At 45.4% G+C, this 72,089-nt stretch overlaps 1 protein-coding gene, 2 long non-coding RNA genes and 2 other non-coding genes across 6 annotated transcripts; 1 reads left to right on the top strand and 4 right to left on the bottom strand.

The window, feature by feature from the left end:
* Nucleotides 1–2,484: 2,484 nt before the first annotated feature.
* On the top strand, nucleotides 2,485–9,605 carry LOC116970111. Of its 2 annotated transcripts, XR_004411014.1 has the most exons (4): nucleotides 2,485–2,574; nucleotides 8,556–8,578; nucleotides 8,679–8,797; nucleotides 9,567–9,605. It is a non-coding gene; the product is annotated as an uncharacterized LOC116970111 (long non-coding RNA). The 2 variants fall into 2 exon arrangements; XR_004411013.1 differs by lacking the exon at nucleotides 9,567–9,605 and having other exon boundaries at nucleotides 8,679–8,905.
* A 6,935-nt stretch (nucleotides 9,606–16,540) lies between these two features.
* LOC116970113 lies at nucleotides 16,541–16,704 on the bottom strand. Its single transcript, XR_004411015.1, has one exon. It is a non-coding gene; the product is annotated as a U1 spliceosomal RNA (small nuclear RNA).
* Nucleotides 16,705–32,199: 15,495 nt separating this feature from the next.
* Nucleotides 32,200–33,753, bottom strand: LOC116970112 (zinc finger protein RFP-like). Its single transcript, XM_033016839.1, has 3 exons — nucleotides 33,316–33,753; nucleotides 33,126–33,221; nucleotides 32,200–32,208 (listed from the first exon to the last, which is right to left on the bottom strand). The coding sequence occupies exons 1-3, from the start codon at nucleotides 33,724–33,726 to the stop codon at nucleotides 32,200–32,202; spliced, it is 516 nt and encodes a 171-aa protein (XP_032872730.1). The 5' UTR covers nucleotides 33,727–33,753.
* A 374-nt stretch (nucleotides 33,754–34,127) lies between these two features.
* On the bottom strand, nucleotides 34,128–34,291 carry LOC116970114. The gene has a single exon (XR_004411016.1). It is a non-coding gene; the product is annotated as a U1 spliceosomal RNA (small nuclear RNA).
* Nucleotides 34,292–41,722: 7,431 nt separating this feature from the next.
* Nucleotides 41,723–45,035, bottom strand: LOC116970110. Its single transcript, XR_004411012.1, has 2 exons — nucleotides 44,464–45,035; nucleotides 41,723–44,339 (listed from the first exon to the last, which is right to left on the bottom strand). It is a non-coding gene; the product is annotated as an uncharacterized LOC116970110 (long non-coding RNA).
* Between the last annotated feature and the right edge of the window lie 27,054 nt (nucleotides 45,036–72,089).

Raw genomic sequence — 72,089 nt, 5'->3', positions numbered from 1 at the left:
GGCAGCAATTATACAGCTGGTCTTTATAAAACCTGCAACTACCACCATTTATTAATTATTAATTAAGACATTTCCATGATAGAAATGATTTAATTTCAATCATTCATTTAAGGTGCAATGGAGACACTTGAATTTGCGTCTCTGGATGTGCCTCTGGATTCCTCGTTCAGTAACATCATCTCTGCCTCGCCACCGCACATGTTGTTGCTACAGATAGGCCCCTTGACCCGCTACGTTCGTCCAGCAGTTTGCATCTGCAGTCCCGTGTGTCTCAACTCGCAGCCGTCTCTCATTGAATACCAATTCTGCCCACCGCCGCCCTAATTCCCCTGTTCCTTATCCTCTCACTCTTACCCTGCACCTACTCCCACATCACCCATTCCCCCCTCACCCCTCATCACCCGCACCTATATCGGAGCACCCGGAATGTCGATGGTGATAGAGTCACTGGATGTGAAAGTGGATATGAAGTACTAGGCAACGATGCAGAGGAGGTTTACCAGAATTAGGATTTCATTACGAGAATGGAGAGGTCAGACCGACTATGGAAAGTTTTCTCCGGACCGCCGGAGGTTGAGGGGAGACTTGATGGAAGTCTATCGAATTATGAGAGGGGTGGGCAGGTTACACAATCAGAACCTTTTACTGAGAGGGGAATATTTAATAGTAGAGAGCATAGCGATAGGGTGAGAGGGGCAAAGTTTAAAGGGGATGTGTGAGGCAGGTTTTCTACCCCAATGATGGTGAGTTTCTGGAACGCGCTGCCAGGGATGGTGGTGGAGGCTGATACGAGACAGGCGGTGAAGAGATGTTTGGATAGGCACGTGAGTATGCAGGTAATTGAAGGATATAGATTATGTTCAAGCAGGTAAGAGTTGGTCTTGGCATCATATTCAGCACAGACACTGTGGGCCGAAGGGCTGCTCCTATGCGTACTGTTCTTTGTTCCATACGGATTGTGTCTTCGCATTGTGGATATTCCGGGATATAACCTGATACTTGAAGAAACCTCCACATCAGCGCTGTAGAATGTATCCTGACTGTTCGCATCATGGCCTGGTGCGGCATTTCCAACGCACACGAGTTGCACTACCGCCTGCACTGGCCATGGATGTGTTTATATTAAATTGTGTTTTGTATTAATGCCTTGTCTTTGGAGCAGTTTTTAATTTTGTTTTACTAACTTGCAGGATTTATGTGTAATGTGGTTGTAATTTGCGTTTAATTAATATTGTGTGAAGCACTGAGTATGTGTGCGTGTGATGCTGCTGAAACGGCGATGTGATTTTCATCGCAGTTGTTCATCGCAGTACTTGTACAGATGACAATAAATCCGACTTGACTTCACTCTAAGTTTATATTTAACCATCGTTTTACACCCCAGTTAGTTTCTTTTTTGGCCGTGTCATTGTCTTTCCTGATCTAAACTGTTCCATAACATTCCCTGCGTTATATTTATATACCGGTCAGTTTAACATCTCACTAAACCCTCCATGGGTATTTGAGGCCAGGACACGTTCACCCTGAAAACCTGCAGCAAACCTGGAGACGGCAGCGTGCGCGGCAACGTGCGCGGTACAGAGGGATCACAAGGGATCATCAGCTTCCAATCAGTGAAAGCAGTTTCAAACCAGGAAGTGGCAGGAGTTAAAATGGCTTCTAAAGAGCACGTCGAGAAATTAACAGAGGAGACAGTTTGTCCCATATGCCTGGATTTCTTCACCGATCCGGTGTCCCTGCAGTGCGGCACAACTTCTGCCGCTCCTGTATCACACAGTGCTGGGAAAAAGACGGGAGAAACTCCTGCCCGGAATGTAGAGCGGAATTTGCAGACGGCACCCTCATTGTGAATTGGGCCTTGTCAAGTCTGGCTGAGAAAACTCAAACATTGAACCTGAATCAGAAAGTGAAGGAAAGTAAACTTCACTGCGAGAAACATCAGGAAGAACTGAAGCTGTTTTGTGAAACTGACAAGAAACTGATCTGTGTGATCTGTCGAGACGCGCGGGAACACAGAGATCACCGCTTCATACCGATAGAAGAAGCCGTTGAAAACTACAAGGTAAAAACAAACATATTTTGATCACATGAATTCTACAGCGTTTTTTTCTCATGTACAACACTTTCATTTCACTTTTGTTTTTACAAACCCATTTTCAGGCTCAGATGAAATCTTCCATAGAATCTCTCGCGAAAAAAAATTCAGAGATACAGGAAATGGAACAATTGCAGAAAACAAAGATTTCTGGAGTTAGGGTAAGGTCTCGTCCTTCGCTGTATGATCCCGTGTAGATTTAATCCCCTTGTGGCAACATAACAATATCCACATTTCTCTTCACAGAACAGTCCCACAGTCTGCAGTCCCACATCACATCTCACTTCAATAAAAAGCGACAGATTCTCGCTGAGGAAGAGCAGCGTTTACTCAAAGATCTCGGGGAAGCAGAGGCGAAGAGTCTAGATATAATGGAGACACATCTTCAAGCAATTCAAGAGAAATTAAATTCCATTCAGGAGAAACTCACAAAGCTACAGGAACAGATGGATCAAAAAGACAGTGTGATATTTCTAATGGTGAGAATTTATTTTCATTTTTGGCCAAACCAAGTGCCCACAGAAAATGCACAACTTCTCTGGAATAAGTGGAGACCTTGACACTAAATGTTTGATTGTTTCTCTGTTTCCCAAGTTAAATATTGCCTTTAACTGACACTAAAATCCAGGTGCACTTGCATGCTGTGAGTGTGTCTGGTGCAGCGGTTGTGAGGCAGTGCATGAATTAATGGGAACTGACATTCAGTTACAGAACTTGACATTTATGCCAGATATATATAATCTAAATCCTGTTTGTATAATCAGTGTTTCATAACTTTGGGGTGTTTTGCTTGACCCATCGTATGAAATCCTTTGATAATGTAAAAACCATTATCAATACATTCCTTTTAGAGTTGCAAGTAAATATGTCCCGTGTGGTATAGAAACATAGAAAATAGGTGCAGGAGTAGGCCATTCGGCCCTTCGAGCCTGCACCGCCATTCAATATGATCATGGCTGATCATCCAACTCAGTATCCTGTACCTGCCTTCTCTCCATACCCCCTGATCCCTTTAGCCACAAGGGCCACATCCAACTCCCTCTTAAATATAGCCAATGAACTGGCCTCAACTACCTTCTGTGGCAGGAATTCCACAGATACACCACTCTCTGTGTGAAAAATGTTTTTCTCATCTCGGTCCTATCCTTATCCTTAAACTGTGACCCCTAGTTCTGGACTTCCCCAACATCGGGAATAATTTTCCTGCATCTGGCCTGTCCAACCACTTAAGAATTTTGTAAGTTTCTATAAGATCCCCCCTCAATCTTCTAAATTCTAGCGAGTACAAGCCGAGTCTATCCAGTCTTTCTTCATATGAAAGTCCTGACATCCCAGGAATCAGTCTGGTGAACCTTCTCTGTACTCCCTCTGTGGCAAGAACGTCTTTTCTCAGATTAGGAGACCAAAACTGTACACAATACTCCAGGTGTGGTCTCACCAAGACCCTGTACAACTGCAGTAGAACCTCACTGCTCCTATACTCAAATCCTTTGCTATGAATGCTGACATACCATTCGCTTTCTTCACTGCCGGCTGCACCTGCATGCTTACTTTCAATGACTGGTGTACCATGACACCCAGGTCTCGTTGCATCTCCCCTTTTCCTAATCGGCCACCATTCAGATAATACCTTTCCTGTCCATTTAATTCATATATTTTCTTCCTCTTTGTTTTTTATAATCAGGTCAAAAAAGATAGGAGTAGAATTAGACCATTCGACCCATCACGTCAATGTGGCCATTCCATCATTCAGGAGGGATAGAGAGAAAGGAAAAGGAGGTGGGGTAGCGTTGCTGATTAGAGAGGAGATTAACGCAATGGAAAGGAAGGACATTAGTTTGGAGGATGTGGAATCAGTATGGGTAGAGCTGCGAAACACTAAGGGGCAGAAAACGCTGGTGGGTGTTGTGTACAGGCCACCTAACAGTAGTAGTGAAGTTGGAGATGGTATCAAACAGGAAATTAGAAATGCGTGCGACAAAGGCAAAACCGTTATAAGGGTGACTTCAATCTATATATAGATTGGGTGAATCAAATTGGCAGGGGTGCTGAGGAAGAGGATTTCTTGGAATGTATGCGGGATAGTTATCTAAATCAACATGTAGAGGAACCAACGAGAGAGCAGGCTATTTTAGACTGGGTATTGAGTAATAAGGAAGGGTTAGTTAGCAGTCTTGTTGTACGTGCCCCCTTGGGCAAGAGTGACCATAATATGGTTGAGTTCTTCATTAGGATGGAGAGTGACATTGTTAATTCAGAAACAATGGTTCTGAACTTAAAGAAAGGTAACTTTGAGGGTTTGAGACGTGAATTGGCCAAGATTGACTGGCAATTAATTCTAAAAGGGTTGACGGTGGATATGCAATGGAAGACATTTAAAGACTGCATGGATGAACTACAAAAATTGTTCATCCCAGTTTGGCAAAAGAATAAATCAGGGAAGGTAGTGCATCCGTGGATAACAAGGGAAATCAGGGATAGTATCAAAGCGAAGGATGATGCGTACAAATTAGCCAGAAAAAGCAGCATACCGGAGGACTGGGAGAAATTCAGAGACCAGCAGAGGAGGACAAAGGGCTTAATTAGGAAAGGAAAAATAGATTATGAAAGAAAACTGGCAGGGAACATAAAAACTGACTGCAAATGTTGTTATAGATATGTGAAAGAAAGAGATTAGTTAAAACAAATGTAGGTCCCTTGCAGTCAGAAACAGGTGAGTTGATCATGGGGAACAAGGATATGGCGGACCAATTGAATAACTACTTTGGTTCCGTCTTCACTAAGGAAGACATAAATAATCTGCCGGAAATAGCAGGGGACCGCGGGTCAAAGGAGTTGGAGGAATTGAGTGAAATCCAGGTTAGCCGGGAAGTGGTGTTGGGTAAATTGAATGGATTAAAGGCCGATAAATCCCCAGGGCCAGATAGGCTGTATCCCAGAGTACTTAAGGAAGTAGCTCCAGAAATAATGGATGCATTAGTAATAATCTTTCAAAACTCTTTAGATTCTGGAGTAGTTCCTGAGGATTGGCGGGTAGCAAACGTAACCCCACTTTTTAAGAAGGGAGGGAGAGAGAAAACGGGGAATTACAGACCAGTTAGTCTAACATCGGTAATGGGGAAACTGCTAGAGTCAGTTATTAAAGATGGGATAGCAGCACATTTGGAAAGTGGTGAAATCATTGGACAAAGTCAGCATGGATTTACAAAAGGTAAATCATGTCTGACGAATCTTATAGAATTATTCGAGGATGTAACTAGTAGCGTGGATAGGGGATAACCAGGGGATGTGGTGTATCTGGACTTCCAGAAGGCTTTCGACAAGGTCCCACATAAGAGATTAGTATATGGCGCATGGCATTGGGGGTTCAGTATTGATGTGGATAGAGAACTGACTGGCAAACAGGAAGCAAAGAGTAGGAGTAAACGGGTCCTTTTCACAATGGCAGGCAGTGACTAGTGGGGTACCGCAAGGCTCAGTGCTGGGACCCCAGCTATTTACAATATATATTAATGATCTGGATGAGGGAATTGAAGGCAATATCTCCAAGATGTGGATGACACTAAGCTGGGGGGCAGTGTTAGCTGTGAGGAGGATGCTAGGAGACTGCAAGGTGACTTGGATAGGCTGGGTGAGTGGGTAAATGTTTGGCAGATGCAGTATAATGTGGAAAAATGTGAGGTTATCCATTTTGGTGGCAAAAACAGGAAAGCAGACTATTATCTAAATGGTGGCCGACTAGGAAAAGGCGAGATGCAGCGAGACCTGGGTGTCATGGTACACCAGTCATTGAAAGTGGCATGCAGGTGCAGCAGGCAGTGAAGAAAGCGAATGGTATGTTAGCTTTCATAGCAAAAGGATTTGAGTATAGGAGCAGGGAGGTTCTACTGCAGTTGTACAGGGTCTTGGTGAGACCACACCTGGAGTATTGCGTACAGTTTTGGTCTCCAAATCTGAGGAAGGACATTATTGCCATAGAGGGAGTGCAGAGAAGGTTCACCAGACTGATTCCTGGGATGTCAGGACTGTCTTATGAAGAAAGACTGGATAGACTTGGTTTATACTCTCTAGAATTTAGGAGATTGAGAGGGGATCTTATAGAAACTTACAAAATTCTTAAGGGGTTGACAGGCTAGATGCAGGAAGATTGCTCGCGATGTTGGGGAAGTCCAGGACAAGGGGTCACAGCTTAAGGATAAGGGGGAAATCCTTTAAAACCAAGATGAGAAGAACTTTTTTCATACAGAGAGTGGTGAATCTCTGGAACTCTCTGCCGCAGAGGGTAGTCGAGGCCAGTTCATTGGCTATATTTAAGAGGGAGTTAGATGTGGCCCTTGTGGCTAAGGGGATCAGAGGGTATGGAGAGAAGGCAGGTACAGGATACTGAGTTGGATGATCAGCCATGATCATATTGAATGGCGGTGCAGGCTCGAAGGGCCGAATGGCCTACTCCTGCACCTAATTTCTATGTTTCTATGTTTCTATCATGGATGATGTATCTCTCCCACCTAATACCATTCTCCTGCCTTCTCCCCATAACCCCTGATAGCCGTACTAATCAAGAATCTATCTATCTTTGCCTTAAAAATATCCACGGACAGGCTTCCTAAAAGAAAGTCCTTTAATTCTGAGGCTATGACTTCTAGTCCTAGACACTCCCACTAGTGGAAACATCCTCTCTATATCCACTCTATCCAGGCTTTTCACTGTTTTGTATGTTTCAATGAGGTCCCCCTTCATTCTTCTAAACTACAGCGAGTATAGTCCCAGTGCCGACAATCACTCAATATACGTTCACCTACTCTTTCCTGGAACGTTTTGTATACATCCTCTGAACCCACTCCAGACCCAGCACATCCTTCCTCAGATATGGTGTCCAGATGTGATTCCTTATCATTTCTGTGACATTCTCGTGCTATACGTGTGTCAGAAGCCGTGTTAGTGAAGAATTTCCAGCAATTTGCAACATTTAGTAGAAAATACTGTTGTTCCGTTGCATAAATATATTATTATTATTATTATTATTATTATTATTATTATTATTATTATTATTATTATTATTATTATTATTATTATTATTATTTTTTTTTTTTTATTATTATTATTATTATTATTATTATTATTATGGTCATAGAGTGTGTAGCTCAGAGAGTGGTAGCGGTGTGGAATGAGCTTCCAGTGGAAGTGGTGGCGGCAGGTTCGTTGTTATCATTTAAAAATAAATTGGATAGGCATATGGATGAGAAGGGAATGGAGGGTTATGGTATGAGTGCAGGCAGATGGGACTAAGGGAAAAAAGTTGTTCGGCACGGACTTGTAGGGCCGAGATGGCCTGTTCCGTGCTGTAATTGTTATATGGTAATATGGTTATATTAGGTATGTTGCAAAGCCTACCTGAAGCGTCGTTGAAGATCTGCTGCTGAGGGTGTGCGCGATTTTGGCGCCGTTTAGAGGGGGCGGGTTTAAAACGCGATTTTCTCTAAGCTGTTCCAATCGAAAATGTTCAGCCTAGTTAATTATTAACGAAAAATCGCTGGAAGACCCCGTCGCAAAAGCTATTATTAGGTTTAAAGGCCTTGAATAATAGTTATAGTAGTTTAAAAATCAATCTCTAAACCCGCGACCGCCAGCAACCGCAGGGTCTCATAAAGCAAATAGCAGAAGTTAGGTTGTATATTTTTACATTAAAAAGGGCTTCTAAAGATCCCTTTATACAAAGTTTAATATTGCGAGTAGCTCAATTTGGGCCCATTATATCGCGCAGTATTTTTCTCGGCATTTGGGGCACAAATCTACCGCAATGTGAACGTTCTAAACCAGCGCGTTCCACAGGGACCCACTGGAAAGCTGATTTAAATGGGCATTTATTTACAGCAATTAAACACTAAATTCCTTCCATTTGGCCTATAAATTAATGTAAATGAGATTTAAAAATCATGTTTTATTGTGAATTATTTGTGAATATTATTTGGACATTTAGGCTATTTAAAAATGTTAATCATTTATTAAGAAATGGATAGATGTTTAGATCTAGTAATTGAAGTCTGAAATTAGCTACAATTAGGTAACTAACTAATTATATGCTTTAATTTCAGGTCATCCAAGTAAGATTATTTTATATTTGTTTCAGAATGCTTCAATCTATGATAACTGAAAATTTCATTCAGTTCTCTTAATTTTTAAGAAAGTTATGGGCTTTTGACTGTTCACGATCACAGCTTTTTTGTTATGTCCATAGAAAATCAATAGGGAACAAGATGCTCATTTCCCAGTATGAAAATGGCCATAACTTTTTAAATACTTGAGATATGAAAGTGAATTAGGTGTCAAATTAAACTTATTTTTATGCTTTATCTGATGGGATAAATTACAGACTTGATTTTTAAAATCTCAAAATTTTGTAACATTGCTAGTTATATGGTCAGTGTATCAATAAAAAGTTGTGTTTGTTTGATTTCAGGAGGAAATTAGTCGGAAGAGGAGGTAGGAAATTGTTCTTAACAGAAACCATGCATAATTTTATATTTTAAAACTCAGAAGATCGCTGTAGTTCATTTTGTAACCCAGCTGCCTATACTTACAGGATTAGTGATGAGGAACACACGTTGTCAGTAGCAGGTGGGGCACCGGAAGTTGCAAAATTCGATCACCCCTTTTTATTGAACAGAGTGTTCAGCAAAATGTCGTGTGGTATTCCGCAAGGTAATGTTGATATCATTTATTTGTTCTGATACATTAGAGATTGTTAGGTGTTAGTTGGATACAAAGAGTGATATGAATAATGGACACTTTAATTAAAACATGCATGCCTCCTCCGAACTAAACTAAAAAGCTAACAGCTTGTGCTCAAAAATCCCAGCAGCAAACACGCGTCATTTTTCACACAGAGAGAGTGGTGAATCTGTGGAATTCTCTGCCACAGAAGGTAGTTGAGGCCACACAGTTCATTGGCTATATTTAAGAGGGAGTTAGATGTGGCCCTTGTGGCTAAAGGGATCAGGGGGTATGGAGAGAAGGCAGGTACAGGATACTGAGTTGGATGATCAGCCATGATCATATTGAATGGCGAATGGTGCAGGCTCGAAGGGGCCGAATGGCCTACTCCTGCACCTATTGTCTATGTTTCTATGTTTCAATGTGCTACTTGAAAATCTGATTCCTCTCCACCACCTAACGGCGAGATCTCACAAAACCCTGCCCAACCGCTCCAAATGCCCACCGCAATCTCTCAATCGTCCCCTCCCCCCTCTCTCTCTGTTTAAACACACAATCCCAACTCCGCCGCCCGACCCGCTCGAACAATCCACGAGCCTCCCCCCCTTTCCTCTGAGTAAAACCCAAAGAAAGGTTTGTGTTGTCCATCTCACGTAATTGGGTGAAACCCCGAACAAGGTTCCAGTTGTCCGCCCGCCTGTGCCCGAGTCTCCCCCCGACCCCCGGGGACTCTCTGATTCTCTGCTTCTCCCCCCAGTCTCCGTCACCCTGGATGTGGAAACAGCGCATGCGCAGCTCGAGGTGTCTGAGGATCGGAAGAGGGTGAGATGTACCGGGACCGAGAGGAGTCTCCCTGACACCGGGAAGAGGTTTACAGGCTTGTGGTGTGTGCTGGGATCGGAGGGATTCACATCGGGGAGACATTACTGGGAGGTGGAGGTGGCGGGAAGTCGGCACTGGAGTCTGGGGGTCGCCGCAGAGTCTGTGGAGTGGAAGAGTCGGGTCTCAATGACCCCGGAGACTGGAGTCTGGAGCATCAGGCGGGGGGCTGACAGGTTTGTTGCATTCACCTCCCCTCCATCCCCTCTCCCCGCCCGTCCCATCCCCGGGAAGGTGGGAGTTTATCTCAGTTACGAGTCCGGGACAGTTTCATTTTACGACGCGGACACCGAGTCCCATCTCCACACCTTCACTGGGAATAAATTCACGGAGAAACTTTATCCTTTCTTCGGGCCTTGGGATGAAAACCAGTGGCTGAGAATCTGCTCCGGTTCCGCTCCGGGTGTGTAAAAGGGTCGGGTCCCGGGACCGGCGTCAGGAGCGGGGCTCAGGGGCTGTGGGGCAGAAACCCGGTGGACAACAGGTCGGCGCTGAACGAACGGCTCCCATTTAATCCCCAAATTCCGCGTCGTGATACAAACCCCAGTGAGCGCGGAAATAAAACCAGGGGGAATGTAAATGTGGGAAGAGTGAAATAAACAGCAACTGAAATCAGAGCTGTCTGTCTGTCGATCCGTTCATTTTAACGCGTTAAACCCCTGTCACACTGTGCGAGCTGGTATTCACGTGCAATTAACGTAGCGGGAACGTCGGAACTCGTGGACGCAACTTAGCGACTCGTGGAGCTACCCGTGAAACTTGGTAACTCTTGAAAAAATTCAAACATGTTTAAATTTTTTCACGAGTAAAATGTTCTCTTGAAGTTATAAATCGAACCAAGTTGTAAGAACGTAGTTGCCCGTGCGTTTACCTTAGTGACTCGTGAGTCCACAACTATCGTGATTTTATTTGGATTCTTCTCTGCCTTCAGGATTATTCCAAACATTTCTCACTCTTTGGGTAAAGCAATTATTTTTCTGGGTTTATGTTCTAAATATACTTTCCATTTGTTTCCACTTACAGCCCCCAGGTTAATAAATTATCTGACAATATTGAAGATTGTTTAAGTAATCTGCCTATTGTAACTAAACACTGCAATGGTAATGTGTGGCATGGTGTGAATTTCCTCAAAGAATAAGTCAATGCTAGGATGGAATACACAAGTGCCTGGAAAAGGAGATGGGGTAGCGTTGCTGATTAGAGAGGAGATTAACGCAATGGAAAGGAAGGACATTAGTTTGGAGGATGTGGAATCGGTATGGGTAGAGCTGCGAAACACTAAGGGGCAGAAAACGCTGGTGGGTGTTGTGTACAGGCCACCTAACAGTAGTAGTGAAGTTGGAGATGGTATCAAACAGGAAATTAGAAATGCGTGCGACAAAGGCAAAACCGTTATAATGGGTGACTTCAATCTACATATAGATTGGGTGAATCAAATTGGCAGGGGTGCTGAGGAAGAGGATTTTTTGGAATGTATGCGGGATAGTTATCTAAATCAACATGTAGAGGAACCAACGAGAGAGCAGGCTATTTTAGACTGGGTATTGAGTAATGAGGAAGGGTTAGTTAGCAGTCTTGTTGTACGTGCCCCCTTGGGCAAGAGTGACCATAATATGGTTGAGTTCTTCATTAGGATGGAGAGTGACATTGTTAATTCAGAAACAATGGTTCTGAACTTAAAGAAAGGTAACTTTGAGGGTATGAGACGTGAATTGGCCAAGATTGACTGGCAATTAATTCTAAAAGGGTTGACGGTGGATATGCAATGGAAGACATTTAAAGACTGCATGGATGAACTACAAAAATTGTTCATCCCAGTTTGGCAAAAGAATAAATCAGGGAAGGTAGTGCATCCGTGGATAACAAGGGAAATCAGGGATAGTATCAAAGCGAAGGATGATGCGTACAAATTAGCCAGAAAAAGCAGCATACCGGAGGACTGGGAGAAATTCAGAGACCAGCAGAGGAGGACAAAGGGCTTAATTAGGAAAGGAAAAAATAGATTATGAAAGAAAACTGGCAGGGAACATAAAAACTGATTGCAAAAGTTTTTATAGATATGTGAAAAGAAAGAGATTAGTTAAAACAAATGTAGGTCCCTTGCAGTCAGAAACAGGTGAGTTGATCATGGGGAACAAGGATATGGCGGACCAATTGAATAACTACTTTGGTTCCGTCTTCACTAAGGAAGACATAAATAATCTGCCGGAAATAGCAGGGGACCGCGGGTCAAAGGAGTTGGAGGAATTGAGTGAAATCCAGGTTAGCCGGGAAGTGGTGTTGGGTAAATTAAATGGATTAAAGGCCGATAAATCCCCAGGGCCAGATAGGCTGCATCCCAGAGTACTTAAGGAAGTAGCTCCAGAAATAGTGGATGCATTAGTAATAATCTTTCAAAACTCTTTAGATTCTGGAGTAGTTCCTGAGGATTGGCGGGTAGCAAACGTAACCCCACTTTTTAAGAAGGGAGGGAGAGAGAAAACGGGGAATTACAGACTAGTTAGTCTAACGTCGGTAGTGGGGAAACTGCTAGAGTCAGTTATTAAAGATGGGATAGCAGCACATTTGGAAAGTGGTGAAATCATTGGACAAAGTCAGCATGGATTTACAAAAGGTAAATCATGTCTGACGAATCTTATAGAATTTTTCGAGGATGTAACCACACCTGGAGTATTGCGTACAGTTTTGGTCTCCAAATCTGAGGAAGGACATTATTGCCATAGAGGGAGTGCAGAGAAGGTTCACCAGACTGATTCCTGGGATGTCAGGACTGTCTTATGAAGAAAGACTGGATAGACTTGGTTTATACTCTCTAGAATTTAGGAGATTGAGAGGGGATCTTATAGAAACTTACAAAATTCTTAAGGGGTTGGACAGGCTAGATGCAGGAAGATTGCTCCCGATGCTGGGGAAGTCCAGGACAAGGGGTCACAGCTTAAGGATAAGGGGGAAATCCTTTAAAACCGAGATGAGAAGAACTTTTTTCACACAGAGAGTGGTGAATCTCTGGAACTCCCTGCCACAGAGGGTAGTCGAGGCCAGTTCATTGGCTATATTTAAGAGGGAGTTAGATGTGGCCCTTGTGGCTAAGGGGATCAGAGGGTATGGAGAGAAGGCAGGTACGGGATACTGAGTTGGATGATCAGCCATGATCATATTGAATGGCGGTGCAGGCTCGAAGGGCCGAATGGCCTACTCCTGCACCTAATTTCTATGTTTCTATGTTTCTATCTCTACTTTAAAGCGAAAATAATGAATTACCAGAGGGGGGTGGTTTGTACGGTACTCGAAAGGGGGTGGACAAATATAATCGCTGCCTTCAATTTCTTGCGAGTGGTGGCCCTGAATGTGGACCTGGGGGTGACATGACGTCTACTTACATGGAGACAGACAGTCTGAATGCGGACCAGGGGGGAAATGCAGCTCTGCTTACAGCCCCGGCTCCAACGCCCCCTCCCTCCCACTACACACTTGCCAGATACAAAACCACAACCAAAGATCATTGACCATAACATCTCCCTTGTCCGTCTCTCTGCGAGACCAAGTCAACAGAGTGGCTGAAGAAGGGTTTCGGCCGTAACGTTGCCTATTTCCTTCGCTCCATAAATAATGTGGAGAGCCGAGGAACTGTTAAAATTACAAGGAGGGGGGGAGGGAGAGGGGGAAGTGTAAGGAGAAATTATTTAACGTTAGAGAATTCAATGTTTCAAACGACATTTCGTTTGGACCTCAAGGGGTCCACATGACAAATAAATTGAATTGTAATTGTAATTGTTTGTAATTGTTTAAAAAAAAAAAAATTTAAACTTTATTCAAGGAAAAAAATATGTACAATACCGAAATCGTGCAAGAAATTCGTCCGACATTCTCGGTGGCTATACGTACATTCAATACTGTTTACACAAATTTCACTCCCTCCTCCTTCTTTCTCGTGTAACCAGTTTCACCTGACCCTATTTCCTTCGCTCCATAGATGCTGCTGCACCCGCTGAGTTCCTCCAGCAATTTTGTGTACCTTCACAGTTCTCCACATTGTTTGTCTCTTGAGATCACACCTTCCCACATTCAACAATGGGACCTGCCAGGCAGCTCATTTAATTGATCCTGGTCTTCTGGTCTTTTCTCACTGCCAGCTCTTCACCCTCCCCCCTCTCCCACAACCACCACCCCACCCAAAGAAGACATTGCTGGATTGAAAGGAATTGACAAACAAAAAACGACGAATGCCAGAAAGGGCTTTTGATTTCCTTTCACACAGCGATTGTTTTTGCTTTGGAGAAACAAAAATGCCGGTGCACGCAGAGGTCACAATCAAAGATCTTATAGCGGAGCAAGATAGGCTACTCCTGCTAAATGCAATGGGCTGACGTGTAGTAGCTACGGAGGGGATCCTGGGCATTTCCCCCCGCCCATTTTAGTAACCGGAGCCTGCCTGACCCGACCCGACTCGCAGTGTAATCAACGAACAGTTTGTGTGTGTGATATAGGGTTAGATTCATAAATCTGTCAGTTCATACTTCTTGTCAAGAATAAAATTTGACTCTGGTAATTGTCTTTTTAAATATATTTTAAGTCATTTCTTTTTAAATGGCTCACAAGCAGTGTTTGAGTTGATTTTGTAGTAACCGGAACCGACCCGACCCGACTCGCATGGTAATTGACATTGCGGGGGAAGTGTTTGTGCGTGATATAGGGTTAGATTCATAATTCTGTTAGTTCATAATTCTGTTAATTCTTGTTAAAGAATAAAATGTTTATAAACACACATACATGAATGTGATATAAATGTATAGAATCATATAACACACACAATTATATTTCTTCTGATCCAATGATGAACTTTATTTCAGACTAGACAAGGGACATTAAATAAGAAACATTGTAAACCTCCCCGCAACTTCACACACACTAGGCCTTATCCCCGGGCCGCGCACCCCCTCTCCCGCTGCCCCGGGCCCCACACTCCCTCTCCCCGGGCCGCGCACTCCCTCTCCCCGGGCCCCACACTCCCTCTCCCCGGTCCCCACACTCCCTCTCCCCGGGCCCCACATTCCCTCTCCCCGGGCCCCACACTCCCTCTCCCTGGGCCCCACACCCCCTCTCCCGGGCCCCACACTCCTTCTCCCCGGGCCCCACCACTCCCTCTCCCTGGCCCCACACTCCCTCTCTCCCCGCCCCCACATTCCTCTCCCCGGGCCCCACACTCTCCCTCTCCACGGCCCCACACTCCCTCTCCCCGGGCCCCACACTCCTCTCTCCCCGGGCCCACACTCCTCTCTCCCCGGGCCCCACTCCCTCTCCCCGGCCCCACACTCCCTCTCCCCCGGCCCCACACTCCCTCTCCCCGGGCCTCACACTCCCTCTCCCGGCCCCACACCTCCCTCTCCCGGGCCCCACACTCCCTCTCCCCGGGCCCCACACTCCCTCCCCGCCCGGCCCCACACTCCCTTCCCCGTGCCCCACCCTCCCTCCCCCGGGCCCCACACTCCCTCTCCCCGTCCCCACACTCCCTCTCCCCGGGCCCCACACCCCCTCTCCCCGGGCCGCACACTCCCTCTCCCCGGGCCCCACACTCCCTCTCCCCGGGCCCCACACTCCCTCTCCCCGGGCCCCACACTCCCTCTCCCCGGGCCCCACACCCCCTCTCCCGCATTTGCGTGAGAGTAACCCATCTTGCTCCGCTATAAGATCTTTGGTCACAATGTCGTTCAGAAGTCAACGGGATCTCTACTTTAAAGCGAAAATAATGAATTTCCAGAGGGGGGGGGGGGGGTGGTTTGTACAATACTCGAAAGAGGGTGGACAAATATAGTCGCTGCCTTCAATTCCTTGCGAGTGGTGGCCCTGAATGCGGACCTGGGGGTGACATGACCTCCACTTACATGGAGACAGACAGTCTGAATGCGGAGCTGGGGGAAAATGCAGCACTTGATTACAGCCCCCCCCCCCCCCCGCAACCCACCTGCCAGATACACAACCAGAACCTCTCCCTATCCCTCTCTCTGCAAGACCAAGTAAATAGAGTCGCTTCTTCGTATCAGCGATTATGTCACTGTCAAAATGTAGAAGTCGTGTCTCGACCCGAAACATGATCTGTGCATATTCTCCAGAAATGCTGCCTGACCCGCTGAGTAACTCCAGCACTTAGTGTCTATATCTTGTATAAACCAGCATCTGCCCTTCTCTCTTACCTCAACCTGTTGCATGGCCCGCTGTCTTACTCCCATCACTTTGTGTTTTGATTTATAAATCTTAGGTCATTTTATAATCAGATAGGGAGTTCAAAACAGTGAATAGACAATAGACAATAGGTGCAGGAGGAGGCCATTTAGCCCTTCGAGCCAGCACCGCCATTCAATGTGATCATGGCTGATCATCCCCAATCTGTACCCCTTTCCTGCCTTCTCCCCATATCCCCCGACTCCGCTATTTTTAAGAGCGTCAGGAACATGTTTTCTAGAGTCGACTAGTTGCTATCAGCAGTTTTTCACTTTCAAAATGTGGATATAAACATTAAGAATTTCACATGCAGGAGCAACTCCGCAAATGTTTCAACTTCTGAAATATATTTTCAATAGATTTTTATAATATTCTCCAATTTCAGGTAGTCCCTGCTTTCTCCCTCATTCCCCTCCCCTTCCCAACCCTCCCACAGCCCACTATCTCCGCCTCTTCCTTTCTTCTTCCCGCCCCCACCTCCAACCCATCCAAAGATCATAGAGCGGAGCTATTTCCCAGACGTCAGTCTGAAGAAGGGTCTCGACCAAAGATCTTTGGTTCGAAGGGCCGAATGGCCTACTCCTGCACCTATTGTCTATGTCTCTTTATTAATTCTGTTTTTAATTTGTAAATCAGGGGAGAGCGCGAACGCAGTCCCCCACTACCACAAATTTTGCAGTCGAGTATCCCGCATTTGGGGACATCGCAGGCGTCAGCACACCCGAAGTGCAATGGGATAGCCTCGTCCTGGGAAAACCACCTTGGTGATCATGGTGTCTCCCCTGGTACACAAAATTGCTGGAGGAACTCAGCGGGTGCAGCAGCATCTATGGAGCGAAGGAAATAGGCGACGTTTCGGACCGAAACCCTTCTTCAGACTGATAGGGGGTGGGGAAAGAAAGAAGGAAAAAGGGAGGAGGAGGAGGAGGAGCCCGAAGGTGGGCGGATGGGAGGAGACAGCTAGAGGGTTAAGCAAGGGGGGAGACAGCACGGGCTAGCCAAATTGGGAGAATTCCTTCGCTCTCTCCCAGCCAACCTCTACCAGTACTCTGCAAAGTCAGTACGAGCCAAAATTGCAACATCTTATACTGCATTTTTTTGCCGAGAACAGCAAAACCGACATATTGTCGCCTTTCATTTCTCGTTTCACACCTGATCTTTATCAGATTTGACCGCTTTTCCTCGCTGCTGGCTTCATTTGCATTTCTTCCTTAAAAGGAAGCAGCCACTTTGCCGAATTGCTGCCGACTTGCAGTTACTGAGCATCGCCTCTGTGTGGCGCTGCTCCACCGCCGACGTTTCATTCACCGAAGTTGGATACAAAATGCTGGAGTAACTCAGCTGGTTAACTCAGGCAACATCTCTGGAGAGAAGGAATACCTGTACTGAGAGTCAGTGGAACGGGAAACGAGAGATATCCTCGTCGTGGCTATCCCTCGAGGTCGAGGATGATGGTTCTGTTGTTTTTATGGAGATATAGGCGGTACATAAAGCAAATGAATGAAAGATTCGCAAAAGCGGGAGGAATCACAGAGGGGGCGCAGCGAGATAGGGTGTTGCAAAACTCTCATTGGAGAGAGGAGGATGTCGCGGGGAAACCAATCCATCGCTCCTGCCCGCTCCGTGCCTCCGCACCCCAACAGGACCCACAGAACCAAGGACCTTAACGCCACCAGTAACGCGAGGTCACACACTGTGCAACAGGTCTCATCCTGTTAAAACAAGGAACTTGGTTCTTGGTTCTTGGTCCTCCAAAATATTCCAAATGGAAGTTAAACTGGAGGTGGCGGAAGGTGGACTTCACGGCGACTACGGGCGTCAGTCGTTGACGTTCGCAGTCGCCGAAATAAATCGCAAAGTGGGACAGGCCCTTTAAGCAAATAAAGATTCTTGGAAAAGAAGAGCTACCTTAAATTTTGTTGAGTCAGGTTAGGTAACTAGGGTGTTGGGGGGGGGGGGGGGGGGGGGAGAATGAATTGCTGTACACATCTGTATTAGTAGCTGGTATCTCAAATTGGATCGAATGCCCTCGTCTGCTCCTAATAGGGCTGGTGTAGGTTTGGTATATCGAGCTGACCATTTAACATTTTGTAAAAACGGGTCAAACGGTGAGCTTTACTTTTGTCTTCGAGAGGGTTCCACCCCGACCAGTGAATTCATAAGTTTGGTAACACTCGCTTCTCTCTCATAGGTATTTGCAACAAATCGAACTGCCTGTGCATATTATTAGTAGAAACTAAGAACTGCAAATAAAATGTGTAAGAAGGAACTGCAGATGTTGGTTTACACCGAAGATAGACACAAAATGCTGGAGTAACTCAGCGGTTCAGGCAGCGTCTCTGGTGAAATGGAATAGGTGACATTTCAGGTCGAGACACTTCATCCGGCTGAGAGTCGGGGAAGGGGAAACTAGAGGTATGGGAAGGTGCAGAACAAGCAGAGCCTGCGTCGATGATTCAGGATAGGTAGAGCCCATAGTGGACTGGGGACGCGGTGATATCCAAGAAATACAAATGGTGGAATTAGCAAGAGGGTTAGGGTGGAGACGGGGAGAGAGGGGATGCTCTATCATCTTAAGTTTGTACGGTACTCGAAAGGGGGTGGACAAATATAATCGCTGCCTTCAATTCCTTGCGAGTGGTGGCACTGAATGCGGACCTGGGGGTGACATGACCTCCACTTGCATGGAGACAGACAGTCTGAAGGCGGATCTGGGTGGGAAATGCAGCTCTTGCTTACTGCCCCCCACAACCCACTTGCCAGATACAAAACTCGAGGGTTTAGAGGAGGTCACTCGAAAGTCAAGTCAAGTCAAGTCACATTGATTTATATAGCACATTTAAAAAACAACTCTCGTTGGCCAAAGTGCTTTACGCTCGTTATAAGAATAGTATAAACAAACAAACTACATAAATACATACATGTAGTCCTCGCTCAGAGGACGTCACGAAAGGCTCGGGAGTACAGATAAGTTTTTAGTCTGGACTTAAAGGAGTCGATGGAAGGGGCAGTTCTGATGGGAAGAGGGATGCTGTTCCACAGTCTAGGAGCTGCAACCGCAAAGGCGCGGTCGCCCCTGAGCTTATGCCTGGACCGCGGGATGTTCAGTAACCTCAAGTCGGCCGATCTGAGGGACCTGGAGGTGGTGTGGTCGGTGAGCAGACGTTTAATGTAGGTGGGGGCAAGCCGATTGAAGGTTTTGTAGACATAGAGGAGAAGGGAGAAAGGGAAGAAGTTGCAGACGTGAAGAGTCACCGTCTATCTGGAACGCGGGGGACGCAAGGAGAATCGCTGCTTTCATTTCTTTAGGATTGGTGGCAACAATGGGACCTGCCAGACAGGTCATTTAATTGATGATGGTCTCCTGGTCTTTTCTCACTCCCAGATATTCATCCTCCCCCCACCCAAAGAAGGCATTGCTGGAATTAAAGTAATTAACAAACAAAAAACGACGAATGCCAGAAAGGGCTTTTGTTTTCCATTTACACAGCGATTGTTTTTGCTTTGGAGAAGAAGAAAATGCCGGTGCACGCAGAGGTCACAATGTCATTCAAAAGTCAACGGGATCTCTACTTTAAAGCGAGAATAATGAATTTCTAGAGGGAGATGGTTTGTACAATACTCGAAAGGGGGTGGACAAATATAATCGCTGCCTTCAATTCCTTGCGAGTGGTGGCCCTGAATGCGGACCTGGGGGTGACATGACCTCCACTTACATGGCGACAGACAGTCTGAATGCGGACCTGGGGGAAATGCAGCTCTTGCTTCCATCGCTACCCCCCCCCCCCCCCCGCAATCCACTTGCCAGATACACAACCAGAACATCTCCCTTATACCTCTCTCTGCAAGACCAAGTAAATAGAGTCGCTTTTATTATCAGCAATTATGTCACTGTTAAAATGTAGAAGTCGTGCCTCGACCCGAAACATGATCTGTGCATATTCTCCAGAAATGCTGCCTGACCCGCTGAGTAACTCCAGCACTTAGTGTCTATCTTTTGTGTAAACCAGCATCTGCCATTCCTTCTTATCTCAACCTGTTGCCTGGCCCGCTGTCTTACTCCATCACTTCGTGTTTTGATTTATACATCTTAGGACATTTTATAATCAAATAGGGAGTTCAAAACAGTGAAGGGATAGCCTACATATCTGTGGTTGTTAAATATTTAAAATAGGTATGTGCTGTACTCGAAAGAGAAGAAGTTGCAGACGTGTAGAGTCACCGTATATCTGGAGTGGTGGGGGGGGGGGGGGGGGTTATTGAGACCAGCAGAACGGAGGAGCAAACCTCCAAAGACGTACATGTTTGTGTCTTCATTGACGTGTAAATTGCCACTAGTGTGTGGGATGCGAAAGTGGGATAAACGAGAAACTGGGTACGGGTGAATGATGGTTGGCGTGGACTCGGTGGGCCAAAGGTCCTGTTCCCATGCTGTAAATTCTAAAACAATTACATAATGTGGGAGCAAATCCCTGCGGTAGAGAGCGATCAAGTGGAGTGTTTCAGTTAAAGGGAGGCCTCGCAAATAGAGGAAGGATGTAGGGGGGGGAAATACTCTGAGAGACGAGGGGGTGGCCGATGTCCCTGTGAATCCGAGACATCGCCAACTTAGTGTCCTGCCTGTAGTCCAGTGATTCTCCGTGCTTGTCAAGAATGGCACCCGCTCGGAGAGATTTACATGGTTTGGTTATGGGGGGTCATAGAGTGTTACAGCACGGAAAAAGCCCCCTCGGCCCAACTTATTCATGCCAAGCTAGGTCCTTACTGGAGGACTTGGGTTGCAAGAAGAAGGTGGATAGGTTTGAGGTTTTTTTCTTTGCAGTGCAGGAGGCCGAGGGATGACCTCGTCTCACATTTGGCCTCTATAGCTCTAAACCTCTCATACCCACCCGGTTTCTGCAGAGTCTACAGTACAGCAAGGCTCGTTTTCCATTCACGGGAACATGAAGATAGAAACTCCTGATTTAAGAGGGAGTTAGATGTGGCCCTTGTGGCTAAAGGGATCAGGGGGTATGGAGAGAAGGCAGGGATAATAATAATAATAATACATTTTATTTGTGGGCGCCTTTCAAGAGTCTCAAGGACACCTTACAAAAATTTAGCAGGTAGAGGAAAAACATGTAAGGAGAATGAAATAAATAGAGACATGACTAGTACACAAAGTAAAGACAGAATTCAATTCAAAACACAATATGAGGCAAATTAATGCACAGATGAAAAGGGAGGGGGACGTGGGGCTAAGGATAGGCAGAGGCAAGGCAAGGCAAGGCAAGGCAACTTTATTTATATAACACATTTCATACACGAGGCAGACTCAAAGTGCTTTACATAAAAATATGTCATACAATAAATGAAATAATAAAATGAAATAAAATAGAAGAACTAAAAGAAAAGAAAAACAAAATTAAAAATGCATTATAAAAAGTGCAAAAGTTAAAAGTGCAATGTAGTTAAGATTTAGCTGAAAGCTAAAGTAAACATAAAAGTTTTCAGTCTTGTTTTAAAAGTGGTCAAAGTTGAGGCAAGTCTTAAATCTTCAGGAAGTTTATTCCAGCTATTTGTTGCATAGTAACTAAATCCTGCTTTCCCATGTTTTGTATTTACTCTGGGAATCACTAGCAGATTGGTTTCAGAATATCTTAGCGGTCTAGAAGGCTTATATAGTGGAAGCATGTCAGTAATATACTTTGGCCCTAAACCATGTAGTGATTTATAGGTGAGTAGCAGGATTTTAAAATCAATTCTCTGACATACAGGGAGCCAATGTAAGGATTTAAGAATTGGTGTAATATGCTCAAATTTTTTGGTCTTTGTTAGAACTCTAGCAACAGCGTTCTGAACAAGCTGTAGCTGCCTGACAGTTTTTTTTGGAAGACCTGCAAGGAGACCGTTGCAATAATCTAGCCTACTATTAATAAAGGCATGTACAAGTTTTTCTAAATCTTGAGCTGACATGAGTCCTCTTAATCTTGCTATGTTTTTGAGGTGATAGTAGGCCGATTTTGTTACTGATTTGATGTGACTGTCGAAATTTAAATCTGAATCCATAATGACCCCAAGATTTCTGGCTTTGTTTGAAGTTTTCAGGGACAGAGAGTGAAGGTGTTGGGTTACTTTAAGCCTTTCTTTTTTAGCACCAAAAACAATTATCTCCGTTTTGTCCTTATTTAGTTGGAGAAAATGTTGGCACATCCAGTCTTTGACTTGCTCAATGCACTGGCACAACAGATCTATGGGGCGATAATCATTTGGTGATAGCGCTACATAGATTTGAGTGTCATCGGCATAGCAGTGGTGGTCAATATTATTATATTGCATGATTTGCCCTAGTGGGAGCATGTAGATGTTGAATAAAGAGGGCCCTAAGATCGAACCTTGCGGTACTCCACACGTCACGTTGGTTGGTTCTGATACAAAGTCTCCAATGGAAACAAAATAGTTCCTATCTTGTAAATATGACCTGAACCAACTTAAGACTGTGCCTGAGAGCCCCACCCATTTTTCCAACCTGTCCAAAAGTATTGAGTGATCAACAGTGTCGAATGCAGCACTGAGATCTAATAGCATTAATATTGAAACTTTGCCAGAGTCTGTGTTAAGACGGATGTCGTTTACAACTTTAATAAGAGCGGTCTCGGTGCTATGAAGAGGTCGAAATCCTGACTGGAAGTTGTCGTAGCAGCCAGTTGAAGCCAGGAATTGATTAAGTTGCTGGAGGACAACTTTCTCAATGATTTTGCTTATGAAAGATAGGTTTGAAATTGGTCTATAGTTGTTAATAATAGAGGCATCTAGGCTCCGCTTTTTTAAAAGAGGTTTAATAACTGCAGTTTTCAAGGCTTTTGGGAAATTGCCTGATTGAAGAGAGCTGTTAACTATTTGCAGTATGTCTATTGCTAGGCAGTCAAAAACATTCTTAAAGAAGTTGGTAGGTAAAGCATCAAGGCAGCAGGTGGATGGCCTTAGTTGTGTCACCGTTTCCACAAGAGTTTTAGAGTCTATGACATTAAAGCATGTCATCATTGCCACGTTACCTTTGCCTAAACAGGGTGGTGATCCAACATTTTTGTTTGAAGCGGTGATATTGATGGCACGTCTGATGCCTTCAATTTTATCTGTATAGAATAATGCAAACTCATTGCATTTCTGCGTGGAATGGAGTTCAGGTGGTAATTGTGTTGGGGGGTTGGTCAGTCTGTCAACAGTTGCAAATAGGGTTTTTGCCTTATTAGTGTTGTTGTTAATGATATTGGAGAAAAATGTTTCTCTAGCACTTTTTAAGTCTAAATTGTAGGCACGGAGGCTCTCTTTATAGATGTCATGGTGAATATGAAGTTTTGTTTTCCGCCAGATGCGCTCAGCTTTCCGGCATTCTCTTTTCTGGGCTGTTACAAAAGCAGCTTTTCTCCCGGGTGCCTTTTGCTTACCAGAAATCGTTTTAACCGTAACAGGTGCAATGACATCTATAACTTTCACAATTTTGGAGTTAAAGTTATCTACAAGATCATCAGCAGAACATGGGTTTAGAGGTGGTAAGAGGGAGATGGCATTTTTAAAGAGTACATTAGAATGTTCATTTATATACCGTTTTTTGACAGTATTTGATTTTGTCTGTATGTCGGAAATAAAAGATATATTAAAGAAAACACAGAAGTGGTCAGACAATGAAGGATCAGTCACGAAAATATCAGAAACAATGAGACCCTTTGTGATAATCAAGTCAAGGGTGTGCCCATTACAATGAGTAGCCTCTTTCACATGTTGAGACAGGTCAAATGTGTCTAAAATAGTTTAAAATTCTTTTGCACCCTTGTCATTCAAATCATCAGTATGAAAATTAAAATCACCAGTTATAACTAGACAGTCAAAGTCAGTGGAGATGCTAGACAATAATTCTGTAAAGTCATCGAAAAAATTAGCATAATATTTAGGAGGCCTGTAAATAATTAATAGGAGAACTCTGGGGGAACATTTCAATACAACACAAAGGTATTCGAATGATGGAAAATCACCAAGTGACATCTGTTTCCCCTGAAATACATTTTTAAATATAGCAGCAACCCCTCCACCTCTTTTTCCAGATCTACATACATCAAAAAAGTTATAGTTTGGAGGAGCTGTCTCGATCAGAATGGTTGCACTGTTATTTTGTTCTAGCCATGTTTCAGTTAAAAACATAAAATCCAGTTTAGAGGTGGTAATAAAATCGTTGACTAAAAATGATTTGTTATTAAGAGACCTAACATTAAGCAGACCCATCCTGATGGTATTATTGATAGGCTTTATGGTTGGTTTAGGTTTGGAGGTAATAGGTATTAGGTTTGTTAGGTTAGCAGTATGTCTAAGTTTCCCTTTGTTTACTCTCTGAGTAGTCACAACAGGAATGCAGAAGGTGCCATAGTTTGACGTAGGCGACCTTGGGTTCAGCTGATTATGCGGAACTTCCTTCGTAATGTGTCTACGGCTGAACCCTTTCTTGCATCAGTAATATTCAGGACTGCTATCAATACAGGAGGGGGGCTGTGGCGCCCTCCGCTTGGTTGTTATCTCCCTGCGGCCGTGACGTGGCAATGGTACTGATATGGGGCGTGGGCTGAGCATCATAGACAGAGATGCAAGTTTAATGCCACCTTTTTCCTGTTTCTTCAGAGGTGAAGAGATGGGTCTTGAGGCGGGACTGGAAGATGGTGAGGGACACGGGATTGCGGATCAGTTGGGGGAGGGAGTTCCAGAGCCTGGGAGCTGCCCTGGAGAAGGCTCTGTCCCCAAAACTGCGGAAGTTGGACTTGTGGATGGAGAGAAGACCTGCTGATGTCGATCTGAGGGACCGTGGGCGTTGGTAGGGGGAGAGGAGGTCAGTGAGATATGGGGGGGACCAGATGGTGGAGGGCTTTTTAGGTGAGGATCAGGATTTTGTAGGTGATCCGGTGGGAGATGGGAAGCCAGTGAAGGGGAAACTAGAGGTATGGGAAGATGCAGAACAAGCAGAGCATGCGTCGATGATTCAGGATAGGTGGAGCCCATAGTGGACTGGGGACGCGGTGATATCCAAGGAATACAAATGGTGAAATTAGCAAGAGGGTTAGGGTGGAGACGGGGAGAGAGGGGATGCTCTATCATCTTTGGTTTGTACGGTACTCGAAAGGGGGTGGACAAATATAATCGCTGCCTTCAATTCCTTGCGAGTGGTGGCAATGAATGAGGACCTGGGGGTGACATGACCTCCACTTGCATGGAGACAGACAGTCTGAAGGCGGATCTGGGTGGAAAATGCAGCTCTTGCTTACTGCCCCCCACAACCCACTTGCCAGATACAAAACTCGAGGGTTTAGAGGAGGCCACTCGAAAGTCAAGTCAAGTTAGGTCACATTTATTTATATAGCACATTTAAAAAACAACTCTCGTTGGCCAAAGTGCTTTACATTCGTTATAAGAATAGTATAAACAAACAAACTACATAAATACATACATGTAGTCCTTGCTCAGAGGACGTCACGAAAGGCTCGGGAGTACAGATAAGTTTTTAGTCTGGACTTAAAGGAGACGATGGAAGGGGCAGTTCTGATGGGAAGAGGGATGCTGTTCCACAGTCTAGGAGCTGCAACCGCAAAGGCGCGGTCGCCCCTGAGCTTATGCCTGGACGTTCAGTAACCTCAAGTCGGCCGATCTGAGGGACCTGGAGGTGGTGTGGTGGGTGAGCAGACGTTTAATGTAGGTGGGGGAAGCCGATTGAAGGTTTTGTAGGCATAGAGGAGAAGGGAGAAAGGGAAGAAGTTGCAGACGTGAAGCGTCACCGTCGATCTGGAACGCGGGGGACGCAAGGAGAATCGGTGCTTTCATTTCTTTAGGATTGGTGGCAACAATGGGACCTGCCAGACAGGTCATTTAATTGATCCTGGTCTCCTGGTCTTTTCTCACTCCCAGATATTCATCCTCCCCCCACCCAAAGAAGGCATTGCTGGAATGAAAGTAATTAACAAACAAAAAACGACGAATGCCAGAAAGGGCTTTTGTTTTCCATTTACACAGCGATTGTTTTTGCTTTGGAAAAGAAGAAAATGCCGGTGCACGCAGAGGTCACAATGTCATTCAAAAGTCAAGGGGATCCCTACTTTAAAGCGAGAAGAATGAATTTCTAGAGGGAGATGGTTTGTACATTACTCGAAAGGGGGTGGCAAATATAATCGCTGCCTTCAATTCCTTGCGAGTGGTGGCCCTGAATGCGGACCTGGGGGTGACATGACCTCCACTTACATGGCGACAGACAGTCTGAATGCGGACCTGGGGGAAATGCAGCTCTTGCTTCCATCGCTACCCCCACCCCCCCCCTCAATCCACTTGCCAGATACACAACCAGAACATCTCCCTTATACCTCTCTCTGCAAGACCAAGTAAATAGAGTCGCTTTTATTATCAGCAATTATGTCACTGTTAAAATGTAGAAGTCGTGCCTCGACCCGAAACACGATCTGTGCATATTCTCCAGAAATGCTGCCTGACCCGCTGAGTAACTCCAGCACTTAGTGTCTATCTTTTGTGTAAACCAGCATCTGCCATTCCTTCTTATCTCAACCTGTTGCCTGGTCCGCTGTCTTGCTCCATCACTTCGTGTTTTCATTTATAAATCTTAGGACATTTTATAATCAGTTAGGGAGTTCAAAGTGAAGGAATAGCCTACATATCTGTGGTTGTTAAATATTTAAAATAGGTATGTGCTGTACTCGAAAGAGAAGAAGTTGCAGACGTGTAATAATAATAATAATAATGGATGGGATTTATATAGCGCCTTTCTAATACTCAAGGCGCTTTACATCGCATTATTCATTCACTCCTCAGTCACACTCGGTGGTGGTAAGCTACTTCTGTAGCCACAGCTGCCCTGGGGCAGACTGACGGAAGCGTGGCTGCCATTCTGCGCCTACGGCCCCTCCGACCACCACCAATCACTCACACACATTCACACACAGGCAAAGGTGGGTGAAGTGTCTTGCCCAAGGACACAACGACAGTATGCACTCCAAGCGGGATTCGAACCGGTTACCTTCCGGTCGCCAGCCGAACACTTAGCCCATTGTGCCATCTGTCGTCCCAAATCGTAGCGAGTAAAGACCTGCAGGAGCGAGATGACAATTTGAAAAAGGTGCTCGACCGTGCCAGGGAGGTGCACTTAACAACTCAACCCCAGTAAATGCAGGTTTCGAGTCAACCAAGTTAACTATGTTGGTCATGCTTTCACCAGCAACGGCCTCAAAGCCGATCCAGCAAAGACAGCAGCCATCAGTGAAATGGCAGCACCGACCGATGTTGCCAGTCTGCAAAGATTTTTAGGCATGGTGAACTACCTGGGCAAGTTTATTCCACACTTCAGCGAGCTCTCAGCCCCGCTACGCCAGTTTGGATGTGGCACGAGCAGCAGCAGCAAACTTTCAACACTTTAAAACAGATGTCATGCCCACCAACTCTGGCGTACTTCGATGTTAATCAGCCAGTCACGCTGACCTGCAACGCCTCCCAAGAAGACCAGCCGATTACTTATGCCTCACGAACCACGACGGACACAGAGACGCGGTACGCGCAGATGGAGAAGGAGCTACTAGCAGTGGTATCCGCATGTGTGAAGTTCAATGACTATATCTTTGGTAAAGCTGTGACAATCAAAACGGACCATCAACCACTGGTTTCCATCCTGAATAAACTGATACACGCTGCACCAGCCAGGCTGCAAAGAATGATGCTGCAGCTCCAGAAGTACGACATCACCCTAATCTACAAACGTGAGAAGGACATGTACCTGGCAGACACCCTGTCCCGTGCACCCAGGAAAACCGACGACAGGCATGCAACTGAGGACACATTTGATGTTATGATGATTGACCACATTTACCCCTCGGGTTTGGATATGTTGATTGCCCACACGGCTGAAGATAACACCCTACAGGTACTCGCATCAATCATTAAACGCGGATGTCCTAACAAGCAGCACTCGCTTCCACTTTCAGTGCAGCCATACTTTCCCGTCAGGTTCTAATTGTGCTATGTATAATTGGATTTTTATTATAATTTTTGTTATTCAGATGTATTGGTGAGAGGAGAGCCGCTCCTATATTACACGGAGAGCAGTCCTCTCTTTCCATTACAATCCAGTCCACCTGCTGGGCAGAATTGTCCAGCAGGTGAATCATATTTTTAATATTTACTGCCCAATTATAATACATAAAGTTAGGGAGTGCTAGACCACCCAACTCTTTTCGTTTATTAAGGTATGCTCTTTGTATTCTATGGGATTTATAATCCCATATAAAATTTGTAATGTCCGAGTCCAATTTTTTGAAAAACTTTCAATTGTGAAAAATATTTTCAGCAGTTGATGGGATTGATGTCGGTAAATTTGTTAATTTTTGGGATTTTGTAGGTGGCAGAAATGGCTATGGAGCTAAATTTTGCAACATATTCAGCACAAAGTTTACAGTAGAGACTGCTTGTAAAGAATATAAAAGCAGTTTTAAACAGGTAAGATGTGATTTTAATCCATTTTAATTGATTGGAAGATGAGGAAACATTGTAGTTTGACAAAAGACAATAGGTGCAGGAGTAGGCCATTCGCCCCTTCGAGTAGAGTCACCGTATATCTGGAGTGGTGGGGGGGGGGGGGTGAGGGGGGGGGGGTTATTGAGACCAGCAGAACGGAGGAGCAAACCTCCAAAGACGTACATGTTTGTGTGTTCATTGACTTGTGTAAATTGCCACTAGTGTGTGGGATGCGAAAGTGGGATAAACGAGAAATTGGGTACGGGTGAATGATGGTTGGCGTGGACTCGGTGGGCCAAAGGTCCTGTTCCCATGCTGTAAATTCTAAAACAATTACATAATGTGGGAGCAAATCCCTGCGGTAGAGAGCGATCAAGTGGAGTGTTTCAGTTAAAGGGAGGCCTCGCAAATAGAGGAAGTATGTAGGGGGGAAACATACTCTGAGAGGCGAGGGGGTGGCCAATGTCCCTGTGAATCCGAGACATCGCCAACTTAGTGTCCTGCCTGTAGTCCAGTGATTCTCCGTGCTTGTCAAGAATGGCACCCGCTCGGAGAGATTTACATGGTTTGGTTATGGGGGGTCATAGAGAGTTACAGCACGGAAAAAGCCCCCTCGGCCCAACTTATTCATGCCAAGCTAGGTCCTTACTGGAGGACTTGGGTTGCAAGAAGAAGGTGGATAGGTTTGAGGATTTTTTCTTTGCAGTGCAGGAGGCCGAGGGATGACCTCGTCTCACATTTGGCCTCTATAGCTCTAAACCTCTCATACCCACCCGGTTTCTGCAGAGTCTACAGTACAGCAAGGCTCGTTTTCCATTCACGGGAACATGAAGATAGAAACTCCTGATTTAAGAGGGAGTTAGATGTGGCCCTTGTGGCTAAAGGGATCAGGGGGTATGGAGAGAAGGCAGGGATAATAATAATAATAATAATACATTTTATTTGTGGGCGCCTTTCAAGAGTCTCAAGGACACCTTACAAAAATTTAGCAGGTAGAGGAAAAACATGTAAGGGGAATGAAATAAATAGAGACATGACTAGTACACAAAGTAAAGACAGAATTCAATTCAAAACACAATATGAGGCAAATTAATGCACAGATGAAAAGGGAGGGGGACGTGGGGCTAAGTATAGGTAGAGGTGAAGAGATGGGTCTTGAGGCGGGACTGGAAGATGGTGAGGGACACGGGATTGCGGATCAGTTGGGGGAGGGAGTTCCAGAGCCTGGGAGCTGCCCTGGAGAAGGCTCTGTCCCCAAAACTGCGGAAGTTGGACTTGTGGATGGAGAGGAGACCTGCTGATGTCGATCTGACGGACCGTGGGCGTTGGTAGGGGGAGAGGAGGTCAGTGAGATATGGCGGGACCAGATGGTGGAGGGCTTTGTAGGTGAGGATCAGGATTTTGTAGGTGATCCGGTGGGAGATGGGAAGCCAGTGAAGGGGAAACTAGAGGTATGGGAAGATGCAGAACAAGCAGAGCATGCGTCGATGATTCAGGATAGGTGGAGCCCATAGTGGACTGGGGATGCGGAGATATCCAAGGAATACAAATGGTGGAATTAGCAAGAGGGTTAGGGTGGAGACGGGGAGAGAGGGGATGCTCTATCATCTTTGGTTTGTACGGTACTCGAAAGGGGGTGGACAAATATAATCGCTGCCTTCAATTCCTTGCGAGTGGTGGCAATGAATGAGGACCTGGGGGTGACATGACCTCCACTTGCATGGAGACAGACAGTCTGAAGGCGGATCTGGGTGGAAAATGCAGCTCTTGCTTACTGTCCCCCACAACCCACTTGCCAGATACAAAACTCGAGGGTTTAGAGGAGGCCACTCGAAAGTCAAGTCAAGTTAGGTCACATTTATTTATATAGCACATTTAAAAAACAACTCTCGTTGGCCAAAGTGCTTTACATTCGTTATAAGAATAGTATAAACAAACAAACTACATAAATACATACATGTAGTCCTTGCTCAGAGGACGTCACGAAAGGCTCGGGAGTACAGATAAGTTTTTAGTCTGGACTTAAAGGAGACGATGGAAGGGGCAGTTCTGATGGGAAGAGGGATGCTGTTCCACAGTCTAGGAGCTGCAACCGTAAAGGCGCGGTCGCCCCTGAGCTTATGCCTGGACGTTCAGTAACCTCAAGTCGGCCGATCTGAGGGACCTGGAGGTGGTGTGGTGGGTGAGCAGACGTTTAATGTAGGTGAGGGCAAGCCGATTGAAGGTTTTGTAGACATAGAGGAGAAGGGAGAAAGGGAAGAAGTTGCAGACGTGAAGAGTCACCGTCTATCTGGAACGCGGGGGACGCAAGGAGAATCGCTGCTTTCATTTCTTTAGGATTGGTGGCAACAATGGGACCTGCCAGACAGGTCATTTAATTGATCCTGGTCTCCTGGTCTTTTCTCACTCCCAGATATTCATCCTCCCCCCACCCAAAGAAGGCATTGCTGGAATGAAAGTAATTAACAATCAAAAAACGACGAATGCCAGAAAGGGCTTTTGTTTTCCATTTACACAGCGATTGTTTTTGCTTTGGAGAAGAAGAAAATGCCGGTGCACGCAGAGGTCACAATGTCATTCAAAAGTCAAGGGGATCTCTACTTTAAAGCGAGAAGAATGAATTTCTAGAGGGAGATGGTTTGTACAATACTCGAAAGGGGGTGGACAAATATAATCGCTGCCTTCAATTCTTTGCGAGTGGTGGCCCTGAATGCGGACCTGGGGGTGACATGACCTCCACTTACATGGAGACAGACAGTCTGAATGCGGACCTGGGGGAAAATGCAGCTCTTGCTTCCATCGCTACCCCCCCCCCCCCGCAATCCACTTGCCAGATACACAACCAGAACATCTCCCTTATACCTCTCTCTGCAAGACCAAGTAAATAGAGTCGCTTTTATTATCAGCAATTATGTCACTGTTAAAATGTAGAAGTTGGCTCTCGACCCGAAACATGATCTGTGCATATTCTCCAGAAATGCTGCCCGACCCGCTGAGTAACTCCAGCAGTTAGTGTCTATCTTTTGTGTAAACCAGCATCTGCCATTCCTTCTTATCTCAACCTGTTGCCTGGCCCGCTATCTTACTCCATCACTTCGTGTTTTGATTTATACATCTTAGGACATTTTATAATCAAATAGGGAGTTCAAAACAGTGAAGGGATAGCCTACATATCTGTGGTTGTTAAATATTTAAAATAGGTATGTGCTGTACTCGAAAGAGAAGAAGTTGCAGACGTGTAGAGTCACCGTATATCTGGAGTGGTGGGGGGTTGGGGGGGGGGGGGCGACAAGGAGAATCACTGCTTTCATTTCTTTGGGATTGGTGGCCACCAAATATGGACCTGGGAGGAACACAACCTTCACTTACATGAGAACAATGAGTTTAAGAGTTTAAGATAGTCCCATTTCAGTTTAAGGGAGTCATAGTTACACCCGCCTAGAAGGAGAAGTAACTTGTACTTACATCCCCCCGCCCCCCCCCCCCCTTCTTTCTCGTGTAACCACTTCCACAGTTCTCCACATTGTTTGTCTTTTGAGATCACACCTTCCCGAGCCAACAATGGGACCTTCCAGACAGGTCATTTAATTGATCCTGGTCTCCTGGTCTTTTCTCACCCCCAGCTCTTCACACACCCCCTCCCCACCACCACCACCACCACCCCACCCAAAGAAGGCATTGCTGGAATGAAAGGAATTGACAAACAAAAAACGAAGAAAGCCATAAAGAGCTTTTGATTTCCTTTCACACAGCGATTGTGAACACTAAGCACACTACAAAAAAGAGTTATTCGTATAGTAAACAATGTAGAATATCATGAACACACCAATATACTGTATTTAAAATTACACACCTTAAAGATTAAGGATCTGGTAGAATTTAAGACTGCACAAATAATTTATAAAGCAAAAAATAAACTGCTACCTGTAAACATACAAAAACTGTTCAAAGACAGAGAGGGGGGTTATAACTTTAGAGGGAAACTAAACTTGAAACAGCATTATGCTCGGACCAATTTAAAAAGTATGTGTACTTCCATTTGTGGGGTGGTTTTGTGGAATGGTCTTGACGAAACGATTAAACAAAGTATGAATATAATGCAATTTAAAAAAATGTACAAAAGATATATCTTTGAAAAGTACAGTAATGAGGAAGGAGAATGTAAATCTCACAGATGTTAATGGTGCTTGTTTTTTTGTTCTTTTTTTCTTAATAGCTTGATTGGAGTAGTTTTATTTGAATTGTCCTATCTAGCTCTCCCTTGAAAGTATCTGAGGCAGAAAATTCCACAGATTCACAACTCTTTGTGTGAAAAGGTGTTTCCTCATCTCCATTCTAAATGACTTACCCCTTATTCTTAAACTGTGGCACCTGCTTCTGGGCTCCCCCAACATCGGAACATGTTTCCTTCCTCTGGCGTGTCGAAACCCCTAACAATATTATGTGTTTCAATAAGATTCCCTCTCACCCTTCTAAACTCCAGAGTATATGAGCCCAGCCGCTCCATTCTCTCAGCATATGACAGTCCCGCCATCCCGGGAATTAACCTCGTGAACCTACGCTGCACTGCCTCAATAGCAAGAATGTCCTTCCTCAAATTAGGGGACCAAAACTGCACACAATACTCCAGGTGTGGTCCCACTAGGGCCCTGTACAACTGCAGAAGTACCTCTTAGCTCCTATACCTTACCAGAACTCCACAAAACTTCTGCTTTTGTTGCTGTTCCATTCGCTCCAACGCCAATTTATTTTGAGTGAGAGATTCCAAGGAAGATTTGATCTCAGCCTTAGATTGGAGTTGTGAAAAAAAACAGAATAATAGAATCAGATACAAACAATGTCATGAAACATGGAAGTGATCACAATTCGATTTATTTTACCTTGTAGATTTCAACAGCTTCATCCACCGGCATGAAGCTGTGAGTCTTGTGTTCCCGCCCAGCTGCACAAATCACACAGATCAGTTTCTTGTCCGTTTCACAAAACAGTTTCAGTTCCTCCTGATGTTTCTCGCAGTTAAATTTACTTTCCTTCCCTTTGAGATTCGGGTTCAGTGTTCGAGCTTTCCCAGCCAGACTCGCCAAGGCCCGACTAACCCTGAGGGTGCGGTCTGTAAACACCTCTCTACATTCCGGGCAGGAGTTTCTATCTTCATGTTCCCATAACTGTGTGATACAGGAGCGGCAGAAGTTGTGGCCGCAGTCTGGTGACACCGGATCGGTGAATAAGTCTAAACAGATGGGACAAATTAGATCTTCCCTTAAACTCTCAAGCTGTTGTTTTGAAGCCATGTTGATTCGTGGCAGTTTCACTTCCGCTTTGCTGCTGAACTCCTGCAGTATCGCAGGAAGATTATTCCCGATGTTGGGGAAGTCCAGAACTAGGGGGTCACAGTTTAAGGATAAGAGGGAAGTCTTTTAGGACCGAGATGAGAAAATTATTTTTTACACAGAGAGTGGTGAATCTGTGGAATTCTCTGCCACAGAAGGTAGTTGAGGCCAGTTCATTGGCTATATTTAAGAGGGAGTTAGATGTGGCCCTTGTGGCTAAATGGATCAGGGGGTATGGAGAGATGGGATACTGAGTTGGATGATCAGTCATAATCATATTGAATGGCGGTGCAGGCTCGAAGGGCCGAATGGCCTCCTCCTGCACCTATTTTCTATGTTAATTCTGTTTTTAATTTGTAAATCAGGGGAGAGCGCGAACGCAGTCCCCCACTACCACAAATTTTGCAGTCGAGTATCCCGCATTTGGGAACATCGCAGGCGTCAGCACACCCGAAGTGCAATGGGATAGCCTCGTCCTGGGAGAACCTTTTTAATTCAAAATAGACTTTATTCAATTGATAAATATATACAATTCCTGAACCATTCAAACAAACAAAATACATCCGACATTTTCGGAGACTATACAAATTTTTCCAGTACAATATTTTTACATTTGTCAAATTTCACCAAACAGTCCCCCACCCGTGCCACTCTGTGGCCCCTGTCCAAGTAATAAATATATACAATGTGTACACAGTGCGGAAATTCCATCTGACATTTTCGTCGGCTATAGAGATTGTTCAATTCAATACCGTTTATGTCTTTTAAGTTCCACAAAAATGTCCCCCACCCGTGCCACTCATGTGGCCCTCTGGTGTGGGATACCTTCCCTTAATTTAATTTGAGGGGCGTCTCCACCATACCGTGCCCCCCATGTCCAGCAGCGGAAGGACCCTAGACTGTGGCCCTCCCCCACCGAGCCTTGGCGTTGGCTGCACCAAGCTTCAGCGAGTCCCTTAGCACGTACTCCTGCAGTCTGCAGTGGGCCAGTCGGCAACATTCCCTGACGGACATCTCGCTCTGCTGGGTGGTGAGCAACGCTCGGGCAGACCAAAGAGCGTCTTTCACCGAGTTGATGACCCTCCAGCAGCACTCGATGTCAGTCTCTGAATGTGTCCCTGGGAACAGTCCGTAAATCACAGAGTCCTCTGTGACGGAGCTGTTCGGGATAAATCGTTCCAGGGACCCTTTCATACCTCTCCAGACTCGTTTTGCAAATCCACACTCTGCAAAGAGGTGGGCAACCGTCTCCTCTCCATAGCAACCGTCCCGGGGGCAGCGTGCGCTGGTAGTGAGGTTCCGACGGTGCAGGAAGGATCTAACCGAGAGGGCTCCCCTCACCGCCAGCCAAGCCAGGTCTTGGTGCTTGTTGGTCAGTTCTGGCGATGAGGCATTTTGCCAGACAAGCTGGGCAGTCTGCTCTGGGAACCACGCCACCGGATCCATCGAGTCCTTTCCCTGCAGTGCCTGCAGGACATTCCGTGCTGACCACTGCCCGATGGACTTGTGGTCAAAGGTGTTGGTCCGGAAGAACCTTTCAACAGACGTCAGATGGGGCGGCAATGTCCAGCTGACTGGCACATTGCGTGGCATCTGCGCCAGGCCCATCCTTCGCAACACCGGGGACAGGTAGAACCTCAGCAGGTAGTGGCACTTAGTGCCCACGTGCCTTGGCTCTACACTCCGCCTGATGCAGCCACACACAAAGGTGGCCATCAGGATGAGGGCGACGTTGGGCACGCTTTTACCCCCGTTGTCTGCCGACTTGTACATGGTGACCCGTCGCACCCGGTCCATCCTCGACCCCCAGATGAACTGGAAGACGGCCCGGGTGATCCCCGTGGCGTAGGAGGGAGGGACAGGCCACACTTGTGCCAAGTACAGCAGACCCGAGAGCACCTCACACCTGATGACCAAATTTTTCCCGGTTATGGAGAGGGAGCGTTGCCTCCACAGCTCCAGCTTCCTCCCCACCTTGGCTATCCGCTCCAGCCAATTCTTGTTACTCGACTCAGCCCCCCCGAACCAGATCCCCAGCACCTTCAAGAAGTCAGGCTTGATGGTGAAGGGGATGGAAGATCGGTCGGGCCAGTTGCCAAAGAGCATGGCCTCGCTCTTCCTGCGGTTCACCCTGGCTCCCGTGGCCGACTCAAACTGGTCACAGATGCAGATCAATCTGCGGACCGACCTTGGATCCGAGTAGAAGACGGCGACATCGTCCATGTACAGGGAGGTCTTGACCTGAATGCCCCCACTGCCTGGCAATGTCACTCCTCTTATGCTCGCATCCTTCCTGATGGACTCGGCAAAAGGTTCAATACAGCAGACAAACAAGACAGGAGAAAGAGGGCAACCCTGCCTGACTCCAGACCTTACAGGGAAACTGTCTGATTCCCACCCATTGATTTGGACTGCACTACGGATGTTGGTGTAGAGCAGTTTGATCCAATTTCGGATTCCCTCCCCAAAACCCATTTTGGAGAGCACGTCCCTCATGTACGTGTGCGATATCCTGTCGAAGGCCTTCTCCTGGTCCAAGCTGACTAGGCAGGCATCCACCCGTCTGTCCTGCACGTAGGCGATGGTATCTCTCAGCAGCGCTAGGCTGTCTGAGATTTTCCTGCCAGGTACAGCACAGGTTTGGTCCGGGTGGATCACCCGTCCCAGAGCAGACTTGACCCGGTTGGCGATGGCCTTAGACAGGATCTTGTAATCTACATTCAACAATGTTATGGGTCTCCAATTCTTTATATCCTTCCTCTCCCCCTTCTGCTTGTAGATTAGGGTGATGCTGCCCTTCCTCATGGAGTCTGACATGCTGCCGGCAAGAAGCATGTCGTTGTACACTTCCAGCAGGTCCGGGCCCACCCAGTCCCACAGAGCCGAATACAACTCGGCCGGTAAGCCATCGCTTCCGGGAGTTTTACTCGAGTCGAAGGAGCGGATGGAGCCAGTCAGCTCCTCTAGGGTCAGTGGTTGGTCCAGACTCTCCCGCTTGCTGTCCTCCAAGACCTCCGTGATAGAGGACAGGAAGTTCTGGGAGGCGGTGCTGTCTGTGGCCTTTCTGTCATACAATTCCGTGTAAAAGGATTTGCAGACCCTCATCATGTCTGTCTGCGAGGATGCTACCGAGCCGTCCTCCTCCCTAAGGTTGTTGATCACAGAGCTCCCCCTGTGAACCTTATGGAAGAAGAAACGTGAGCACGTCTCATCCTGCTCCACATGGCGGACCCTGGATCGGAAGATGATCTTGGAGGATTCAGAGGTAAAGAGCCGAGCTTACCGGTCCTTCAACTCTCTAAGTTCCTCCCTCACATCCACCCCCCTCGACTGCAGAAGGAGCAGTTGTTGCAAATCTGTCTGGAGTTGGCACAATTCCCTCTGACTCTGTCTTGCTCTCTGAACCCCTTTGGCTATGAAGAACCTCTTAATGTTCTCCTTGGTTGCTTCCCACCAGAGTGTCGGGGAGTCAAAGCCCCCAAGTGCCAGGAGAACTCCAGCACCAAGCCCAGGAGGGAGAGTCGATGGAGGAGGAGGGAGAGCAGAATTGGACGAGGGTGAAGCACGGAAAACACCAGAAGGGTCAGCACAAGGAGCAGAGGCCAGAAGGGGTTGGCAAGCCCAAAAAAAACCCCAAAAAACGGTCTCTCTCCCTGACAGAAGGCAGCAACCTCTCCTCGTCGGAGGATGAGGCGAACGGGAAACCCCACAGGAAGAAAACCGGGGAGGAAAGGAGAAGGTCCAGGCCGATGGTCCAGTAGCATCAGGACATCGGGAGCAGAGCAGCGGTCGAGGGGCTCCAGCCCCAGGACATCGGGAGCAGAGCAGCGGTCGAGGGGCTCCAGCCCCAGGACATCGGGAGCAGAACAGCAGCCGTTGGGCCCCAAGCCCTGGAGACCGGGATCATCGCAGCAGTCGATGGGGCCAAGCTCCAGGGCATCGGGAGCAGTGCAGTGGCAGTTGGGCCCCAGCTCCGGGCAACCGCGAGCATTGTAGCGGCCGATGGGCCCCAGCTCCGGGCAACCTGGAGCATTGTAGCGGCCGATGGGCCCCAGCTCCGGGCAACCGAGAGCAGTGCAGCTGCCAATGGGCCCCAGCTCCGGGCAACTGGGAGCAGTAAGTCTGTCACCGAGCCCCAGCCACGAGAGACGGGGGAAGCGGCGCACCCAGAAGGGGGTAAAACAACCCAACGACACCTCGGGTTACGACACGGGAAACCCAACCCGTTGAGGAGGCCGGGTACCTGAGCCCAGGAAAGGTGAGGCAATTCACCGAAGCGGTGGGCATGAGGGAACAGGAAAATGGCCAGTGGCTCTAAAAAAACAATGGAGCTAAAGCTGGCATCCTTAAACGTGCGCAGTGTGAAGAGCACTGCGCGATGTGTTAATGCCTTACAGTACCTGGCCAAGGTCAAGGCAGATGTGACTTTTCTCCAGGAGTGCAGGTTGCCACACCTCCGCTGCTATCGGAGGTGGTCGCGATGGTGGCCCCACGGACTGTCGGTGTGGTCGGGGGGCAATGACTGTCGTGCTTCTGGCCTGGGGAACTTGCTGCGGGGAGGGAACTTCGCCATCACTGAGGTCAGGGAGGTGGTTGCGGGGCGTCTCCTCGTGGTGGATGTTATGTACCGTGGTTCTCCGCTCCGGCTGATTAATGTGTATGCCCCACCCGTGCGGAGCGAGCGGCAGGCCGTTCTCCAGCAGCTCCCAGTGCTGTTGGCCACGTCCCGGCAGCTCGTTCTGGCCGGTGACTTCAACTGCATCATTGATGCGGCTGGACGATCCGGCAGTGCCGACAACAGACTGGACAGCACGTCCAAGTTCCTGATGGAAACGGTCAAAGACGCAAAGCTGCACGACGCCTTCAGCGACCCTGCAGGCGGGTCCCAGCCGCGGTTCACCTGGTCGAGATCGGACGGTTCAGCCCGATCCCGGATAGACTTCGTCTTCACCACGAAGGCCGTCACGGTGAGACACACCGACCTCATGCCGGTGTTCTTCTCTGACCACTGCCTCCTTCAGGCTTCCTGTCACCTACAGGAGGACCGGAAGGCAGGCAGAGGGACGTGGAAGTTAAATGTGAAGCTGTTGATCCCAGAGAACGTTGAGGAGCTAAAGAGGGAACCGCACGTTGGGGAATTCTAGGCTGTCTATTTTTTTATTTCAAAATAGACTTTATTCAATTGATTAATATATACAATTCCTGAACCATTCAAACAAACAAAATTCATCCGACATTTTCGGAGACCATACAATTTTTTTACATTTGTCAAATTTCACCAAACATCCCCCACCCGTGCCACTCTGTGGCCCCTGTCCAAGTAATAAATATAAACAATGTGCACACAGTGCGAAAACTCCATCCGACATCCCCGTCGGCCACAGAGACGGCTCTGTCAACACCGTTCACAAGTCTTCCAAATTCCACTGTCTATGATCATGCTGTCTCCCCTGCCAGGTAAGTCGCTCTCTCCCACCCAACCTCTACCAATACTCTTTCAAGTCAGCACGAGCCAAAATTGCAACATCTTATGCTGCACTTGATTGCCGAGAAAATGAAAAACGACATATTGTCGCCTTTCATTTCTCGTTTCACACCTGATGTTTATCACATTTGACCGTTTTTCCTCGCTGCTCGCTGCATTTGCATTTCTTCCTTAAAAGGAAGCAGCCACATTGCCGAATTGCTGCCGACTTGCAGTTACTGAGCATCGCCTCTGTGTGGCACTGCTCCACCGCCGACGTTTCATTCACCGAAGTTGGATACAAAATGCTGGAGTAACTCAGCTGGTTAACTCAGGCAACATCTCTGGAGAGAAGGAATACTGAGAGTCAGTGGAACGGGAAACGAGATATATCCTCGTCGTGGCTATCCCTCGAGGTCGAGGATGATGGTTCTGTTGTTTTTATGGAGATATAGGCGGTACATAGTGCAAATGAATGAAAGATTCGCAAAAGCGGGAGGAATCACAGAGGGGGCGCAGCGAGAGAGGGTGTTGCAGAACTCTCATTGGAGAGAGGAGGATGTCGCGGCGAATCCAATCCATCGCTCCTGCCCGCTCCGTGCCTCGGCACCCCAACAGGACCCACAGAACCAAGGCCCTTAACGCCACCAGTAACTCGAGGTCACAGACTGTGCAACAGGTCTCATCCTGTTAAAACAAGGAACTTGGTTCTTGGTTCTTGGTCCTCCAAAATATTCCAAATGGAAGTTAAACTGGAGGTGGCGGAAGGTGGACTTCACGGCGACTACGGGAGTCAGTCGTTGACGTTCGCAGTCGCCGAAATAAATCGCAAAGTGGGACAGGCCCTTTAAGCAAATAAAGATTCTTGGAAAAGAAGAGCTACCTTAAATTTTGTTGAGTCGGGTTAGGTAACTAGGGTGTTGGGGGGGGGGAGAATGAATTGCTGTACACATCTGTATTAGTAGCTGGTATCTCAAATTGGATCGAATGCCCTCGTCTGCTCCTAATAGGTCTGGTGTAGGTTTGGTATATCGACCTAACATCCACCACGAGGAGACGCCCCGCAACCACCTCCCTGACCTCAGTGATGGCGAAGTTCCCTCCCCGCAGCAAGCTCCCCAGGCCGGCAGCACGACAGTCATTGCCCCCCGACCACACCGACAGTCCGTGGGGCCACCATCGCGACCACCTCCGATAGCAGCGGAGGTGTGGCAACCGGCACTCCTGGAGAAAAGTCACATCTGCCTTGACCTTGGCCAGGTACTGTAAGGCATTAACACATCGCGCAGTGCTCTTCACACTGCGCACGTTTAAAGATGCCAGTTTGAGCTCCATGAGCTCGAGTATCCCGCATTTGGGGACATCGCAGGCGTCAGCAAAGATCTTATAGCGGAGCAAGATAGACTACTGCTGCGAATTACAATGGCTGACGTGTAGTACGCTACGGAGGGAATCCTGGGCGTTTTTCTCCGCCCATTTTAGTAACCTGATCCTACCGACCCGACCCGACTCGCAATGTAATCTTATAGCAGAGTTATAGGATCTTAGGTGCAATTCTGTTAGTTCTCGCCTCTGTTAATTCTTGTCAAGAATAAAATTTGACTCTGGTAATAGTGTTTTTTTTTTAATGTTTTTTAAATAATTTCTTTTTAAATGGTTCATAGGCTGTGTTTGAGATTTTGTGTAAACCGGAACCTAGCCGACCCGACCAGACTCGCAGGGTAATCAACGTTGCGGGGAAGTTTTTGTGTGTGACATAGGGTTAGATTCATAATTATGTTTGTTCATAATTCTCTTAATTCTTGTTAAAGAAAAAAATGTTTATAAATTTTGCCTCTGGTAATTTTCTTTTTTAATGTTTTTAAAATCAGTTCTTTTGAATGGCTCATATGCTGTGTTGATTTTGTATTACACTTGCACTCTGTAATTCATTCACTAATCACATTAATGTAATCACACTGTTCACATCTGCACTATTTGGGAAAATAATAGCAATATGAAGATTACAGTTGCTCTAGCCCTGAAATGTTACTTAAAGTTTTTGTGCTTATTTTCTTTTTTCTATGGAGTTGTTTCTCCACAATAAACGGGGTCTGGTTTTCCCAATAACCAGAGAGTGGAATGAGATCGGTCTGTAATGGTGGGGCTATCTAATTGTAGAATTTCACAAAATTAAATTTGTTTAAGCAAGATTTATAAATGATGTATAACTTAAGGATGGTTTTATTCAGCGAGCATACAACTGACTAGATTGTGCTGGAAGGAACACACATACGTGAATGTGATATAGATGTATATAATCATGTAACACACAAAATTATATTTATTCTGATTTTTATATCCAATGTTGAACTTTATTTCAGACCAGACAAGGGACATTAAATAATAAACATTGTAACACATTGTAAGCCTCCCCGCAGCTTCACTCTGGTGTTTTGGCCGTGCTGATCCGGGTCAGGCTCCCCCGCACGCTGTGGAAGGAACATAGGCATCTTTTCGCTTTTATTGTGATTTATTTGTCTTTTTAACACGGAATATCTGATAACGACACATTAGCACCACATGGAACCAACATTGCACTAACCCACTCAATTTAATAATTCAAAGGCAAGATCCATAAACAAGCAAGGATAACAACTTTCATTCTGTCATACATGGTGAGATTTTAATGTGAATATCTCATAACGGCACATTAGTAGTATATTGCACCAACCCACTCAATTTTAAATAATTCATAATACTAATCAATGGTCAACACTTCATTTCTGACATTTCATCAATAAATAATTTGACATCATGTACTTTACTTATGCGTCACTTTTAGAACTTTCTTACACTTCCTTTTAATGGTCAGGTCCTGCAGGTCTCTATTCTTCAATTTGAGTCCATAATGTATGCGGACACTGACAAAGATCGCTACAATTCGCACCTTGACTCTCTGGCAGCATAAGTTCATGTCCTTGTATTCCTTAGTATTGTGTATCGCTGTATTTATTAGATTGGAGATGTTGTTCCTGGTCATGTTAGCATTGTCGAATTCTGTGCAGAACACTTTCTCGCACACCTGACAGAATGCGAGAAACTGTTCTGAAGGCACCATCAGGGAGCCGAAGTCTGATGTCGATGTGTCATATGCCTTATGGTGGATGAATATGAGGGCAGGATCAACTAAGGTTGTATCAGGTCGTAGCAGAACCTCTCTGCATATGTGACATTTTGAGATCAGTTCATGTGGGGTGAGGAATCTACGGCAGATGTGGCCTGCGATGTAAGCCAGTGTGTTCTCTTCCGGGAGATCAAGTTACGTGCTGCAAAATACAGTGTTCTGTTGTGCCCTATTGTGATGGGAGATAGATGGAGATGGTTTCTTGACTCTGTCTTTTGTCAGTGTTTGCAGTGATACGAGAAATTTAGCATCGTCAGGTTTACAGTTTGCACTTAGAGATGGCTTTATCAGTTCAGCTACCATGACCATTCTTAAAGCACAGCGAAATTCCTTTGCTGATGGGTTTTCTCGGAATCCGCCCTTTCGCCGAATGGTCCGAATAAATTCTCAACGACATCCTGATTAACCCTGGATGTGAGCATGAAACAAGTGTCTGTATTTTCCTTTATGTGCTGCCACAGCTGTGCAATGCAAGAAATTGCAAGCCGCCATCCTTGGACAAACAATACATTTTTCACTCCAAGCACTTTTAAGCTTTGCAGTACAGGCAGGCATGATTCAAAGAATGACCAATGCGCCGATTTTGCAGACATGGGCCTCCTCAATTTTTTTATTGTCTTGAGACACCTGCCGTTAAATGCATCAAACAGTCCATCTATCATTGCAATGAAATCCGCAGTATAAGCAGCACCCCCAGGCAACCGTCCCATAGTTGTATAGGTTAACATGCCTGCTGACACCGAATGACTGAGCACCTGCGCTGCTTTGTTGACTCACATTTTGGAGAAGCTGTTCAGAGCAAAGTGGGCTCTGGTCAGTTTATGGCCTTTCCTAACGGGAAACTGTGAATCCATTTCATAAAATGCGCGAATATGTGCCCACTTGATATGTTTCTTTCGGCCATCCTCTCCTGTTACCTCAAAAACATACTTCTCCAAATTTGTTCTCGTGTTTGTTAGCAGGTGTGGCGGGTCATGCAGGCAAAAGATCTTGGCTCCCCCGTGGAAGAAGAAAGGATGTGTTGCTGTCACACCCAAGTTGTTGTACAACCGAACATTGCTTGGGCCTTGGTCACAAACCACGGCCTTAGGCTGTAGTCCAATTGCCTTAACCTTATGCAAGCATTCATTGAGTAATGCTTGCAGTTTGTCCGCCCTTGTGCAGTCACGCGTCAGAAAGTAACCCACAAGTGTTTCCATTTCCCAAACAGGCCTCTAACCATGAAAACAAGAGCATGGTTGGCAGGCCGTGACGTCTTCCCTAGCGATCCAAAGTCCTCAAAACCTTCAACTGAATCTTCTGTAATATTGTACGAGAGGCCTGTATGTGGACTCATTTCATCAAAGGAGACTATACAGACTCTATCACTCTCTGCCATGCCTGCTACCCTGTCCTTCCAAAGCGCGAAGATCTTAGTGGGAAATCCTGGTCTTACTTTGACATTACACAACCATCTACGCAGCGATGAAATTGATGGAAGTGTGAATATGCTCTGGTACAGCTGATATGTGCTGGGACTCTTGTGGTAGAGGGACAAGGCAAGTATCTTGTCTGCATAATCCCATCGTCTTCCTCTTGCGCTTCTACGCCCTGGCGCATTCCGCAATTGTGATTCAAAAAAAGACTTTAATGGCTCTTGTAAAAAATCTAAACTGATCAAGCTTTCTGTAGCTCTCCTTCTCGCTGATTTCTTCATCTGTTGCACCCTTTTCTTGAGGCGGAAGGTACGCTGTCTTTCCTTCTTCAGAGCTCTTCTGTGATTTACAACTGGTGTGAATTGAAGAACATTCTCATGAATCTGGTCCGAAGCTAAGCAGTAAGAATGGTCGGCCTGTATGTTGTGTGACACTCTGTGAGTTGCATCTGGTGTGAATTGAAGTCCTTCCTCACGAACCCGGTCCGCAGCTAAGCAGTAACAATGGTCGGCCTGTATGTTGTGTGACACTGCCGAGGGAAAAGAAAATTAGTACGGGCTTAAAAGAGGTATACAAATGAAATGGATTTAGCATATACATGTAAATAAATTTGCATCCACTGGTAATTCTCAATTTAAATCAATGTGAGATACCCAATTCATGTTAAAAAAATAGTAAGTGCTGCTGTCTGCTGCTCCGGTGCCAGTCAGGGTCCCTCTTTGACCGCTCCACTATCACCACGGCTGGTATTCGCATGCCACCGAGTCACACGGTTGGCAAGCGGCGTTCCGGCGTTAGCTCTGGAATGTTCTGAAAGATCTCACACATGAAAATGTTAGTGCCATACATGACATTTCATATTGTGCCACTGACAATTGTATCAGTTAGGATATTACATTGTGATAGATTTTGTAAAAGAGAGAAATTAAATGTTTATTTAAAAACTACTTGCCCCTTTGCTGCTTTGAAGGCTTCGGTGAAGATGGAAGGTTCTCATTATTCCTCTCAAGTATCCTGCGTTGAGTATACAGTTGTTTCGGAGGGTTACGGATGTCAAAGAGCGTTGGAACTGCATCCCAAACTAGCCTGTTCTTGGTCTGCTTGTTGTTAAACTGGCTAGGTTCGAAATGCTCAGAACAAAGACGGCAGTTATGAAGACAAATACGCCGCAGTTCGATGTAGGAGATCATGTCGGCGGGTATTCTGCACCCACTGTTGACATCTGAAATCACAGAAAATATCATGCAGTCAATATGTTCCTATTCTACATTAAATAACAGAGGTAGAAAGAAAAAGCTCTTGAGGGGTGCTATTGGGGAAATGCTCCTGAGAAGAAAATTCGTACGGTGTTGGACAGGCTAGATGCAGGAAGGTTAGTCCCAATGTTGGGGAAGTCCAGAACAAGGGGTCACAGTTTAAGGATAAGGGGAAATCTTTTAGGGCCGAGATGAGAACATTTTTTTTACACACAGTGGTGAATCTGTGGAATTCTCTGCAACAGAAGGTAGTTGAGGCCAGCTCATTAGCTAGATTTAAGAGGTAGAATCAAGAATCAAGAATCAAAGCACTTTATTCGTCCCCGAGGGGCAATTTAAAAGGGCGCATTACAGTAGTTTTTTTTAAAAGGGACACAATCAACAAACATAAGCAGCACGCATACTGCACAATCACACAACACACGCATTTCACAAACACACTGCACAATCACACAACACACACCGCACATCAACATTCAACACATAGGAACAGTTTTTAAAGTGCTTCCTTAGTGCTTCAATTAAAAAGTGCATATAGAAGGTTATTTCATTTCATATGTTCATGAGTCAGTGATCGGCATTAAGAAGCTGGACAGCCCTGGGGATGAAGGTTGCCTTCCTCCTCTGTGTCCGGCAACCCGGACAGCGGAGTCTGCGTCCTGAGGGGAGCCACTCAAACTCAGGAAACAGGATGTGAGAGGGGTCGTGAAGAATCCTGCGTGTTAACTTTACAGACTGTTGGCCGCATAGGGCAGTGAGAGTTCGGACGGGCTGCTCAATGATTTTTGAGCAGACCTTGACCACATTCAACAGGCGGTTTCTGTTTTGCAGGGTGATGGAGTGGAACCAGCTAGTGAAAGAGAAGGTTATTACATTTTCAATGAATGCGTAGTAGAATGTGGTGAGAATGTCTTTGTTAATCCCAAATGACTTCAGCTTCCTGAGTAGGTACTGTCTCTGATGGCACTTTTTAAGGATTTCCTCTGTATTAGAGGAAAACCTTAGCAGGTTGTCGAAGGATGTTCCCAGGTATTTGTATACCTCCACTATCTCCACTGGCTCCTGCTGGATGATAGTGGTGGCTGCCTCAGCCACCTGTCTCTGTTGGCGGGAAAAGGTCACAATCATGTCCTTGGTTTTGCTTATATTTAGCTCAAGACAAGACTTTTCACACCATACTATAAAGTCCTGCAGGGCTGAGCTGTGATGTTGTGTATGGCTGGGAAGCACAGACAGGAGGACTGTGTCATCAGAAAATTTTACAAAATGGCAGTTTGGCTGGGTGGATCTGCAGTCATCAGTGTAGAGAATGAAGAGAAGTGGGGAGACGACACAGCCTTGTGGAGAGCCAGTGAAGGTGAAGAGGGTGTTGGACAAGGTGTGGTTGTTGGTGAGGAAGTCTATAATCCACAAAGTGAGTTGGTGGTTGAGGTGGAAGCGGGTGATGAGCTTCTCAGCCAAAATATGTGGCTGCATGGTGTTGAATGCTGATGAGAAGTCTGCAAACAGAAGTCTGGCTGTGGTCTTGGGGTTTTCCAGATGCTTATGGATGGTGTTTAAGATGAATATTTTTGCGTCATCGACACCCCTGCCAGCCTGGTAAGCAAACTGCAATGGATCCATCATCGAGCCAGTTGCCTTGGTGATGTGTTCCTTGATGATCCTCTCCATGGCCTTCATGACCAGGGAGGTGAGAGCCACCGGTCTAAGGTCATTCAGGACCTTGGTGGTGCCCTTCTTTGGGATGGGAATCACTGTTGAGTTTTTCAACATCGCGGGGACTGTGCTGCTGGTCAAAGAGCCCTGAATTAGATACGGAATGGGAGGGGGAGTCGAAGTGCTGAGCCACATGAGTGCAGTGAGTTTCATGTTAAAATGTGTTTTGGGTGATCTGTCAGTTTTTATTTGCATGACTGACTTGGCAAATGAAATTCCTCGTATGTTGCAAAACATACTTGGGAAATAAAGTGCTATTCTGATTCTGATTCTAAAGAAATTCCTCTTCATCTCTTCTCTAAAGGTACATCCTTTTATTGCTACACCCTCTGGTTCTAGACTCTCCCACTAGTGGAAACATCCTCTCAGAATCCACTGTTTCCAGGCCTTTAACTATCCAGTAGGTTTCAATGAGGTTTCCCCTCATCCTCGTACATTTCCTCTGGACCTAGTGAGACCACACCTGGAGTATTGTGTGCACTTTTGGTCCCCAAATTTGAGGAACGCCATTCTTGCTATTGAGGGAGTGCAGCATAGGTTCACAAGGTTAATTCCTGGGATGGCGGGACTGTCAAATGCTGAGAGAATGGAGCAGCTGGGCATATACTCTGGAGTTTAGAAGGATGAGAGTGGATCTTATTGTAACATATAAGATTATTAAGGGTTTGGACAAGCTAGAGGCAGGAAACATGTTCCCGATGTTGAGGGAGTCCAGAACCAGGGGCTTTAAGAATAAGGGGTAAGCCATTTAGAACGGAGATGAGGAAACACTTTTTCTCACAGTTGTGAGTCTATGGAATTCTCTGCCTCAGGTGGAGGCCGGTTGAATGGATACTTTCAAGAGAGAGCTAGATAGGGCTCAAATATAGTGGAGTCAGGGGATATGGGGAGAAGGCAGGAACGGGGTACTGATTGTGGATGATCAGCCATGATCACAGTGAATGGCGGTGCTGGCTCGAAGGGCCGAATGGCCTACTCCTGTACCTATTGTCTAGTGTCTATTGACTCGGTCGGCCGAAAGGCCTGCCCCATACAACACGATCCCACGTTCTGTGTAACAATCTTATTTAAATAAGAAAGTGTTGTTGAGTGAATTGTGGAAAACAAGCAGAATTACCCTACACACTTTCTTCAGTTTCAGGAGAAGATTTTCCAGTAAAACCTCCCTTCTTTCAGCTCAAGCAGTTTGATAAAAGTTCCCTGCCAACTCATTTCTTAGAACCAGCTCCCCACACACGAGACACTTTCTATACCTGGCCACATCTGCTTTACTATTCCTTTCACCTCACTGAACCTGAGAGAGTGGTCCACCTCTTTGTCTTACTCCACCACTCTCTGCACCCACTCTCAGCTACACCTGGCCTCCTGAAAGCACAGCTTCCTGGAAACACAAGGAGAAACAACTAACGTTACTTTCAAGAGTCGGCAGAAATACAGCACAAACATTTCTCTCCGTTTCACTCCCTCCATCACCTCTGGTGCTCTCTACACATCTTGCCTTCTCAGGTAGACACAAAATGCTGGAGTAACTCAACAGGACAGGCAGCATCTCTAGAAAGAAGGAATGGGTGACGTTTCGGGTGAAGACCCTTCTTATAGACAATAGACAATAGGTGCAGGAGTAGGCCATTCGATGCTTCGGGCCACCACCGCCATTCAATATGATCATGGCTGATCATCCCCAATCAGTACCCCGCTCCTGCCTTCTCCCCATATCCCCTGACTCCCTATCTAGCTCTCTCTTGAAAGTATCCAGAGAACCGACCTCCACCGCCCTCTGAGGCAGAGAATTCCACAGGCTCACTACTCTCTTTCAAGAGAGAGCTAGATAGGGCTCTTAAAAATAGCAGAGTCAGGGGATATGGGAAGAAGGCAGGAATGGGGTACTGATTGGGGCTGATCATATTGAATGGCGGTGATGGCTCGAAGTGTGTGTGTGTGTGTGTGTGTGTGTGTGTGTGTGTGTGTGTGTGTGTGTGTGTGTGTGTGTGTGTGTGTGTGTGTGTGTGTGTGTGTGTGTGTGTGTGTGTGTGTGTGTGTGTGTGTGTGTATGTGCTTTATCATCATTCCTTACAATGCCGTGTACGACAGTGATCGCAACTTCTACTGAAGTGTGGATGGCCGTCGGCTCACTAGAAGCTCATCCGCCCTTTGACGGGTCTTGTTTTTGGTCCTATTGGGGGAGACGGTTTAGTCGCCGACTATCCGACCATGGAGCAGGTAGCACGGGATTACATGGAGCCCGTGGCGTGGGGAACTCCCACTGACCTGACCTGACCTCACACAAAGGGTGGTGGGTATATGGAACAAGCTGAAAGAGGGCGGCACGGTGGCACAGTGGTAGAGTTGCTGCCTCACAGCGCCAGAGACCCGTGTTCGATCCTGAATACGGATGCTGTCTGTACGGAGTTTGTACGTTCTACCCGTGACCTCAAGGGTGTCCTCCGGGCGCTCTGGTTTCCTCTAATGACGTAAAGGTTTTGTAGGTTAATGTGGCTTTTGTAATTTAAATTGTCCCCAGTGTTAGTGTACGGGGATTGCTGGTGGACGCACACTTGGTGGGCCGAATGGCCAGTTGGGGCACGTGCTTGTAGCTCAGTGGCACTCATGTTATGACTCATGCTTTAGTAGTTACGCCCACTTGCTTTTACAGCACTGCTCCCTGCCTGTTTTCCCTTGGAATTAGAGAGACGCGCTAGCAGGCAGTTATCAATGCTTTGTCGTTAATAAAGTCTTTGGACATTTATCATGGTGTAAGTTTTCAGTTATTAATACAGCCGAAACACAACAGTGCTCTAACAACCTTTGAAAGATACTTGGACAGGTACATGGATGGATAGGAAATATTTGGAAATATTGGGCCAAACGCAGGCAGCTGGGATCAGCATCAATGGGGCATGTTGTCCGGCATGGGGAAGTTGGGCCGAAGGGCCTGTGTCTGTGCTGTATGAATCTACGCCCATGGATAGGAAAGGTTTAGCCGGATGTGGGCCAAACGTGGGCAGGTGGGACAGGCGTAGATGGGGCATCCTGGTTGGCATGGGGAAGTTGGGCCGAAGGGCCTGTTTCTGTGCTGGTTGACACTATGGCTCTATGACTTGGTCAACATGGGGAAGTTGGGCCGAATGGCCTGTTTCCGTGCTGTATGATGATGTGACTCTCTGACTCAATGGCCCGAGCAAGTTGGGCCACAGGACCTGTCTCCACTTTAATTAAAACATGCAACCACCTATGCAGGTAGAGAAGAACAAACACCCTCTCATCTCTATGTACCTATGCTAATATTATACTTGTGATCTTTATTCCATGCTACGTGAACAGAACGGCAAACACACACGCAGGCACACACACACCAAATAACACAAGAAAACATATTCAGAGACATATTGTGGCACAGATCTCGAGGCTGAATAGCATCGATCTCTAAGGTGAATGGTGGTTGATAAATCTTAGAACCCACTACAATTTATCATTAGTCAGTACATTCATATTTGATAGAAGCATGAAAAATAGGCGTAGGAGTAGGCAATTCAATATGATCATGGCTGATCATGTAAAATCAGTACCCCGTTCCGGCATTTCCCCCCCATATCCCTTAATTCCTTTAGCACTGAGATCAAATCTAACTCTCTTGAAACCATCCAGTGAATTGGCCTCCACTGCCTTCTGTGGCAGAGTATTCCGCAGATTTACAACTCAGTTGCCTGATAATAGATGGGAAGAAACCGTCCCTGAATCTAGTGTCTTGTACAGTTGTATCAAATCGTGTATTTCATACCTTCACGGACCCAAGCAAATGTGCCAAACACGTTCGTCACCACCCTGCCCATCCCTGGTGCAATTGTCATGGAGCTGTTTGTCTGCATTCCAATGCCTCTCTCATCTGCTAAAAATAACACAGGGCGATACCATTTAGTGTGAAAAATCTGCCCTGGCCTGTTTTACAAATTTGCATCACTTTTATCTGAGTTAAATAAATCAGCTTTTAATCCGCCCATTGGCCCAGTTCATGAAAATCTTGTTCCATCCCAGATAAATATAATCACTCTCCACAATGTCACCATAAAAACGTACAAACATAGACACATAGAAAATAGGTGCAGGAGTAGGCCATTCTGCCCTTCTAGCGAGCACCACCATTCAATATGATGATGGCAGATCATCCAAAATCAGTACCCTATTCCTGCTTTCTCCCCATATCCCTTGATTGCGTTAACCCTAAGAGCAATATCTAACTCTCTCTTGAATACATCCAGTGAATTGGCCTCCACTGCCTTCTGTGGCCGAGAATACCACAGATTCACAACTTTCCGGTGCATATGTTTTTCTGCATCTCAGTCCTAAATGGCCTCCCCCGGATTCTTAAACTATGACCCCTGGTTCTGGACTCCCCCAACATTTTTGCCTGCATCAAACCTATCCAATCCTTTATGAGTTTTATATGTTTCTATAAGATCCTCTCTCATCCTTCTAAATTCCAGTGAGTACAAGCCGAGTCGACTTGCATCCTATCTTCCACTAATCCTAGCCCATCATTTAGCTTGTAACATCACACATATATCCCTTGCATAAGACCGGGATACACTCACACAGACGACAATTACAAAAAAATACACATCCTGCATGTCATAGTCATAGAGTAATAGTCATAAATTAATAGTGTGCAAACGGGCCCTTCAGCCCAACTTGCTCCAGACAAAGAAAGCACATTTCCTCCTTTGTCTTTGTGCAGTGTGGTCACAGGCAGGTTTCATTTCTTACACAAACAGCTTCTATCCTTTAGCAATAGTGATTTTATGCTCTTTCTTCCTCTTTACTTTATGTGCCACATTACTTCTCTGCTGCTCTGTGCCATTTAACTCTACCTAATAGATTCAATATTGTTTCTCTGCAATTCTGCCACAAACTCCTTTTTCCCCAACTTCTTTAATCTCCAAAACTGAGAGCACTTCCACTTCTTATTTCACCACTGAATTCTCTTCATTTCTCTCCCTTTCTCCTTTTTTTAAATCTTCTTACCTCTTTAACAGTTCTTCATTCCATGTTCCTTTCCTTGCTTTCCATTTGCCTCCTATTGGTCAGTTCTAACTTCCAAACTTTAGGTAAGTTTATAACTTACTATTCTCTTTTAAACTACTCAATGCTTCTTCTCTGGGCTCTTCTTCTCAGCTCTGTCTTTCTCTCCTAGCCCTTAACATTTCACACTTTTACACTACCCCTGATTTCACATAAATACATAATATCCTGTCTGATCAAGTCCCCTTTCTTCACAAGGAATGGTCGCCACAGGATAATAACTGCCACATGTGGACACTGCCCACATCTCAACAGTCTTATCCGCCACGGATCTCGCCCTCTGCTCAACGATCTAATCCGCAAACTAACTTCTACATGGATATCGTTCCCTTCCCAACGATCTAATCCACACATGCCTTAGGATTCTTTCCTTACCTAGACAAGCCTGCACTCTTCTCAACAGGTGGTCTCTGTAAAGTCTTATATACATTCTGTACAAAATACTACTTAGCTTAACTATTTTCTACTTACCCTATTGCGCGGACTTCTCGAGCAATCCCCCACGTCTCCTAGACAATTTAGTGCCAGATTATTGGGTCGGAGAGACCTTCTAACTACCTAGGCACTTCTGTGTCCTCAATGGCTTCCCATGAACAACAGGTTATTAGTCCAAATGAAGCGGAAACCGCAATACTTTGTATAGTGGCCACTTTTTTCCCTGTTGTTTCTTGGAACCACAATGAGACTAGGAAGCACCTCTGACTGTCTTTAAATTAATGGTCTCTTACCGACCCTGCTCGCTGCGCCAATTAAGTTGTGGTTTTCCAATGCTCAAATTAATTCAGATCACGTGGAGAATTCTTCAAGAAGTTCAAACTTTATTTGCAAATAAAGGCTGCTATTTCTCCACACATCAAATCACGTGGAGCTTTCTCCCGCGCTCTTCCCAAGACAAAGGATCGTTGCTTTTTATGCCATTATCAAATCAGCATGTACACCCCTGTTACATTTCCATATCCAATCATTTGCTAACATTCCCTTATTTCCAGCCAATCACTCGCTTCCTCTTATGCCCTCCTTTCTAGTACTTTTCCACAATTACCAGTCATAAGTCACATGACCCCTTTATGGCCCCTTGCTAGCCTCGTGGCTTCTCCTTCCTTTGACATGTGCGTTTAACTCCTTTGTTCAGATTTCATTCCAACAAAGTGAAACTCACAAAAAATAGATACTTCCCAGAACCCACTTCTCAAAATACCAAAGATAAAGTGATTACACAATTTGTATATACAAGACATTGTTCCAATTAAACCTATACATCTTGGGAAATAATGTGACTTCTTAAACTACAGATCCAAACACAAAGATCTAATGTAAAATGGAAAAAAACATATATATATCCCTAATTAAAAGACAATATATATCCCAGATGATATTCTTTATAAATCATATTTAAACTAACATTATCTTACGTTACACACTTTAAAATAGGAATATACTCTGTCTTTGCAAACTCACATCTCCTATAGCCAGGATCATAAAACTGTCCCAGGTGACAAACGATAATTGTCTCTTGGCTATCTTACACTTCTCTCCCCCTCCTTGTAGGGATCCCCCCTTCTCTAGGGAGAGACATTCCATTGGGCCTCTTTACGACCTTGCATTCACACTGACAACATTATTGGTACATTTCTACACCACCATCTCTTTCTTAAAGTGTTCAAGAAGGAACTGCAGATGCTGGAAGATCGAAGGTACACAAAAATGCTGGAGAAACTCAGCGGGTGCAGCAGCATCTATGGAGCGAAAAAAATAGGCGACGTTTCGGGCTGAAACCCTTCTTCGGACTTTCTTAAAACCTTAAGCCACCTCAGTTTTTATAAACATAAGCAATCCAACATACAAAGGTCACATACCCCCCACTCCAGGAACTTCTACTCATCTGTTTTCCCTCTTATCTCAACATAAGTGTAATTAAACATAGCTCACAGATCCTGAGATGCCTTGCTATCTAAAACTAATATAAACATTTGTCAGTCGTAAATGCTGAGCCCTTTGCATTACAAAAGGGCTGAGGAATGTGGCCTCATTAAAAAGCATGTGGTCTGTGACTGACCAAATGGCCTGTAACCTGAGAACGGCCACACTAACAAAACTACGTTTAAATACAGATTATATACGATACATTCAATACAGAAAATAATATCTACTATACCTGCAGATCAAAGACTTTGTGTAGTTACATATTTAAAATACTACATTGAGACTACCAAACATCTTACAGGTGTAGAAACTGCATTATTCATCAGCCATAAAGCCACACAAAAAAGTGACAACACAAACAATTTCAAGATGGCTGAAGAAGGTGCTATTGGATGCAGGAATTGATACTGACAAATTTAAACCTCATTCCACCAGGGCGGCGGCAACATTGGCGGCCAAGGATTTGGACGTTCCAATAGACCATATCCTTGCGGCCGCAGGTTGGGAAAATGAAAGGATGTTGCACAAGTATTATCACAAAGAAATTGCAGACCCTGGTGTATTTGGTGGTACTATTTTGAATTCAGTATTAAATGTCTTCTAGAGATTAAAATGGGACATAATGTTTTACCAAAAAATAAACCATTAATTAATTAAACAAGTATGATGGTTTGCATGTTATTGATTGGTTTTCACTCATAGAGTCAAGCAAAATGCAGTGATACGCCGGAACCCAATCTACAGCCTGAAATCACAGAAGCTTTAAATTCTTCACGTAGTCACTCACGTGACTCCGAAGTAATATAATAAGATTAAACGAGAACTTACCAGTTTGAAGTTTGATCTTTATTTTATGAGGAGTTACGTCGAGGGACTACGTGCCCTCCGCTCCCACCCTAATAAGATCAAAGGTAAACCAGCATCTGCAGTTCCTTCTTACACTGCGACCATCCATACACTAGTTGTACCCTACACATGAGGGACATTATGGTGGGCAAATAACACACAAACCTCTACGTCTTTGGAATGTGGTCGGAAACCGCAGCTCCCGGAGAAAACCCACGCGGCCACATTGAGAACGTATCAACTCCGTACAGACAGCAGCCGCAGTCAGCATCGCACCCGCGTGTCTGGTGCTGTAAGGCGGGAACTCTACCGCTACGCCGCTGTGCCACCCAATTGGACTAGACCTTTTTAGGAAGGAACTGCAGATGCTGGTTTAAACCGAAGATAAACGCAAAATGCTGGAGTAACTCAGAGGGACGTGCAGCAATTCTGGAGAGAGGGAATGGGTGACGTTTCGGGTCGAGGTTTCTGAAGACTGGTCTCGGCCAGAAATGTCACCCATTCCCTCTCTCGGGAGATGCTGCCTGTCCCGCTGAGTTACTCCAGCATTTTGTGTCTATCTTTGTACTAGAAGTTTGTTTTTCTTGACGCATTAGGGCCTCCGCCATTCCAACTGAGGCATGTGATGAAATTTCGTTCATTGTGGTGCTGGTTCCCATCACCAGAGTGATGTCGAGCGGGCTGAAGAATTGTGCAGTTTCGCGGCGTTTTCTACCCCAATGATGGTGAGTTTCTGCAACGCGCTGCCAGGGATGGTGGTGGAGGCTGATACGAGACAGGCGGTGAAGAGATTTTTGGATAGGCAACTGTTCATCGCAGTTCTTGTTCAAATGACGATTATTCTTACTTTACTTCACTCTAACTTTATATTTAACCATCGTTTTACACCCCAGTTAGTTTCTTTTTTCTGTCCTGCTCTAAACTGCCCCATAACATTCCCTGCGTTTACATTTATATACCGGTCAGTTTAACATCTCACTAAACCCTCCATGGGTATTTGAGGTCAGGACACGGTCACTGAGAACACGTTCACCCTGAAAACCTATAGTAGACACTCGCGGTACAGAGGGATCACAAGGGATCAGCAACTCCCAATCAGTGGAAGCAGTTTCAAACCAGGAAGTGGCAGGAGTTAAAATGGCTTCTAAAGAGCAGGTCGAGAATTTAACAGAGGAGGCAATTTGTCCCATCTGCCTGGATTTCTTCACCGAACCGGTGTCACTGGAGTGTGGGCACTACTTCTGCCGTTCCTGTATCACACAGAGTTGGGACAGGGAGGAGAGAAACTCCTGCCCGGAATGTAGAGAGGTGTTTACAGACCGCAGCCTCAGGGTTAGTCGGGCCTTGGCGAGAATGTCTGAGAAAGCTCGAACACTGAGCCTGAATACGGAAGAGAAGGAAAGTAAACATCACTGCGAGGAACATCAGGAAGAACTGAAGCTGTTTTGTGAAACTGACAAGAAACTGATCTGTGTGATTTGTGCAGCTGGGCGGGAACACAGAAAACATCGTTTCATGCAGATAGATGAAGCTGTTGAAACCTACAAGGTAAAAGCAAACCGATTACGATCACTTGCTTGAATGTATAGTTGAATGTTTATTGTCTAACCCCCTTTCTCTCTGATTCCCAGGATCAGGTTAAATCATCCATACAATCTCTGACAACAAATAAATCAGCCATCCAGGAAATGGAAGAGCAACAGAAGCAGAAGATTTCCCAAGTCCGGGTGAGGCCTTGCTGTGTGGCATTTCTGATCGTGTTGTGTAGTTTTGTATTTTGGTTAATGCACTACAGCGTAGCGTGGCAGCAGTTAGTTGCGCTGTTTCACTGCTCCGGTGAATTCGGTTCGACCCTGACTTCTGGTATTGTCTACGTGACGCTTCCATGTCCCGTCCCCCCCCCCCCCCCCCGCTCTCTACCCCTCCCCCAGTACAACACTACCCCACCCGCCCAACTCCCTCCATTAGTATAACTCTCCCCTTAACCCCCCCCCGTACAACTCTCCCCTTAACCCCAACTCTTCCCCCCCGCCCCCCCACTTCTTACCCTGGAATTACACTCCCCTACCCCACCCCCTCCCCTGGTACAACTCTGTCCACTCCTCACCACCAAACCTTTCACCTCCCCTGGCACAACTCCCCCCTACCCCTCCCCTGGAACAAGTCTGTCCTCCCACCACCACCACCCACTCCCCAGGCATAACCCTGCCCTCCCTCTCTCACACAACTCTGCCCAACCCCCATGCTTCTTACAGTATAATTTAAGGGTAAACAAGCAAGGAAATTGTATCATTTCAAGGTATTATTATCAACAATTCTCTGCATGGGGGGCGCTGCCTCGTTTTACCACCACCAGGGGCGCTGCCCCCTGGACCCCCATCTCTCTCACTCTTTTTTCAGTTTTTCCCTGTCTCATGCCTGATCACGGGATATGGGGAGAAAGCAGGAACGGGGTACTGATTCTGGTTGTTCAAAAGGGAACTGCAGATGCTGGAATATCGAAGGTACACAAAATTGCTGGGGAAACTCAGCGGGTGCAGCAGCTTCTATGGAGCGAAGGAAATAGGCGACGTTTCGGGCCGAAACCCTTCTTCAGACTTCTGGTTGATCTGATTGAATGGTGGTGCTGGCTCAAAGGGCTGAGTGGTGGTGCTGGCTCAAAGGGCTGAATGGCCTACTCCTGATTCTGGTTGATCGTATTGAATGGTGGTGCTGGCTCAAAGGGCTGAATGGCCTACTCCTGCACCTATTGTCTATGTTTCTATATTCTCCCCGTGACCAGGGTGGGTTCCGCCCACATCCCCCAGACATGTTGGTTTAATTGTTTGCTGTAATGAAGCTGCTGAAGGCGGGTGATCTGGGAGTCGGTGGGAGTTAATGTGGACGTGAGGGCCATTGTGTTTCAGGGAAACGGGAGGAAATGAGATTAATGGGATTATTCTCAGGAACAGCATAGATATCGATGTGCCAAATGGTCACCTTCTACTGAATAACGAAATAGAATACAGAAATATATTCGATCAATCTTCATCTTTCATTTGACAGGAGCAGTCACAAAGCCTCAAGTCTCACGTCACATCTCAGTTTGCTGAACTACACCAGATTCTCGTGAAGAAAGAGCAGCGCATTCTCAGAGACATCAAGGAGGATGAGGAGAAGATTCTAAGTCCAATGGAAAAAAATCTTCACGCCATTCAAGAAAATTTAAACACTATTGAGGAGGAACTCTCAAAGCTGCAGGGGCGAATGGAACAAACAGACAGCGTGTTATTTCTGAAGGTCAGTGGTTATGTTTCAATCTCGTTCAATGAAACTTCAGTCACAACATTGGGAGCGATATATTTGTGCAAATGCAACTTTTATCAATTCCAATATTTATCCAACATCCCCCATACAAACACGCTCTGCTATCTCATAATTCATAGCAGACGAATTAGACCATTCGGCCCATCAAGTCTACTCCGCCATTCAATCATGGCTGATCTTGTTCACCCTGTCAACTCCATACTCCTGCCATCTCCCCAGTGCCTGATGGTCTGCATTTCAGGGTACTTATGGAAGAGTCTCTAGAAATAGTGGACGCATTGGTGATAATTTTCCCATATTCTATAGTTTCAGCATCAGTTGCTGTAGATAGGAAGGAGGGAGAGAGAAAACAGGGAATTATAGACCAGTTACCCTGACATCAGTTATGGGGAAGTTGTGCTGGAGTCAATTATAAAAGATGAAATAGAGGCACATTTGGATAGCAGTAACAGGATCTGTCCGAGTCTGCATGGATATTTACGAAGGGGAAATCATGCCTGACTAATCTTCTGGAATTTTTTGAGGATGTAACTGGGAAAATGGAGATGGGAGAGTCAGTGGATGTAGTGTACCTGCACTTTCAGAAAGCCTTTAAGGTCCCACATGGGAGATTAGTGGGCAAAATTAGAGCACATGATATTGGGTGTAGTGTACTGACATGGACAGTGAATGTGAGTGGAGGGCGAATGAGTGGGAATTAATGGGCACGTGAAATAGAATAGGGTACAAGGAATTGGATTGTGGGAATAGAAAGCAGGGCAATGCAGATTACTTTCACAACATTCCAGTAGCTTTCAGACAAGCCCTGAATTGCCAGGATAATGAAACCTACGGATTAAATGCAAGCAAATGGGAGCGGTGTAGGTCGGTACAGTGGCAAGCATGGGAATTGTGGGCTGAAGGGCCTTTGTCTACACTCCATGTCTCGAGATTGGGTTGCCTATGCGACCTTCCGTTTCGTGAAGATATGCTGGAGAATGACATAATATATTGATCTTCACCTTTCATCTGACAGGATCAGTCACAAAACAACTTTCCTTTCCTTTTATAATCTTTTTATTCATTTTTTTCAAAAACAAAAACAAAAAACAACAAAAAACTAATGATCAACATAACAATGATATTGATACATAGGGTTCAGGGTTACATTAATAACAGGGATAACCTAAATATGAGTCCAGTGTCAAAATACACATTGAGTATAGATATCCCAGTCTCTAGGTTGGTATATCCTTTTTTGCAGAGTTTTATGTTGAGCGATTGTTTCTCCTTTTTTTTCTTTTCTTTCTAGGGTCTATTTCCTTTCTTTACTTCCTTCTCTAACTTCTTCTCTAAGGGGCTTTCTTTTCCCAACACTTTCCTGCTCCTTCATGATTCTTGCTCACTTTCCTTACTTCTTTTATTTCTACCTTTTTTAAAGCTCGAAAAATGAAGTGGTACAACAAATGTAACAAGATATATGTGATGTGTATTACTGTAATTCACTGTACTTCTAATAAAAATAAATTAAAACCCCCCCCAAAAAACAGGGATAACCTAAATATTAGTCCAGTGTCAAAATACACATTGAGTATAGACCTCCCGGCCTCTATGTAAATATAGTTAAGTGTTTAAAAGAAAACTTGTATCTATATAAAAACAAAAAGATAAATAGAAAAAAAAAGTAAAGAGAAAAAAGAGAAAAACAAAACCCCCCTAAACTAGAAAAAAAAAGCAAAACTGAATCTGGGCTGCAAAGAATTTCAACAATTGAAGTCCCTGTTTGTCGTCAAGTCCGTTCCACCATATAAAGCTAAAATAATTATTATAACGGTTGTAGAGGAATCAATTTATGTCGTGTGAAAATGTTGAATAAATCTTCCCCAAGTCCTATCAAATTTAACCAAGGGTTCAACAATGTCACTCCTAATATTTTTCTAAATTTAAACATGATATCGTTTCAGAGTACCAATCGAGTGTGGTCGGAGGATTAGAATCTTTCCATTTAACTAAAATATATCTTCCGACAATTAATGTGGTAAAAGCAATCAGCCGATGAGCCAGAGATCACAACCCAGTTTGCTGAACTGCACCAGATTCTCACTAAAATAGAGCAACGGTTACTCGTTCCTTCTCTCCAGAGATGCTGCCTAACCCGCTGAGTTCCTCCAGCATTTTGTGTCTACCTTTGATTTAAACCAGCATCTGCAGTTCTTTCCTCCACACATATTCTCTCTCTAGTTGTCCCTTTGACCTCAGAGGGAACCATTCTCTCCCGAGTTATTCTTTAGCTATTAATATACTCGTTGTATCTCTGGGGATTCTCTTGTTTGTCGTGACACGTGACTCTGTTTTGTTCTGCTGATTTTCTTTTAATTTACTCCTGCAAGTTTTTATACTGCAAAACAAATTGCTTGATGACAACAACCTGTACCCGACCAGTGCCTCACACCCTTTGTGGTTCCCTCATCCTGATACGTGATCTTATGTTACATTACCATCTGCATCGACCAGACCTGTGATCGCAAATTCCATATTCTAATCACTGAATTTCTGACAGGATTTGCTCCAGGCCACTTTGAATTTTACATTTGTGTTTTGGTATCTGCAGAACCGGTGATACATTCTACATCTACACACAATCTAATCCTTCGTTAATCTTAAATTCCTCCAACCAATCATGGTTAACAGCTTGTTGTTGAGTAACATATGATAAGCATTTTTCGACACTGGGCCTGGACTCGCTGGAGTTTAGAGAAATGAGCGGGGACATCATTTAAACTGACCGAAGAATGAAAGGCTTCACACAATGCTTCAATGTGGAGAGGATGTTTCCACTAGTGGGAGAGTCTGGGGCTAGAGGTCATAGCCTCAGAATTAAAGGACATTCCTTTAGGAAGGAAATGAGGAGAAATTTTAGTCAGAGGATGGTGACTCTGGAATTCTTTGCCACAGGTGGCTCTGGAGGTCAAGTCAGTGGATATTTTTAAGGCAGATATATATAGATTCTTGATTAGTATGGGTGTCAGATGTTATGTGGAGAAGGCAGGAGAATGGGGTTAGGAGGGAGAGATAGGTCAGCCATGATGGAATAGTGGAGTAGTCTTGATGGGCTGAATGGTCCTATCACTTATGACCATATGACATTATTCATCAGCAAATTCACAACACGTCCAGACTTCCCTTTTAAAAAAATTTCAAAATAGACTTTAGTCGGGTAATAAATATATACAATACATGAACCGTGCAAAAAAAATGCATCCGACATTTTCGAAGGCTATACCAATTATTTAATACAGTCTACAAACATTGCCCAAATTTCACAAATTTATCCCCCACTCTTGCCACTCATGTGGCCCACTGGTGTGGGATCCCTTCCCTTATTTTGAGGGCGTCTCCACCACACCCTGCAGATTTTCTTGCACATTGCCTCCTCTGAGTTATAGCATAATTTTCACAAACATTTAACAACCCTCCTGCATTGGTTCCATCAGTGTAATGTCCTCTGTGTGACAATGTGAGCGCGAGTCAGAAAATGGTAATTTTCAACTATGTGAAATAACTTGCGTGAAATTGCTGTTCCCTCAGTCAATTTCTGCTTTATTTATTTCAGGAGGAAGCTGGTCACAAGAGGAGGTAGGACATGCTCTTCAGTTAAACTCTGCACGGATCTGTAAAGTCACATAAACATGTTGATGCGCAGGTTTTAACCGGTTATTTAATATTTGCAGAATTAATGATGAATTCCAGACATTGTCACTGAGAGATGGTGCCATACTGGATGAAAAATTTGATCACCCCTACTGGTTGAACGCAGTGTTGAAAGATATTGTTGTTGCCAATCACCAAGGTAAAACATATGGATTCCTTACTTCTTATGTGGGTGACATATTTAAGTTGTAAATAGATGCAAAGATTGACCATAATATTGAACTGAAGGGGAACTAAAGTTTTATACCAGCACCAATCTCACCTGTTGGGAAGCTTCACAGTCAAGTGGTCAGCTGGAGATGTCAGAACCCTGAACACATCCAACACCGGGAGCACAATACAACCAAGACACAGACTGCTAGATGAACTAAAACATTTTAACCCCATCCGCAGAAACACGCCACGATACGAGTTTGAATTCTACCAGGTAGCCAGCAAAGTAGACGTTGATTTTGAAAACTTGTAGGAATTAGTTGACCAAGATTGTCATAAAATCCACGGGTTCAATCAGAGAAGGATATATGTGCCACTGATCCCGCTTGTACTGTCAGTGACTACTGACTTTGTTTAACTCAGGTCTGCCCCCTGCTGGAGTTACGGACATCATTGTCATTTACTCTCCACTACATTGAGGCATTGTATGAATGAGTCGCGTCAGACAAACTAGTATTGACCTCAGCCAGGAATTTCATCTCGGATGAAAACACCCAGTTACTTGTTCAGTTACTTGTTCAGTTTATATAAAATGGATTTAACTAAACCTAGTTAAAATTAGTCCCAAAATGTTAATCTTCAAGTGGAATTGGTAGTAAAGAAAGCAAAGTCAAGAGGGCTTGTATACAAAACGGGGATGTAATGCTGAGGCTCTATGAGGCGCTGGTAAGGCCACATTTGGAATATTGTGTGCAATTGCAGACACCATAACTGAGGAAGGATGTGCTGGCTCTGGAGAAGGGCCTGAGGAGGTTTACAAGAATGATCCCAGGAATGAGTAGGCTAACCTATGATGAGCTTTTGTTGGCACTGGGCCTGTTCTTGCAGGAGTTTAGAAGAATGTGGGGGGACTGCATTGAAACATACAGAATAGTAAAAGGCTTGGATAGAGTGGATGTGGAGAGGATGTTTCCACTAGTGGGAGAGTTTAGGACTAGAGGTCACAGCCTCAGAATGAAAGAACTTTCCTTTAGGAAGGAGATGAGGATAATTTTTTTTGTTGGATGGTGGTGAATCTGTGAAATTCTTAGTCAGAGAAGGCTGTGGAGCCTAAGTCAGTGGATATTTTTAAGGCAGTGTTAGATAGATTTTTGATTAGTACAGGTGTCAGAGGTTTCAAGGAGAAGGCTGGAGAATGGATTTAGGAGGGAGAAGTAGATCAGCCATTATTGAATGGCGGAGTTCTTGATGGGCCAAATGGCCTAATTCTACTCCTATCACATGATATCTATATTACTAAAAGTAAGATCTTGACCGCTTTTGACACTGCGATGTGATTTCTGAGAAAACGCCGCCACTTACAGCCGTCATTTTTGGCCTCCTCGCTCAGAGCCCCCCTCCGCCAGACTGGACTAGAGGACTTTCCCATCGATGAAAAATCAGAGGAATAGTAATGTTTTTTTTAAAATCGCCATTCTCTCTGCTACCCCTGCTGGTGGGAGAGGGGAGGGGCTATAAAACCGGGAAGTGGTGTGCCTCACTCAGTCTCCGCAAGATGGAGGAAGTGAGAGGGTAATGTCTCTCTGAGCTCTAAATAACACTGAACACATGTCTTCTCAACTGTGAGGGTCCTTAGTGTGATTTGAAAATGAAAATATGGTTGGTTTTAAGTAAAAATGCACTGCAAATGGTTGTTTAGGGGGTTTGGGTTGAAGTAAAAAGGCACTGCAGATGGTTGTTTGGGGGGTTTCGGTTGAAGTAAAAATGCACTGCAAATGGTTGTTTGGAGTTTGGGTTGAAGTAAAAAGGCACTGCAAATGGTTGTTTGGGGGTTTTGGGTTGAAGTAAAAGGCACTGCAAATGGTTGTTTGGGGGGTTTGGGTTGAAGTAAAAGGCACTGCAAATGGTTGTTGGTCTAAACTTGACAACTTCCTGTTTGCACTATATTGATTTTAGATAAAATGCTACCACTTACGGCTGTGATTTTTGGCCATCTTACTCAGTCCCCCTCTGCTCATCAGGTGCAGAGGATTCTTCCCTTCAATGGAAAATAAAAGTGTTATTAATGTTTTAAAAATGTTGAGAATCTCTCTCCTGTCAATCACGCCATGAAGGTCACACCTTTTCTGGTGGGAGGGGGAGGGATTATAAAACCCGGAAGTGTGGCTCAGTCTCTGCATGATGGGGGAGGGAGAGGTCATGACTCTGTCTGAGCTGGGAATCAACTGAACACACTGAATGTCTACTGACCTGTGAGTGTGGTGTTTTGTGTGGTTTTATGGTGGTTTCACCCTGCTTGAAATGGTATGAAACTGCACTTGAATTTGGTGGCCTTGCACCCTGCTTGAAGTGGTATGAACATGCATTTGAATTTGGTGGCCTTGCACCCTGCTTGAAGTGGTTGGAAACTGCACTTGAATTCGGAGGCCTTGCATCTTGTTTGAAGTTGTAGTAAACTGAACCTGAATTTGGTGGCCTTGCACCCTGCTCGAAGAGGTAAGAAACTGCACTCGAATTTGGTGGCCTTGCACCCTGCTCGAAGAGGTAAGAAACTGCACTTGAATTTGGTGGCCTTGCACCCTGCTTGAAATGGTAGGAAAATGGATGTGAATTTGGTGGCCTTGCACTCTGCTTGAAATGGAATTTCAAGGAATAACCATGAGTCAACTGCCAGCCCACCAGCCGTGAGTGAGCTGCCAGCACATCAGGCTTGAGGGACTGAGCTGCCACCCCAAGAATCCATTTGGCCCACAATGTCCATACTAGCCCTCTGGAGACCAGTAGTCATTGCAGCCAACAGCACCCATACCAGCCCTCCGGAAATCCCCCCCACTGTCCACTAATATTGGAATTGGTGGAGAGGTGGAATATTGCGTCAGGGGACCAGCCCTCCCGAGTGAACATGGGACCCAACTTAGTCTAGTTATGACCTTATAAGTATTGAAATGTGGGATCAATGGGGTTACCAGGATTGTTATCACAATTAATGGGCGATCTTCAGAGGGAAATCTGTGCCATAACACTGTCTGAATTGTCAGTGACTGAAGTTTCTGGTGACTCAGTGTTGTCCCCTCTTGGAATCGCTAGGTTCACTGTTATTAACTGTCTATCATGTTGAGGCATTGCTTGAATTAGATTCGTCAGGGAAACTAGCATTCACCTCAGTCTAGGCTTTTTCTCGGTGGAAAACAACAGCAATGTGTCCAGACAAAGATCCTCTTACGCACATACACCTGAAAATTGAGATTTTGTGCCGAATTTCTCCCCGTATCGAAAGTCTTCCAACACAAGCAACATCCCGATGAATCTTTGTAGGAAGGAAGTGCAGGTGTTGGTTTCAATCGAAGATAGACACAAAATGCTGGAGTAACTCAGTGTGTCAGGCAGCATCTCTAGAGAGAAGGAATGGGTGATGTTTCAGGTTGAGACCCTTCTTCAGACTCAATGAATCAATGAATCGGACTCAGACCCGATGAATCTCCTGTGTTCCCTCGCCAGCACAAACACATCCTTCCTTGAGCATGTCGACCTGCACACAATACACCAAGTGAGGCTGACCAGCCTTGATAGCCTTCCACGTGACCCAGAGCACCAACAATTTCCACGTCAGTACAAATGTACTTCACATGCCTACGGCACGGAAAGTGATCGTTAATATATATCATAACCAGCAACAATCCCAGGACAGAACACTGCTGAAGACCACTGCGTACAGATAGCCACTACCATTCCACAACTTTCATTCACAAAACTATCCTGATGCCAATACCCTCTGCCTCCTTAAACCAAGTCAATCTTGGATCCAATTATCCAGGTCATATCGGATATCATATGCCTTCTCTTTCACCACTCGCCCACCATGAGGGAACATGTCCAATGCCCCATGAAAGCCCATATATTGGTTTAGCCTGAGTTGAATGAATTCTGGGTTGCATGTCCAGGATCATTTCCACCCATGAATCTCCTCTCCTTCAGCGACCCTACAATCGCGAGCCTCCACACATTCTGTGTTGCACAAGGGCCATTCAATCCCGACATTTTTCAGCGGTGGAAGCCGCCCCTCCTTCAGTCTCGCCCTCTGCTGCAGAGAACATGAGCAGAAGCACCACAACTGGCATCTGAAATCGCCTCTATTCAGTGTGATGATGATGACTCTGCCCCAGGCCTCAACTCCTCCTGTGTGCCAGTTCCACACTGGCCCCAATTCTCCAATATTACATCCGATATCCTGCCTGCCTTTATAAATCCTTCCTGTTACCACTTATCTCAATCCGCTACTTGATAATCTGATTCCCTCTCCACCACCTAACAGCGAGATCTCACAAAACCCAGCCCAACCGCTCCAAATGCCCACCCGCAATCTCTTCATCGTCCTCTCTCTCTCTCTCTCTCTTTCTCTCTATCTCCTTCTATTTACACACACAATCCACTCCGCCGCCCAACCCGCTCCTGCAATCCACGAGCCACCCCTTTCCTTGGAGTGACATGTGGAGAAAGGTTTGTGTCGTCCATCTCACGTAATTGGGTGAAACCCCGGGCAAGGTTCCAGTTGTCCGCCCGCCTGTGCCCGAGTCTCCCCCCGACCCCCGGGGACTCTCTGATTCTCTGCTTCTCCCCCCAGTCTCCGTCACCCTGGATGTGGAAACAGCGCATGCGCGGCTCGAGGTGTCTGAGGATCGGAAGAGGGTGAGATGGACCCAGACCGAGAGGAGTCTCCCTGACACCGGGAAGAGGTTTACAAACTGGCCGTGTATGCTGGGATCGGAGGGATTCACATCGGGGAGACATTACTGGGAGGTGGAGGTGTCGGGGAGTCGGGACTGGTGGCTGGGGGTCGCCGCAGAGTCTGTGGAGAGGAAGAGACTGATCACACCGAGCCCAGAGACTGGAGTCTGGAGCATCTGGCGGCAGGGTAACACGTTTGTTGCACTCACCTCCCCTCAATCCCCTCTCCCCGCCCGTCCCATCCCCGGGAGGGTGGGAGTTTATCTCAGTTACGAGTCCGGGACAGTTTCATTTTACGACGCGGACACCAAGTCCCATCTCCACACCTTCACTGTGAATAAATTCACAGAGAAACTTTATCCTTACTTCTGGACCAGGACGGAAAACCAATGGCTGAGAATCTGCTCCGGTTCCGCTCCGGGTGTGTAAAAGGGTCGGGTTTGATATATTTGATATATTTACAAAGCTTTTTTTAATTATGGATTAATAATTGGAAAGTAATTGATACTTAAATTTTGGGAAAATACAGCTATACCAACTGTTAAAATGTGGATTAGGAATATGATGGACATAGCACACATTGAAGAAATTAGACTCCGACTAATGGATAAATATGACCAATTCTTAAGGAGTTGGTCTCCTTTCATCGACTTTTTGGAATCATGTGATGCAGCGGTACCGTCAAGATTACTGATTTCAGTTCATGCCGTGGATAGATCTACATCTCCGAATAAAGTTTTGAACTTTTCTCTTTTAAGGGGCCTTCTCTCCTATTTCTACTTTCCACTTTTTCTTTTTTTTATATACACACTTCACGTTTTTCTATTCTCTACCATCTATTTTTCCTCTTTTTCCCCTTTCTATTGTTTTCTTTTTCTTGTCTTGCTTACTTCCTTTTCAAAACATAAAACTAGAGGTTATACATAGAATGGATTACGGTATGACATAGTTGGCACCTAAAATCAGGTTCCACTGTATTGTTTTGTACTGTATTAACTTCTAAAAAAATAAACAAAACAAAACCAAAAAAAAAAAAAAAAGTGTCGGGTCCCGGGACCGGCGTCAGGAGCGGGGCTCAGGGCTCTGGGGCAGAAACCCGGTGGACAACAGGTCGGCGCTGAACGAACGGCTCCCATTTAATACCCAAATTCCGCTTCATGAAACAAACCCCAGTGAGCGCGGAAATAAAACCAGGGGGAATGTAAATTTGGGAAGAGTGAAATAAACAGCAACTGAAATCAGAGCTGTCTGTCTGTCGATCCGTTCATTTTAACGCGTTAACCGCGTCCGGCAACGGAACAGAAATCACTTTTGTGAAAATATAAAGACTGAAACAATCTCCCTTCCCGCGGGTTCAGCAGCAGCCGCGGGCGGCGGGTCCTGAGCTCCGGGCTCCCCCGGGGCCTAAAGTCCACTGTCTCGGATTGAGCAAGAGCCGTCTGGCAAAGTAAATACCCGGTAAAAGTGACCATGTGGTGGTATAAAGAAGAAGGTCAGATGATTTGGAAATTACTAAAGGGGTGGGCGTGGGGGGGGGGGGGGGGGGGGGGGGGGGGGGGGGCAGCTGATGCCGAACACGTGAAGCAGAGGGTTTGTTAATTTTGTGAAAATATTGAATTGTGTACGGTAAAAACGAGACGCTTGTGTGGAGTGGGGGGGTAGAGATACCGGGGGAATGCTGGAGCTATCTAAAGTTGGTTCGTTTTAAAACGGGACTGTCATATGCCGAGAGAATGGAGCGGCTGGGCTTTTATACTCTGGAGTTTAGAAGGATGAGAGGGCATCTTATTGAAACATAAGATTATTTAGTGTTTGGACCTGTTAGAGGCAGGAATCATGTTCCCGATGTTCGGGGAGTCCAGAACCAGGGGCCACAAATTAAGAATAAGAGGTAAGTCGTTTAGAACGGCGATGAGGACACACTATTTCACGCAGAGAGTGGTGAGTCTGTGGAATTCTCTGCCTCAGATGGCGGTGGAGGCTGGATCTCTGGAAATTATCAAGAGAGAGCTAGATAGGGCTCTTAAACACAGCGGAGTCAGGGGATATGGGGAGAAGGCAGGAGCGGGGTACTGATTGTGGATGATCAGCCATGATCACAGTGAATGGCGATGCAGGCTCGAAGGGTCGCATGGTCTACTCCTGCACCTATTGTCTATTGTCTATTATGGTGGAGTCTTGGAATCGTGCGAAGATGTAACACATTTCCAATGTTCACAAACTTCACTGACCAGCAGCGCAACGCACGATATTGATCGAGCACCAATACAAAGGAACTAAAGTAATCCTGAAACTGATTGAATGTAGACTCAAAATGCTGGAGTAACTCAGCGGGTGAGGCAGCATCTCTGGAGAGAAGGAATGAGCGACGTTTCGGGACGTCATTAGAAGATGCTGGATAAAATCGAATGTAGACACAAAATGCTGGAGTAAGTCTTAGAAGGGCCTCGACCGAAAACATCATCCGTTCCTTCTCTCCATAGATGCTGCCTCACCCGCTGAGTTACTCCAGCATTTTGTGTCTACCTTCAATTTTATCCAACATCTGCAGTTCTTTCTTATATCTGAAACTGATTGGTTTGTTGGAACGTTCCTTCTTATCGGTTCCCTCGTATGTATTGATTATTGATTAATAATGGGTGAAATGTAGTATTGGCATGACTGAGATATTTGCAATCGGCTTCAGTCAGGACTATCAGGTGATGCATCCCAGCCTCTCTCGCCTCAAGACTTGAATTCAGTTCTTTGATCCATGATAGAGACAAGTCTCAAGACGATGTTTTATCCGTTCAGTTTTAAGACCAACCATCTCCTGGTAGCCCCGGCATTCCCCCCCTGTCTCCCCACCCAAACCCCACCCAAGTCACACTAGCTTCTCGTTTTCACCGTACAAACAGCTAACAATAGCTTGTTTCCTTTATCATCGGTAAACAATGAGAGAGTACAGAGGAGATTTACTAGAATGTTGCCTGGGTTTCAGCAACTAAGTTACAGAGAAAGGTTGAACAAGTTAGGGCTTTATTCTTTGGAGCGCAGAAGGTTAAGGGGGGACTTGATAGAGGTTTTTAAAATGATGAGAGGGATAGACAGAGTTGACGTGGAAAAGCTTTTCCCACTGAGAGTAGGGAAGATTCAAACAAGGGGACATGACTTGAGAATTAAGGGACTGAAGTTTAGGGGTAACATGAGGGGGAACTTCTTTACTCAGAGAGTGGTAGCTGTGTGGAATGAGCTTCCAGTGAAGGTGGTGGAGGCAGGTTCGTTTTTATCATTTAAAAATAAATTGGATAGTTATATGGATGGGAAAGGAATGGAGGGTTATGGTCTGAGCACAGGTATATGGGACTAGGGGAGAATACGTGTTCGGCACGGACTAGAAGGGTCGAGATGGCCTGTTTCCGTGCTGTAATTGTTATATGGTTATCGGTACTCTTTTCGCATATCTTTCATTCATTGTTCTTTATCTCTCCACATCATCGTCTATATCTCTCGTTTCCCTTATCCCTAAACAGTCTGAAGAAAGGTCTCGACCCGAAACGTCACCCATTCCTTCTCTCCAGAGATGCTGCCTGACCCGCTGTGTTACTCCAACCAATTTTGTCTATCTTCTGTTTAAACCAGCATCTGCAGTTCCTTCCTACACATCTTCATTGTTCATTCACATAAAGCCCAGCGGTATGAATATTGAGTTCTGTAATTACAAGTAACCCTTGCATTCCCTCTCTCTCCATCCCTCCTCCACCATAGACGTCTTGCTAGTTTAGCTGTTTGTATCCCTTCATTATCACCTCTTCCACGGCCAACAATTGACCATTGTGGGCTCCACCTTTCTTGACTCATCGGTGCCGGCTGTGATTTGTTCTGTACGTCTAGTTTCCCTCAACCGACTCTCATTCTAAAGAAATCCCAGTCTAATTCCACTTGTGGGCCCAGTCCAGAACCAGGGAGACCTGATCATATGTTGGAGCCTTAAGTACAGGACCAGACTACTTAAGTACATAGTTACAGCGGTGAAGCCAGCGAGCTTTGTCGAACAAAGGATGTGGAAATCAGAACTGCTTTCACTGGAAGGTGAAACCCTTTCCACCCTGTGTCTGAGGTGTATTTCCCTTAAATCGGCTTGCGTGTGTCCACCCTTTTTCTTTTGTTCGTACTGCTGTCTCGGTGATTAATAACACAAGGTAGGGTCCAGTCCACTTAGGTTGCAGCTTTTCTTCCATCCATGATTTTACAAGATTCACAGTTTCCCCGCTTTCACAGAATGGATTGGAAAGTCGAGATGGGGACTCTGTGCCAGCAGCCCCTTGGTTTTTAATTCTGTAAAAGAACGAGATACTGCCAGTAAATAGTTCCTTAAGAAAACATCACTACCCTCTATGGTGGGTATTCCTTCTATCTTTCACAAATAATAAAGATCTAACTTGTTCAACCTTTCTATTAGTTGCTAATCATCTTAGTTGCTGAAACCCAGTCAACATTCTAATTGATCTCCTCTGTACTCTCTCTATTTTGTTAACCTATTTTCCTATAATTATGCCTATCAAAATTATACACCATACTCCACAATTGACCTCACCAATACCTTGTACAATTTAACATTACAACCCAACTTCTATACACAATGCTCTGAATTATAAAGGCCAACACACCAAAATCTTTCTTTACCATCCTATCTACATGAGATTCCACCTTCAGGGAACTATGCACAGTTATTCCTAGATCCCTCTGTTCAACTTCATTGCTCAATTCACAATCATTTACCATGTACGTCTAATTTGAATTTGTCCTGCCAAGATGTATCACCTCACACTCATCAACATTAAACCCATCTGTCATGTTTCAACCCACTCTTCCAAATGACCTAAATCTCTCTGTACATTTTTAAAATCTACTTCATTATTCACAACACCACCTATCTTAGTATCATCTACATATTTCTTAATCTATCTTACCACACCAACATCCATATTACTGATTCACATGACAAACAACAGTGGATCCAACACACATCCCCGAGGTACCCGTCTAGTCACTGACCTCCAACCTGACAAACATCCATCCACCATTACTCTCTGACATTTCCCATACAGCCACTTTTTAATCCATCTTGCTATTCCTTACTAACCTCTTCTTAACCAACCTTATTTCATTATTCAACCTTGTCAAAGGCCTTACTGAAGCTCACCACTTTAACCTCATCAATTTCCCTAATAACCTTTTTTTTTAAAGAAAAAAATCAAGATTAGTCAAATATCACAATCACAAATCCATGCTAATTCTTCCTAATCCTACCCTATTTATCCAAATCCCTATAATATTGTCTTTAGTATCCTTTCCATTATTTCCCACCACTGATGTCAAACAACGTTCTTGTTAAAACTCTACTCTTCTTTGTCCTCCTGTTCACTTACCTCAGGGCTATTATCTATTCGTACCTGCGGGACAGCCCTCATGTAATTATTGAAATTGTACTAGGTATCTCAACCTTCTAAACGAACATCGGTCGGTGATTTAGAAAACTCATACATACACCTTGTCTTCAGGTTTAAAGGGTCCTTCCTCCTGGTCCATCTCCGACAGCTTTTACT

Source organism: Amblyraja radiata, unplaced genomic scaffold, assembly GCF_010909765.2.
Source record: "Amblyraja radiata isolate CabotCenter1 unplaced genomic scaffold, sAmbRad1.1.pri scaffold_533_ctg1, whole genome shotgun sequence".
Lineage (NCBI taxonomy): Eukaryota > Metazoa > Chordata > Chondrichthyes > Rajiformes > Rajidae > Amblyraja > Amblyraja radiata.
The sequence above is the reverse complement of the archived record's forward strand: the minus strand, read 5'-3'. Positions and strand labels throughout refer to the sequence as shown.

Coding starts and splice junctions, on each gene's coding strand:
- LOC116970112 (XM_033016839.1), bottom strand. CDS start 33,726: ATGGCTTCAAAACAACAGCTTGAGAGTTTAAGGGAAGATCTAATTTGT. Junction 33,222..33,315: donor AAGCTGTTGAAATCTACAAG/GTAAAATAAATC, acceptor CTCCAATCTAAG/GCTGAGATCAAATCTTCCTT.